The sequence below is a fragment of the Telmatherina bonti genome, assembly GCF_933228915.1.
Source record: "Telmatherina bonti genome assembly, chromosome: 21".
NCBI lineage: Eukaryota > Metazoa > Chordata > Actinopteri > Atheriniformes > Telmatherinidae > Telmatherina > Telmatherina bonti.
The window spans coordinates 4,082,103-4,154,191 of NC_136630.1; the positions used below are offsets into that span (position 1 = coordinate 4,082,103).

Genomic DNA, 72,089 nt, shown 5'->3' on the forward strand with positions numbered 1-72,089 from the left:
CTCCACAGAAACTCAAGGCTGCTGGTGTGGTCGTGGGACAGGAATGAGACTGTAGAGGGTTGGTGTGCAAACATTCAGTCTCTCTCCATTCCCTCTGCCACAGAATATACAGTACAGTCCATTCTTCACCTGTTTGTTCGCCGCATGTTGGCGACCAGTTCATGTTTGATGAAGAGAAAATAGATTTTATTGTTTGCAAAATGATGTCATTTGATCTGATGCTACTGATACATTCACTGTTACAGAAAAGTGGAGGGTTAAACAAATATTAACAACGTACATGAAACACACAACGGCACATTAAACACACGACACATTAAACAGTAGGGGTGGTAAAATCTAATCAAAAAATTGGAAATCTGATTTTTTTGCTTCACAATTTTAAGATCGATTATTTATTGAAAAAAAAAAATCGATTTTTGTTTTCAAACAAATAAAATGAATCCGTAATAAAAAAAATTTTTTTTTGTTTTTTTTTTGTTTTTATTGATCTTTTTACTTGTCTTCTTGGGTGTTATAGCAGCAGAATGATGGTCTGACTGCTGTGTTGTTTTTTCGATGAGCAAAAAAAAAAGTTTTCTACATTTATTTTGTTTTTAATCTACAAAAATCAGCAATATTGAAGAATTATGAGAATCGCAATTTAAATTGAATTGGCACCCAAAGAAATCTGAATTGAATCGGGACAAAAGCATATCGTCACAGCCCTATTAAACACACAACGTATTAAAAATGATGGCAGACAACCAGACAAGACACAAACTGACTGGAGAGACCTTTACTATCAAGTAAAATCACACAAGAAGTAAAGAACCACGCTCACTTTTAAAGTCAGTTACATGAGAAGAAACTGGCTGACGTTCACACCAGTAACCTTCCAGCTGGTAGGTTACTTAAAGGTCACATAGGTGACGCAAAAAATATAAAAACCCAACAAAGGAACGATTTGCGTGTTGGAAAAGGAGCAGCAAGAAGTGTGAAACTTAATATAACTCACACAAACTGTCCAGATATAAGTACACGAGCAGCTACAAACCTACATGTTAACCTGGTCACCTGTCTGGAGCGTACCACATGTTAATAGGAACACAGGCAACTACACACACACACACACTCACACACACTACACTGACATTATCACAAAGTCCGTAAAATGGCAAACAATCCTCATATGTGCCACAATCCGCATGTGCCTAAATAAACACAAAGAGACACAAACTGATTCATTTTAAAGACAATTACAACATTTACCTCAAATATACGGAAAAAACAAGAGAGAGAAAGTGACCAAAAGGAGTCAATGACCTGAAATGATCAAACTGTGTTTCCCTGCTCCACCTGACTCCAACTGACAAGAAGCTTTGATTCAGGTGTGTTGGAGCAGGAAAACATCTGAAACCTGACTTAAGAAGACACAAAAACTGAGATTTAAAATGTCAAAAGGCATCAGAAACACAATGAACACGTCGTCCAAACAAACGGCAGCATCATTACTGAACCTGCGTTTAAAGGAGATAAAGTCGGGATCTTCTGGATTAGTAGCAGTTTTTATGTGAACCAGGTCTCAGGAATCCACCTGTGGGGTGTCTCAGGGCTCTGTCCCGGGCCCGGTTCAATCAGACGGGACTGCTACTACCTCTGATGTTTGTCTGCCTGGATGTTTGGTGTTTCATTCTCTTTGGTGCCCTGTCTTGGCCCCTCCCCCTGCATTGGCCCCTCCCCCGTGCATTGTCCCCTGTATTGGCTCCTCCTCCTGTCGTGGCTCCTCCCCCCGACTTAGCATATCTTGGCTCCTCCTTCTGTCTTAGCTCCTCCCCCGACTAGCTCCTCCTCATATCTTTGCTCCTCCCCTGTTTTGGTCCCTCCCACATCTTGGCTCCTCCCCCTCTGGTTCTGCTCCTTGCGTGATCCGAGGCTTTTTTGTTCGCAGCTTTTTCCAACGATTTTCTCTTTCTCGGCTGTTTAGCAGGAGGAGGCAAATAAACCGAGCCGGGTCGGGAAATCCTTCCTGCATTTTCTCAACTGAGAAGAATCTACGAAATATTAGAAATGAACACCTCATTTGGGTCGGAACGTTTGGATGGGTCAGTTTTTACAGATTTACAGTAAACTGAGGGGTCTAACTATATTTCTTATTGTTCATGACAGAATGTATAGACTATCAGGACGAGGAACCACTTCACCCAGAGGAACGTCTCTCAGCAACATCGCCTACTGGAGCTTTAATGTGTGAAAAATGAATCCTAAATATGATTTATTGATTACCAAACACCAAATAGACTCACAACAGAGCAAAGACCAGAAATGCACTTCAAGCTCCTAGAAAAAGCCAACAAACTGGCCATGAGATGAAGTCAGTGACTGGAAACCAGTGCAGCAGCCGCTGGCGGGTGCGTTCTGTGCAGGAAGATCTAATCAGACGATGACAGAAGAAGAAAGTTTAATTACAAACTGTTGGATTGAATGAAAGAGAATCTGTTTGTTTTTTTCCCATCGGAGACGTTCTGGAAGAGTTTCGTATGAATGTCAGGCATGCGGCGAGGAGGGTTCAGTTTTCTCCAAACGGCCCTCCAACACCTGTGGCTGCCTCCTGGATTAAGTTTCTCTCAGCAGCTTTTCTTTTGGATCACGGTTTTCCCTCCGGCAGGCGTCTCCTGAGAGGCCCAGCGCTTCCTGACCGACGGAAGCTCAGACCAAGTCAGCTCGGAGAAAAAGAGGCTCAGGGAGGAAGATTATTTTTGATTTAATTTGATACTTTTGGAAGTTTCACATGACCCAGAGTGCAGACGGAGGCCGCCCACTGGCTCTGTGGGAATTCCCAGAGGAGCCGGAAAGACGGGATCAACGATATTCTGGGTGGATGTTTCCAAAAAGATCAAAACTCAACATGAAGTCCTAAAAATGTGTGGCGTGAACAACCAGATCCCACAAATCCAGGACCGGGAGAAGTCCGGGGGATCAGGGAAACGATCCCGGTTCAGCCGGCTTCCTGCAGGATTAGCTTCATCACTGATAATCCTGCAGCAGGCAAATGAAGCTGGTGGCGTTCCGGACAACCTGCGGCGTTTACGGACAACCTGCGGCGTTTACGGACATCCTGCGGCGTTTACGGACAACCTGCGGCGTTTACGGACAACCTGCGGCGTTTACGGACATCCTGCGGCGTTTACGGACATCCTGCGGCGTTTACGGACAACCTGCGGCCTTCCGGACAACCTGCGGCCTTCCGGACAACCTGCGGCCTTCCGGACAACCTGCGGCGTTTACGGACAACCTGCGGCGTTTACGGACAACCTGCGGCGTTCCGGACAACCTGCGGCGTTCCGGACAACCTGCGGCGTTCCGGACAACCTGCGGCCTTCCGGACAACCTGCGGCGTTTACGGACAACCTGCGGCGTTCCGGACAACCTGCGGCGTTCCGGACAACCTGCGGCCTTCCGGACAACCTGCGGCGTTTACGGACAACCTGCGGCGTTTACGGACAACCTGCGGCGTTCCGGACAACCTGCGGCGTTTACGGACAACCTGCGGCGTTCCGGACAACCTGCGGCGTTTACGGACAACCTGCGGCGTTTACGGACAACCTGCGGCGTTTACGGACAACCTGCGGCGTTCCGGACAACCTGCGGCCTTCCGGACAACCTGCGGCGTTTACGGACAACCTGCGGCGTTTACGGACAACCTGCGGCGTTTACGGACAACCTGCGGCGTTACGGACAACCTGCGGCGTTTACGGACAACCTGCGGCGTTCCGGACAACCTGCGGCCTTCCGGACAACCTGCGGCCTTCCGGACAACCTGCGGCCTTCCGGACAACCTGCGGCCTTCCGGACAACCTGCGGCGTTTACGGACAACCTGCGGCGTTTACGGACAACCTGCGGCGTTCCGGACAACCTGCGCCGTTTACGGACAACCTGCGGCGTTCCTGGCAACCTGTGGCGTTTACGGACAACCTGCGGCGTTCCTGGCAACCTGTGGCGTTTACGGACAACCTGCGGCGTTTACGGACAACCTGCGGCGTTCCGGACAACCTGCGGCCTTCCGGACAACCTGCGGCCTTCCGGACAACCTGCGGCCTTCCGGACAACCTGCGGCCTTCCGGACAACCTGCGGCGTTTACGGACAACCTGCGGCGTTCCGGACAACCTGCGGCGTTCCGGACAACCTGCGGCGTTCCGGACAACCTGCGGCGTTCCGGACAACCTGCGGCGTTTACGGACAACCTGCGGCGTTCCTGGCAACCTGCGGCGTTCCTGGCAACCTGCGGCGTTCCTGGCAACCTGCGGCGTTCCTGGCAACCTGCGGCGTTCCTGGCAACCTGCGGCGTTCCGGACAACCTGCGGCGTTCCGGACAACCTGCGGCGTTCCTGGCAACCTGCGGCGTTCCTGGCAACCTGCGGTGTTTACGGTCAACCTGTGGCGTTCCTGGCAACCTGCGGTGTTTACGGTCAACCTGCGGCGTTTACGGTCAACCTGCGGCGTTTACGGACAACCTGCGGCGTTTACGGACAACCTGCGGCGTTTACGGACAACCTGCGGCGTTTACGGACAAGCTGCGGCGTTTACGGACAACCTGCGGCGTTTACGGACAACCTGCGGCGTTTACGGACAACCTGCGGCGTTTACGGTCAACCTGCGGCGTTTACGGACAACCTGCGGCGTTTACGGTCAACCTGCGGCGTTTACGGACAACCTGCGGCGTTTACGGACAAGCTGCAGCGTTTACGGACAACCTGCGGCGTTTACGGACAACCTGCGGCGTTTACGGACAACCTGCGGTGTTTACGGTCAACCTGCGGCGTTTACGGACAACCTGCGGCGTTTACGGACAACCTGCGGCGTTTACGGTCAACCTGCGGCGTTTACGGACAACCTGCGGCGTTTACGGACAACCTGCGGTGTTCAGCAGACGGACGTTTTCAGGCCAAACAAAGAGCAGAATGCCAGAAATGCATCACCAGTGTGTTTCATATAGTCTGCGTATTCTGACGACCTCCGGTCCGGTCCGCTCCTCTTCCTCGGAAAAGTTTTATCGGGATTCCCGGAGCATCTGAAGTCTCACAGCCTGAACTGGATGGTGTCTTCCTGCAGCTGAGTCAACAATCCGGGAAAACAAAACACAGAAAAGTGGCGCCAAGATTCCCTTCAGTTTGAAAAGAAGCAGCAGCAGCATCCCTCCATGTGTGTTAGTGTGTGTGTGTGTGTGTGTGTGTGTGTGAGGATGAGCCAAGGTAGCAGGGAGGTGTTTTGGTGCTCAGGTGTCCTCCTTCAGGTCCTCCTGACTGACTCACAGCACCGGCTTTGTCCTGAGCACAAAGACCACAGTGTCGACTCGGAGCCGCCGCCTCGCCGCTTCCACCTGCTGACGAGGGAGCGACACTCCTCCAGCAGCGACTCGCCACAGTCGGCCGACATGTTGGTGTGTGTGAGAGGAAGCCGGGCTGAGATGAACCGGATCAGTTGGGGTTTGTAACGATTCGTGTTTGTGAACTGAAAGCAGAAACAAAGTGACGGCGTGTGAAACATCTTTCCACCTGAGTACAGGTGCTTCTTCTCCAGACCGAGCCCAGCTGCTGCAGCATTCATAGACTACTAAATGTTCAGACCGACTTCTACTGGGGGAAACCTCAGATTTCCACGTGCCAGTGAATGCAGCATGTAATCTACGTCTGTATGTTGCAGCATCGAACAGCGACATCCTTCCACCTGCAGGTTTTCCAGTCCAGACTGGTTGTGTTTTCTGAAAAGGATGTAAAAGTCTTAGAACCAGTAGAGGTGAAGCTGAACTGACCAGTGGTCAAAGGGTTAAAGTGTAACATGGATGAAAGCCATACGACCTCATGTGACCACTGCAGTTTTAATAATTACTTCATTATTTCCTAAAAGGCCTCATTTGCATGTCGGACTATTTCAGTCTGTTTCGCAACACAAGAGGAAGAAGAAGGTTCCTGCTTGCAGGACCTGAACACATCAGAGACAAGTTCAGCGCGAAAACTACATTTATTTATTATTCTTAATGTGAACCCAAAGTTGAAAGAAATAAACAAATGAAAATGACATTTTAACGCTGGCTTTATGAACAAATCACACGGAGCATCATCTGATCTGAAAGGAAAAAGATTTTCTGCTGAATGAAGAAATAAATCCTTATTTTCTGTTCAAGCCGCCGTGTTGTTGTGAACAAACAGTCCCAGTCGATGATTCTAATGATCCTCAAAACTAAACCGAAGCTTTTCCCTCAGAGGACGAGTCGGCAGCGAGTCATCACAGGAAGAGTCTAATTAAACCCGAGCAGAGGGACGTCCAGCTCAGCCGGTAACGTAGCAACACGTCTCCATGACAGGACCCACCTGCAGACTCATGAGAAGTGGCCTCTCTGGTGGCACCTGACCTGCTGCAGCAGCATGTCGAGCTCCTTTCTCTCCCCAACATGCATGAAATGGTGAAAAGGTCCAGATGTTTCTGCTTCTCATGGAGGCAACGACAGAAAAAGAAGCGAAAGCAGCAGAAGAATCAGTTCATTCATCACTAACACAACATCCCTCCTGCTGGTGGCGATGCTGGCAAAGCGTTGCCATGGCTACAACGAAGATACAGGAGAAGGTTTTCACAGAATGAATTCCTGATCGTGACGTAAAAAGTGCAGAAAAATATTTTTTGTGACGAGTTTGTGGGTTTTATTGTTGTTTTGTGCGTTACGTTTTCCTAAAGCTGCGCTTCCTTTTCGTATGTTTGCTGGTTCTGCTTCCTGTTTTGTTGATTAATTCCCACCTTTCTGCTCTGCCACACACACACACACACACACACACACACACACACACTCCTCTCATGTCTCTGATTGTTGAGTTCCTGTTCAGCCTTGCTGTGTTTTTTCATTTTTATTTATCTTCTTGTTTACGTGTGTTTGTGGTTCGAGCCCAAGTTAAAGTTGCATCGGTGCAGTTTGAATCCCAGGTGAGACTCAGCAGTGGACATCAACACCTTCCCGTCTGCAGAAGGAATCATGAAGCTCTTTAATGCACGTAGTTGACGTGAAATCTGGCTTGTATGAAGTGGTGTTGGTCGGATTAATTTAGCTTCTGTTTGCTTGAACAGGGATGAATTAGTTCCACCAGTCCAGGTGAGATGTGTCACGGTGCAGGAATGAACGTTTCTGAGCTTTTGGAGGGCAAATAGGTCATGGTCAGTTTTCTTTTGTTACGTTTGACAGCACAGAAGGACTTTCCAGGAAGTGTTGATTCCTCTTTCTGTATGTTCTGATGCTGAATACGGAACAGCCAGCAGCATCTTTAACAAGTTTTTATCATTAGAAACAGGAGTTTAATACAAACTGTCGTCCTGTGTCGTTTCTACAGATCTGAGTTTCAGATCAGATCATTGTGGTTCATGTCCAGGTGCATGAAGAGGTGGATTCATGTCTGCAGACAGACTCTGTATTTAAAAACAAACGCTGGTGTTTAAGCAGTCATGGTGACAGCTACAACCTCATGTCTGACTTAACTTTAGCTCTAAACTAAATAAACCTGCCAGTCTAAAAGCCACAAGCTCATTTTCTGTCATTATGCTGCAGTTTAATCTTATTTTATGACGCTGCAGGTAAAGCAAAGGTTCCTCCATCCGTGTGGCGCGGACCTGACTCTTTGGACTGTTTGTATTTCTGACTGGACTGCATGTTTACGCTGCTGGTAAATCATTGCTTTACGACTCAGGTCAGCTGAAGGTCTGCGGATGGTTGAGCAACTGGGGAGGAAGGAGCCTGAATGCATGGTGTGTTCAGGTGGCTGCAGGACTGACCAGAACCGTGAACAGAGTCCGTATGCATGCAGGGCAGCAGGATCTGAAGCCTGTAGAATCACAGCTAAAAGCAGGAACAGTGTGGAGGAGCGGGTGATGTGATGGCGTGGGAGCAGCGCCTGCAGGGTTTGGAAGGGGGGAGGTGTGGGTGGCGTGGTGGGGGTTGTTCTGGAGGGATTAAGGCGCTCTGAAGCAGTCTGTGAAGCTCCAGAGCTCTGAGGAATGCCAGCGATGCTGTGCTGAGTCAGTGGAGATGAAGGACGAGGTTAAAAGCAGCGGATGAAAACATTTACAGAAGTTTTGACATTTTATTGTTGAGTATTTACATTTTAAAGCACCAGTAATGATAGTTTTATAAGAGAGTTAAAGGTTAACGATGAGAAACGCGTAGCAGAACGCTGAGAAGCTGACTGAAGAGATGAACGTTTATTCTATAAACATTCAGGTTTTCACACTCAGTTTTAACCCTAAAAAGCCCAACGAGACATTCATTCATTGTGTTCCCACTTGGTCCAGTTCTGGGTTGCAGGAGTCTGTCCCAGCGATGGCTGGCTGAGAGGCAGGTACTGGTCACCAGTCCATCACAGGGTGGGTGGACTGGTGACCTGGTGGATCAACCCAGAGCGATGAACAACACACACTCAGTCTGAGGGACGCTTTAGAGTAACCTGTTAACCTAACATGCATGTCTGTGGACAGTGGGAGAGAACATGCAGACTCCTCGCAGAAAGGCCGCCGTTCGAACCTTGCTGTGAGGCTGCAGTTAACCGCTACGCCACCGTGCCGCCTCTAATGCGACATATTTGACACATACATTTTGTTTTTGGTGAAAAGTTTGCTGAAATTCCTCTTAAACGCAACTTGTCTTCTGTCCTGCAACAGAGACCAGCAAGCAGAAGACTGTTTACTATGATAAGTCTGACATGTCACATGATAATAGATGGTAAATACCCCCCAAACACACACACACACAGACACACACACACATTATGTTAGTGTTACGTGCTGTTAAAGGAGCAAATAAAGATTCATGAACATTTCCCAGAGTAATCACGGGGGAGGGGGGTGAGGCTAAATAAAACTTTGGAGTTTTTACACTGGATAAATGTGTAAAAGTACTCATAGGTAATGATGATAAATCAACAAGAGAGACTTACTGTAATAAAAAAAAAAAAAAAAGAACAAACTGTGATGGAGTATGTCTGTCCCTGCTTGACCAGCAATAATAACCAATGGTGGGTAATAATTAGACCACAGTCGTTTGCATGTTCCAAGATATTATCTAGTATAATGAAGTATGAAGCCAAACAAGTTCCACCACCACATGGGGACTTTTCATTCTATTCTATTCTATTCTATTCTATTCTACAGTCATTTAGTCGATGCTTTTATCCAAAGCGAAATCAAACAGTAGAGGACATGGTAGGAAGGTGCTGGTGGACTGTCCAGTTGGATGCAGGTCCTTCCATGAAGTTCTACAAGCTTTTTTTTTTTTTTTTTTTTTTTAACTCCCTTCCCACTCCTTTATATCACCTATGTTATAATACAAAGAATTAATACCATAAAGTTTGTTGCAAAGAACTGGGTTAAGTTCTCCAACTTTCCAACAAATACAGCTAAACTAAGTGTTGAAGTTCTCCTTGAAGAGCTGAGTCTTCAGCACATTAAAAGTAGACAGGGACTCTGCAGAGCGGACAGAGTTTGGGAGATCATTCCACCATCGTGGCACAACAGAGGAAAAGAGTCTGGCTGGTGATTTAGTCCCACGTTGTGGTGGTAACATGAGGCGTCTTTCACTGGTGGAACGTAGCTGTGGAGAGGGAGTGTAGGTCTGGATTAGGGAGTGAAGGTAGACGGGAGTTGTTTGAGTTATTGTTTTGTAAGCCAGAAGCAAAGCTTTAAATGTGATGCGTGCTGCAACCGGAAGCCAGTGAAGAGCGATTAGCAGCGGAGTGACATGAGCTCGTTTGGGTTGGTTGAAAACCAGACGCGCTGCGGCGTTCTGGATCATCTGCAGAGGTTTAACCAGCATGCAGGCAGACCTGCCAGTAGGGAACTGCAGTAATCGATGCGTGAGATGACCAGAGCCTGAACCAACAGCTGAGTCATGTGTTTTGTCAGGTACGTCTGATTCTCTTGATGTTGTGGAGAGCATATCGACAGGTACAGGCAACCGAGGCAACATGGACTTTAAAGGTGAACTGGTCATCCACCATGACCCCAAGATTCCAGGCAGCAGACGTAGGAACAAGTGTGACAGAGTCAAGCTTCACACTTCATTGCGGATGTAAAGAAGGATTGGCTGGGCAGACAATGAGCTCTGTCTTGGACAGATTGAGCTGAAGGTGGAGAGCCTTCATACATGCAGAGATATCAGCAAGACAAGCTGATATTCTCACTGAGACGGTTGTGTCATCCAGAGGAAAGAAGAGGAAAAGCTGAGTGTCATCAGCGTAACAGTGGTAGGAGAAGCCGTGAGAGCTAATGACCGCACCAAGTGAGGAGGTGTATAGTGAGAAGAGAAGAGGGCTGAGCACCGACCCTTGAGGCGCCCCTGTTTTCAACTGATCAACTGAACACAAAGAAAAAGTCTGCAGGTTACTTTAGAAATAAACGATCCAACTATCATATATAGAAAAGTTGTTTTTTTCAAAAGTTGTTTGAAGCAGAAGAATGAATAATAATAGTGACGCAGTTTTAATTATAGTTACCTACAATACAATAAAACTGAAGTTCTTGGTATGTTTCTTTGGTTCATGTGACGGGAGGACGGGGGCTGGACATTATTGTCATCGATGAAAAGGGGGCCCTGCAGAAACAGTTAGGAAACCGCTGGCTTAAAGGAAGGTCCGTCTGCTGAAGGTCATGCATGTGAGATCCGAATGACGCCTAACGCTGCTGACATGAACTGCAGACACCCTGCAGACCCACAAACCACCACGATATGAAAATGAATATGGAATATGGAACAAACCACCATGACGTTCATCAGTTTATCGTTTTTAAGCCTCCAGATCAGCGGTAGTCGTCTGTCAGGATGGAAGAGCTCGAGGACCAAACCGGGACACCCCCATGTTGGTTTTACTGCTGGCTGAACATACGGTTAAACATGTTTAATATGTGCCTGAAATCAGCAAATAAAAAATGTAACTGAAAGACATTTTCTGAACAAAACACAACATGCTGAAGATCATTAAGAAGCAGAATTATGCAAACATAGTTTACTAAAGAGGATCCCGTTCAGGTTTAGTTAACTGGTTTGTGGTGGGTTGCAGTTCCAGTCAGACCACTAACTGTGCACGTTGTCCCAACTACGGTACAACATGACATGTAATATGTCATGAACAATACAATATAAATATGTGATGATGCGTCATGAAATTTTATGTCTCGTGTGAGAAAAAATAAAATCTAAATTACAATGAAAGGACAGTGAATGACTCAGATTTATAAGCTGTTTTTTTGCTTTTCCATGACGCATCTCACACGCTGCAGCTTTAACCTCAACCCTGAAACAGGCTCCAGCTTTAACCTCAACCCTGAAACATTCTGCAGCTTTAACCTCAACCCTGAAACATTCTGCAGCTTTAACCTCAACCCTGAAACATTCTGCAGCTTTAACCTCAACCCTGAAACATTCTGCAGCTTTAACCTCAACCCTGAAACATTCTGCAGCTTTAACCTCAACCCTGAAACACGCTGCAGCTTTAATCTCAAGCCTGAAACATTCTGCAGCTTTAATCTCAAGCCTGAAACATTCTGCAGCTTTAACCTCAAGCCTGAAACACGCTGCAGCTTTAACCTCAGCCCTGAAACATTCTGCAGCTTTAACCTCAACCCTGAAACATTCTGCAGCTTTAACCTCAAGCCTGAAACACGCTGCAGCTTTAACCTCAACCCTGAAACATTCTGCAGCTTTAACCTCAACCCTGAAACATTCTGCAGCTTTAACCTCAACCCTGAAACATTCTGCAGCTTTAATCTCAACCCTGAAACAGGCTCCAGCTTTAATCTCAACCCTGAAACATTCTGCAGCTTTAATCTCAACCCTGAAACATTCTGCAGCTTTAATCTCAAGCCTGAAACATTCTGCAGCTTTAACCTCAGCCCTGAAACATTCTGCAGCTTTAATCTCAAGCCTGAAACATTCTGCAGCTTTAATCTCAAGCCTGAAACATTCTGCAGCTTTAACCTCAACCCTGAAACATTCTGCAGCTTTAATCTCAACCCTGAAACATTCTGCAGCTTTAATCTCAAGCCTGAAACATTCTGCAGCTTTAATCTCAAGCCTGAAACATTCTGCAGCTTTAACCTCAAGCCTGAAACACGCTGCAGCTTTAACCTCAGCCCTGAAACATTCTGCAGCTTTAACCTCAACCCTGAAACATTCTGCAGCTTTAACCTCAAGCCTGAAACATTCTGCAGCTTTAACCTCAACCCTGAAACATTCTGCAGCTTTAACCTCAACCCTGAAACATTCTGCAGCTTTAACCTCAACCCTGAAACATTCTGCAGCTTTAATCTCAACCCTGAAACAGGCTCCAGCTTTAATCTCAACCCTGAAACATTCTGCAGCTTTAATCTCAACCCTGAAACATTCTGCAGCTTTAATCTCAAGCCTGAAACATTCTGCAGCTTTAATCTCAAGCCTGAAACATTCTGCAGCTTTAATCTCAAGCCTGAAACATTCTGCAGCTTTAATCTCAAGCCTGAAACATTCTGCAGCTTTAACCTCAACCCTGAAACATTCTGCAGCTTTAATCTCAACCCTGAAACATTCTGCAGCTTTAATCTCAAGCCTGAAACATTCTGCAGCTTTAATCTCAACCCTGAAACATTCTGCAGCTTTAATCTCAAGCCTGAAACATTCTGCAGCTTTAATCTCAACCCTGAAACATTCTGCAGCTTTAATCTCAAGCCTGAAACATTCTGCAGCTTTAACCTCAACCCTGAAACATTCTGCAGCTTTAATCTCAAGCCTGAAACATTCTGCAGCTTTAACCTCAACCCTGAAACATTCTGCAGCTTTAATCACAACCCTGAAACAGGCTCCAGCTTTAACCTCAACCCTGAAACAGGCTGCAGCTTTAATCTCAACCCTGAAACATTCTGCAGCTTTAATCTCAAGCCTGAAACATTCTGCAGCTTTAATCTCAAGCCTGAAACATTCTGCAGCTTTAATCTCAAGCCTGAAACATTCTGCAGCTTTAATCTCAAGCCTGAAACATTCTGCAGCTTTAATCTCAAACCTGAAACATTCTGCAGCTTTAATCTCAACCCTGAAACATTCTGCAGCTTTAATCTCAACCCTGAAACATTCTGCAGCTTTAATCTCAACCCTGAAACATTCTGCAGCTTTAATCTCAACCCTGAAACAGGCTCCAGCTTTAACCTCAACCCTGAAACAGGCTCCAGCTTTAACCTCAACCCTGAAACATTCTGCAGCTTTAACCTCAACCCTGAAACAGGCTGCAGCTTTAATCTCAACCCTGAAACATTCTGCAGCTTTAATCTCAAGCCTGAAACATTCTGCAGCTTTAATCTCAACCCTGAAACATTCTGCAGCTTTAATCTCAACCCTGAAACAGGCTCCAGCTTTAATCTCAACCCTGAAACAGGCTGCAGCTTTAACCTCAAGCCTGAAACATTCTGCAGCTTTAACCTCAACCCTGAAACAGGCTCCAGCTTTAACCTCAACCCTGAAACACGCTGCAGCTTTAACCTCAAGCCTGAAACATTCTGCAGCTTTAACCTCAACCCTGAAACAGGCTGCAGCTTTAATCTCAAGCCTGAAACATTCTGCAGCTTTAACCTCAACCCTGAAACAGGCTGCAGCTTTAATCTCAAGCCTGAAACATTCACAGCTTTAATCTCAAGCCTGAAACATTCTGCAGCTTTAATCTCAAGCCTGAAACATTCTGCAGCTTTAATCTGAAGCCTGAAACATTCTGCAGCTTTAATCTCAACCCTGAAACATTCTGCAGCTTTAACCTCAACCCTGAAACAGGCTCCAGCTTTAACCTCAACCCTGAAACAGGCTCCAGCTTTAACCTCAAGCCTGAAACATTCTGCAGCTTTAACCTCAACCCTGAAACACACTGCAGCTTTAACCTCAACCCTGAAAGACGCTGCAACTTTAACCTCAACCCTGAAACAGGCTCCAGCTTTAACCTCAACCCTGAAAGACACTGCAGCTTTAACCTCAACCCTGAAACAGGCTCCAGCTTTAACCTCAACCCTGAAACAGGCTCCAGCTTTAACCTCAAGCCTGAAACATTCTGCAGCTTTAATCTCAACCCTGAAACAGGCTCCAGCTTTAACCTCAACCCTGAAACAGGCTGCAGCTTTAATCTCAACCCTGAAACATTCTGCAGCTTTAATCTCAAGCCTGAAACATTCTGCAGCTTTAATCTCAACCCTGAAACATTCTGCAGCTTTAACCTCAACCCTGAAACATTCTGCAGCTTTAATCTCAAGCCTGAAACATTCTGCAGCTTTAATCTCAACCCTGAAACAGGCTCCAGCTTTAACCTCAACCCTGAAACAGGCTGCAGCTTTAATCTCAACCCTGAAACATTCTGCAGCTTTAATCTCAAGCCTGAAACATTCTGCAGCTTTAATCTCAAGCCTGAAACATTCTGCAGCTTTAATCTCAAGCCTGAAACATTCTGCAGCTTTAATCTCAAGCCTGAAACATTCTGCAGCTTTAATCTCAAGCCTGAAACATTCTGCAGCTTTAATCTCAAACCTGAAACATTCTGCAGCTTTAATCTCAACCCTGAAACATTCTGCAGCTTTAATCTCAACCCTGAAACAGGCTCCAGCTTTAACCTCAACCCTGAAACACACTGCAGCTTTAACCTCAAGCCTGAAACATTCTGCAGCTTTAACCTCAGCCCTGAAACAGGCTGCAGCTTTAATCTCAACCCTGAAACATTCTACAGCTTTAATCTCAAGCCTGAAACATTCTGCAGCTTTAATCTCAACCCTGAAACATTCTGCAGCTTTAATCTCAACCCTGAAACAGGCTCCAGCTTTAACCTCAACCCTGAAACACGCTGCAGCTTTAACCTCAAGCCTGAAACATTCTGCAGCTTTAACCTCAACCCTGAAACAGGCTCCAGCTTTAACCTCAACCCTGAAACACGCTGCAGCTTTAACCTCAAGCCTGAAACATTCTGCAGCTTTAACCTCAACCCTGAAACAGGCTGCAGCTTTAATCTCAACCCTGAAACATTCTGCAGCTTTAATCTCAACCCTGAAACATTCTGCAGCTTTAACCTCAACCCTGAAACAGGCTGCAGCTTTAATCTCAAGCCTGAAACATTCGCAGCTTTAATCTCAAGCCTGAAACATTCTGCAGCTTTAATCTCAAGCCTGAAACATTCTGCAGCTTTAATCTGAAGCCTGAAACATTCTGCAGCTTTAATCTCAACCCTGAAACATTCTGCAGCTTTAACCTCAACCCTGAAACAGGCTCCAGCTTTAACCTCAACCCTGAAACAGGCTCCAGCTTTAACCTCAACCCTGAAACAGGCTCCAGCTTTAATCTCAAGCCTGAAACATTCTGCAGCTTTAACCTCAACCCTGAAACACACTGCAGCTTTAACCTCAACCCTGAAAGACGCTGCAACTTTAACCTCAACCCTGAAACAGGCTCCAGCTTTAACCTCAACCCTGAAAGACACTGCAGCTTTAACCTCAACCCTGAAACATTCTGCAGCTTTAACCTCAACCCTGAAACATTCTGCAGCTTTAACCTCAACCCTGAAACATTCTGCAGCTTTAACCTCAACCCTGAAACAGGCTCCAGCTTTAACCTCAAGCCTGAAACATTCTGCAGCTTTAACCTCAACCCTGAAACACACTGCAGCTTTAACCTCAACCCTGAAACATTCTGCAGCTTTAATCTCAACCCTGAAACATTCTGCAGCTTTAACCTCAACCCTGAAACATTCTGCAGCTTTAATCTCAACCCTGAAACATTCTGCAGCTTTAATCTCAACCCTGAAACATTCTGCAGCTTTAATCTCAACCCTGAAACATTCTGCAGCTTTAACCTCAAGCCTGAAACATTCTGCAGCTCCACGGCGACGTTCAGGGACTCTGAGTCCACACTGCTTTGTGGATTTGATTCATATGAATGTGGTTTTATGGGTCAGTTCTGTCCTGAACTGTGAGTTATTTGTGGGAAGAGTGTGTCGTACATTACGGCTTGATGCATAGCTCCGTGAGGTGTCATGTAGGCCAGCAGCTGTGCTGAAACGCTCTCTTTCCGTGCTGCAGCAGCAGCTCCAGGTTTTCTTCTTCTTCTTTTCATATTAATGTAGTTTAACCAGAGGACTTAGCCGTGCACGTGTGCACCCAGTGCAGACGGTCTGCTTGGTTACACATGACCGTTTCACCAGCACTGTACACATCATCATGCTGTAACTCTGAGAAGTGTCATTTTCTATTTTCTAAGGTTTTCTATTAATTAAAATGAATCAAATGATAAATTTCAAAGTGAAAGATAAAAAACTCCCCTACATGTCACATGCTGTCACACCTGTTCATTTTCCTTCTCTATGCCCCCCCCCCTCTTCCTCTGCTTCTCCTCTTTCCCATGGGTTGGGGTCTGCCTGAAACAGCAGCCTGGTGAATTATTTACAGCAGTGATATCCCTGTAAATAGTTCAGTAAACGACGTGCACTAATCACGTTGGCAGTTTTAAACCTACTTAGATCGCTTTACAATCAGGCCTTATATTCTAGATAAGAAACCACGACGTCACAACATTCAGATTTATAAAATAATAAGTTTAGACCATTTAGATGTCTGTTTGGTACATGATGCTGCTCAACCTGAAAGTCACTCCGTCTGAATCTCTGAGCAGAATGTTAAAGTCTTTATCCAGGAGAGTTTCTGAAAATCAGGTCACAACGCGATGAGAGGCTGGAAAATATCTCTGGTTTCTCTGCAACCAGTCAGGTCTGCGTTAAACTGGTGTCTGGCTTTCAGATGCTGCTGCAGGTAGCAGTCACCTGTACAGACTTTCTCATAACACCACCTGCTGTAGAATCAGCTGTTTAGCCCCTTTAATATAAGATATTTTATTATAATTACACTGTATAGTAATTTTCTTGTGTTTATTCTGGCACCATGTTTATGTGTAATCTGTACTTGTCTGTGTGTGTTGAGGACTGAAGATAAATGAGCGTCACGCTTCATATGGTGCAGACTTCTTACTGGTCAGAAATAATCGGTGTGACTGTGCATGGTATGAAATTAGATTTGTCCCATAATCTCCAAGCAAAACTTTTTAAAACTCAAGCAAAAAAAACAATTAAAACCAAAGCTTTCTCAAACTTAAGTAAAATAAATGATCTCGGGAGAAATCTAATTCCATATTCATGGTTGTCTGAAACAAACAAGGTGAAAGCAATGATATGAGGACTGAAGACGATGTGAAGCAGAAGCTTCTGTCGTCTCTGCTGAGTTCTTCACAAAGCAGAACATGCCAGAGATCCTTCACACAAACATAAACCAGGAACGTCTCGCATCCAAATAAGGTTTAAATGACTGACACTGTTTCCATGACAACCTGTCAAACAGCATCTGAGATGTAGGTAAGATGCTGGGGATTGCTTCAGAAATATTTCTGATTCGCTCACATCCCAAAACGCTGATCAGAGTCAGTTTTCCTGCAACATGTGGAGCCTGAACGCCCCGCGAGTCCACATGAATTCTGACGACGTTTCGGAGAAAAAAACACTTTAAGTTGTTTCTCTGTTGGTAGGAATCCTGAAAGGTGGTCGGTTTTTCACCTTGAAGTCCTGCCAGCAGCTCTGTGAACAGATACCAGAAGGTCATTTGACTGGTTATCCTGCTTTTTACAACTCTTTCTGGAAAGTGTGTGTACTGATGACACTGCGGTGATGCTGTGTAAACTCTACCTGGTGTGTGCTCTGTTGGCACAACCAAAATGACACGAGAATATGAAAAGCATCACTGCAGCTCTTTGTTCTTTTATTGCAGTTTATTTCGAGATCACACACTGTGTCTCTAACTGGAAAAGGGCTCCGTATCTCAGGTACCTGCTGTCAGAGAGATGCAGGCCTCCGCTGGGAGGACCAATCAGCTGACGGTGAGATGTCTCACGCTGCTGTTCCAGGAACTCAGCATTTCCTTCGTCCTCCTGCAGCTGACAGATGAGTCCAACATGCGGTTCAGTCAGGATTTACCACCTAAGTTACCTGGAGCCCCCTGGGGAGCTGTGTTATTATCCCCTTTTCACCCTTCAGCTGTTTTCCGGCGTAGAAACGACCTTAGTGAGCCGATGTGACCAACATCATCGTCGCCACAAGATTCCAGCTTGTCTTTGCAGGGTTTACGTTGCGTTTTATAAAGATTTTACTCCGGAGATTGTTCTTTAACCTTTGTAGTTTGATCCAACCTAAACTGTTATCGTGTTAACAAAAGTCCAAACTGAACCGCACCTGAGGTGAGTTTGGGGAAAGTCTCTTATTTCTCCTGACTCGATAGAGGTGTCCTTCATCAATCTCAGCTGCTGGTTTCATGAGAGATCATCCTGCAAAACACACACTGCACAGTAATTAATCAGATATGAGTTGACACAGTAACACAGTGCTGTAGACATAACCCAGAGGAAAAGGACTGGAAATGCAGAAACATGCAGAAGGAATTATGTCCAAGCAGCTGCTTCATGGAGTCAAAAAGAAAAAAAATATTTTGGACAATTAGAAACCCTGAAATTCCTGCAAAAGCTTTTCCAGTTCTCCAGAAAAATGTTGTGTTTTTGCAGGTAAAGTGAAGCTGCCAGGAGACAAGGTGACACTTTCCCAACGATCAGGTCTCCTGGAGCGTTTTATGAATCTGTCCAATAAAAACCAAAAAGGAGGCGTATTTGTCTCGTAGCCCAACATGATCCTGTACATAAAATCCCTTTTCATGCTTCATTCTGGATCAAGAATCAAGGTCGCTGCTTTGTAATGGGACACCATAAACCAGAGACTGTCCATATGGTTGCATATTCCACCGAGCTTCCCTCTTATCTCGCCCCTTTTTCAGCATTTTTTACTGCGCCGTACACGATGTGAGCAGCAGGATCGCTGATAAAAGCAGGTTAGATGAGCCTGCTGAGCCTGAAACAGAGCCGGGACTTGGCCTTGCTTCACCTCCCCCGGACACCTGGAGGTTATCAGGCCGGAGCAGCTGGCTGGCTCGTAAATCACAGCCCATAAGGGAGCGTTGCATCAGCTGTGAGGCGCTTTAATGAAGGCAGCGAAACGTGAGAGAGGAGGAGGTGGAATCTGTGGGAATCTACTGATGCATCTGATATTACATAAATATGAAAGCTGTTTAAAAATCTGCTCCTGGACATGCAGACCAGATCAGGGACAAAGTTCTTCTGTATTTCTCTTCATTTCTCTGGGATGAAGAAGCTTTTAATGACTGAATATTTGTACTGATGGAAAAATCCAGAATGAAGAGAAGTCGTGAAATTCCTCAGTGTGTCAATGATTTTTCTTTTCTGTGGATCCAAAACTAAAACAGCAGAAGGTAAAGAGTGTACATCTCATAGAAAACTGCAACTTTCCTTCAGCTTTTTGATGCTTGAAACGGAGGTCAGGGTGGCGGCGAACACTTCCGGAATCTGACTGGACATGCCTCATCAGGCCACTGACAGGTCACTGGAAGCAGGACAGAAGCATCCTTTTAGACTCGTATCGATCATCTACCCAGTTAACCTTCCTGTAAAAACATTGGTTGCCGCGTTCTGGAGGAGATTTCATCCACTGCTAGCATCATGAGCTGTTAGCCTGATGTTAGCCTGAAGCTACGTAGCAATGCTGGTGCAAAAACAGAGGAAAAAAAAGGAAAAAAAAATCATATTTATTGGCCCCTCCCCTTGTCTTGGCTCCTCCCCCTCTGCTTTTGCTCCTTGCGTGATCCGAGGCTTTTTTATAGGAAATGAACAACTCCATTTGGGTCCCAACGTTTGGATTGGTCAGAGTTTTTAAAGACTTACAGTAAACTGAGGGGTCTAACTATATTTCTTATTAGGGATACACCGATCCACTTTCTGGGAGTTTCTCTTCCGATACCGATATCTGAAACTTGAATATTTGCCGATACCAATATGTGCCGATACCAAACCTGTTTATGTGAACATTATTGTGACGATGGTTATTACTGCTGTTATAACTGTGTCAGATTTCATCAGGTTGTAATAAATGACCCATCCTTTCTGAAGTTACCTCACCAATACAAATATAATAACATTACAGATCGAACAATTCCAACAAGTTTTATTCTGATTTGGCACATTTTACCGAAATACAACTAGAAATGTGTGGTTTAGGAACAAAGATCCAGCTCTTAGTGCCATGTTCCTCATCGCATGCGGCTCTCTGACTCTTGACTTGCGGCTCGTGAAGCAGCCTCTGGCTTTCTGAAAATGCATCTAAACAAGTCATAATGATCCTCAACGGTGCAGTTCTCTCCACTAACAAGAGCTGCAGGCTGCTTGCAGAAACTCTGTTGTCCTAACGGCCCTAACTGACCCTGTCAGTTGCCAGTTTTGACTGATTACCCCCCCCCCCCCCCCCCCCCCCCCCTCTCCTCCTGTCTTAGTTTATTGAGTTCGACTCTTGTTGGATTAACAGTGAGGATCACTGTTGTAGTGGAACAAAAATGTCACATTTTAACATTCAAGGCCTTTATTTCTTTCAAAATACGTCAGAAGCATCAAACACATCTGCACTGGATTAGTGTGGTATCAGTTAACTTTTATTAATACCAAGTACGAGTACACACACTTGGTACTGAGCCGATACTGATACTGGTATCGGTACATCACTACTTCTTATTGTTCATCATTACAGAATGTATAGACTACTATCAGGACGAGGAACCACTTCACCCAGAGGAACACGTCTCTCAGCAGGAGGAGCGACAAGAGGAACACGTCTCAGCAGGAGGAGCGACTACAGGAACACGTCTCAGCAGGAGGAGCGACTAGAGGAACACGTCTCTGAGCAGGAGGAGTGACTAGAGGAACACGTCTCTGAGCAGGAGGAGCGACTAGAGGAACACGTCTCTCAGCAGGAGGAGCGACTAGAGGAACACGTCTCTGAGCAGGAGGAGTGACTAGAGGAACACGTCTCTGAGCAGGAGGAGCGACTAGAGGAACACGTCTCTGAGCAGGAGGAGCGACTAGAGGAACACGTCTCTGAGCAGGAGGAGCGACTAGAGGAACACGTCTCTGAGCAGGAGGAGCGACTAGAGGAACACGTCTCAGAGCAGGAGGAGCGACTAGAGGAACACGTCTCTCAGCAGGAGGAGCGACTAGAGGAACACGTCTCTCAGCAGGAGGAGCGACTAGAGGAACACGTCTCTGAGCAGGAGGAGCGACTAGAGGAACACGTCTCTGAGCAGGAGGAGCGACTAGAGGAACACGTCTCAGCAGGAGGAGCGACAAGAGGAACACGTCTCAGCAGGAGGAGCGACTACAGGAACACGTCTCAGCAGGAGGAGCGACAAGAGGAACACGTCTCAGCAGGAGGAGCGACTAGAGGAACACGTCTCAGCAGGAGGAGCGACTAGAGGAACACGTCTCAGCAGGAGGAGCGACTAGAGGAACACGTCTCAGCAGGAGGAGCGACTAGAGGAACACGTCTCTCAGCAGGAGGAGCGACTAGAGGAACACGTCTCTGAGCAGGAGGAGCGACTAGAGGAACACGTCTTAGCAGGAGGAGCGACTAGAGGAACACGTCTCTGAGCAGGAGGAGCGACTAGAGGAACACGTCTCAGCAGGAGGAGCGACTAGAGGAACACGTCTCTGAGCAGGAGGAGCGACTAGAGGAACACGTCTCAGAGCAGGAGGAGCGACTAGAGGAACACGTCTCTGAGCAGGAGGAGCGACTAGAGGAACACGTCTCAGCAGGAGGAGCGACTACAGGAAAACGTCTCTGAGCAGGAGGAGCGACTAGAGGAACACGTCTCAGCAGGAGGAGCGACTAGAGGAACACGTCTCAGCAGGAGGAGCGACTAGAGGAACACGTCTCAGCAGGAGGAGCGACTAGAGGAACACGTCTCAGCAGGAGGAGCGACTAGAGGAACACGTCTCAGCAGGAGGAGCGACTAGAGGAACACGTCTCAGCAGGAGGAGCGACTAGAGGAACACGTCTCTGAGCAGGAGGAGCGACTAGAGGAAAACGTCTCTGAGCAGGAGGAGCGACTAGAGGAACACGTCTCAGCAGGAGGAGCGACTAGAGGAACACGTCTCAGCAGGAGGAGCGACTACAGGAACACGTCTCTGAGCAGGAGGAGCGACTAGAGGAACACGTCTCAGCAGGAGGAGCGACTAGAGGAACACGTCTCTGAGCAGGAGGAGCGACTAGAGGAACACGTCTCAGCAGGAGGAGCGACTAGAGGAACACGTCTCTGAGCAGGAGGAGCGACTAGAGGAACACGTCTCTGAGCAGGAGGAGCGACTAGAGGAACACGTCTCAGCAGGAGGAGCGACTAGAGGAACACGTCTCAGCAGGAGGAGCGACTAGAGGAACACGTCTCTGAGCAGGAGGAGCGACTAGAGGAACACGTCTCAGCAGGAGGAGCGACTAGAGGAACACGTCTCTGAGCAGGAGGAGCGACTAGAGGAACACGTCTCTGAGCAGGAGGAGCGACTAGAGGAACACGTCTCTGAGCAGGAGGAGCGACTAGAGGAACACGTCTCTGAGCAGGAGGAGCGACTAGAGGAACACGTCTCTGAGCAGGAGGAGCGACTAGAGGAACACGTCTCTGAGCAGGAGGAGCGACTAGAGGAACACGTCTCTGAGCAGGAGGAGCGACTAGAGGAACACGTCTCTGAGCAGGAGGAGCGACTAGAGGAACACGTCTCTGAGCAGGAGGAGCGACTAGAGGAACACGTCTCTGAGCAGGAGGAGCGACTAGAGGAACACGTCTCTGAGCAGGAGGAGCGACTAGAGGAACACGTCTCAGAGCAGGAGGAGCGACTAGAGGAACACGTCTCTGAGCAGGAGGAGCGACTAGAGGAACACGTCTCAGCAGGAGGAGCGACTAGAGGAACACGTCTCGGAGCAGGAGGAGCGACTAGAGGAACACGTCTCTGAGCAGGAGGAGCGACTAGAGGAACACGTCTCTGAGCAGGAGGAGCGACTAGAGGAACACGTCTCTGAGCAGGAGGAGCGACTAGAGGAACACGTCTCTGAGCAGGAGGAGCGACTAGAGGAACACGTCTCAGAGCAGGAGGAGCGACTAGAGGAACACGTCTCTGAGCAGGAGGAGCGACTAGAGGAACACGTCTCAGCAGGAGGAGCGACTAGAGGAACACGTCTCTGAGCAGGAGGAGCGACTAGAGGAACACGTCTCGGAGCAGGAGGAGCGACTAGAGGAACACGTCTCTGAGCAGGAGGAGCGACTAGAGGAACACGTCTCTGAGCAGGAGGAGCGACTAGAGGAACACGTCTCTGAGCAGGAGGAGCGACTAGAGGAACACGTCTCAGAGCAGGAGGAGCGACTAGAGGAACACGTCTCTGAGCAGGAGGAGCGACTAGAGGAACACGTCTCAGCAGGAGGAGCGACTAGAGGAACACGTCTCTGAGCAGGAGGAGCGACTAGAGGAACACGTCTCGGAGCAGGAGGAGCGACTAGAGGAACACGTCTCTGAGCAGGAGGAGCGACTAGAGGAACACGTCTCTGAGCAGGAGGAGCGACTAGAGGAACACGTCTCAGCAGGAGGAGCGACTAGAGGAACACGTCTCGGAGCAGGAGGAGCGACTAGAGGAACACGTCTCGGAGCAGGAGGAGCGACTAGAGGAACACGTCTCGGAGCAGGAGGAGCGACTAGAGGAACACGTCTCTGAGCAGGAGGAGCGACTAGAGGAACACGTCTCTGAGCAGGAGGAGCGACTAGAGGAACACGTCTCAGCAGGAGGAGCGACTAGAGGAACACGTCTCAGCAGGAGGAGCGACTAGAGGAACACGTCTCAGCAGGAGGAGCGACTAGAGGAACACGTCTCAGCAGGAGGAGCGACTAGAGGAACACGTCTCTGAGCAGGAGGAGCGACTAGAGGAACACGTCTCGGAGCAGGAGGAGCGACTAGAGGAACACGTCTCGGAGCAGGAGGAGCGACTAGAGGAACACGTCTCTGAGCAGGAGGAGCGACTAGAGGAACACGTCTCTGAGCAGGAGGAGCGACTAGAGGAACACGTCTCTGAGCAGGAGGAGCGACTAGAGGAACACGTCTCTGAGCAGGAGGAGCGACTAGAGGAACACGTCTCGGAGCAGGAGGAGCGACTAGAGGAACACGTCTCAGCAGGAGGAGCGACTAGAGGAACACGTCTCAGCAGGAGGAGCGACTAGAGGAACACGTCTCAGCAGGAGGAGCGACTAGAGGAACACGTCTCAGCAGGAGGAGCGACTAGAGGAACACGTCTCAGCAGGAGGAGCGACTAGAGGAACACGTCTCAGCAGGAGGAGCGACTAGAGGAACACGTCTCAGCAGGAGGAGCGACTAGAGGAACACGTCTCGGAGCAGGAGGAGCGACTAGAGGAACACGTCTCGGAGCAGGAGGAGCGACTAGAGGAACACGTCTCTGAGCAGGAGGAGCGACTAGAGGAACACGTCTCTGAGCAGGAGGAGCGACTAGAGGAACACGTCTCTGAGCAGGAGGAGCGACTAGAGGAACACGTCTCGGAGCAGGAGGAGCGACTAGAGGAACACGTCTCTGAGCAGGAGGAGCGACTAGAGGAACACGTCTCAGCAGGAGGAGCGACTAGAGGAACACGTCTCAGCAGGAGGAGCGACTAGAGGAACACGTCTCAGCAGGAGGAGCGACTAGAGGAACGTTACCTACTAGAGCTTGAAAAGCAGAAGAAAAATCAATGAACAAAATTTAATGGACTTTTAGAACTTGTTGCAAACATTTCCATTAAATCCAAACTATTGATGAAGAGGTGTTTTATTTCTGGTGACCACAGTTACTGTGGTAACTAGCTACTGTGTCCGCCGCCCCCCCATGTATGAAAGTCTAGCTCCACCCCTGCTTGAACGATGAGATCAGTGCAGGTTTCCGCTGCAGGGCTGAACTGTGAAGCCGGCGTTCGGACAGATGTTAAATGAGATGTCTGACAGATGCTGGATTTACTGTGTGAAGACCCCGTTAAACTGATGGAGGGGGGGCAATCCTGCAGTAACAGCCAGACTTTTCCTCATCAGCAGATATGCTGCAGATTGCCTGATAGTGTAGATGCGACGGCTGAAACCACGACACGGTGGTTTCTGTTTCCTCTGATGACCTTCGTGACCTCAGCCATCTGACGTCCATCGGTGAGTTTGTAGCAGCTGATGACAACCTGCTGTCCTCCCACAGCCGCATGCTTTGGTTTGGTCGTGTAGTCCTGACATCGCCTCTGCTTTGACTGTCACGCCCCAGACTGATTACAGGACACATGATTCAACATGATTCATGTTTATTTCCATACGAAGAAGTCACAAACAACTCCCAGCATGACTTTCCAGCCTGGATCAGACTGAATTCTCTCACACTGTTCCCTTCATTTGTTTTTCTAAAACCTGTCAACTTGGGAATGTTGTTAGGAGCTTCTGTCCTGCAGGAAAAGAGCTTTTAGGATAATTATGTTTAACTTGGGTCATTTTCTGGGCCTCATGAATAACATCTGCTGTTGAGTAATAAATGCACCAGTCTAACAAAAAAGTCACTTTTTAAAACTCTTCCTAAAGCGTAACTTCCTAAAATTAGTGCATAATTTAGTCATGAATTCATATCTCATGTTGTTAACAGGCTGACAAAGCGAACTTAAAGATGGGTTTGAATATTCCTCACGCTGTTGTGACAGACGCCTCTGCAGCTCTACTTGTTAGTACAAAAGCTACTTTGGCACATGCATGTTTGCAAAACTAGGCCAGAGACACTTTATGGTTATAGAAAATCCAGATGTCTGTGGACTTTATTAGCTGTACTTTTCTGTCAATCAGAATTGATTTTGAGGTGTTTTAAAGACCGTATAATCTGATATGAACTCATTTCATAAAAAGTAGCATCATTGTGCAATAAAGCCTGCATTTCCAGTCTCCAAGGACACAGTGTTAAATCCTGGTTCCATTAAAAATCAGAATTTCTCCACCGTAGACAAGTGGCAAAATGAAGCCAAAAACTGCAGTTCCCCCTTCATCCACTAGAGGCTCCAAAAGGGAGTCGGTCCCCATAGACTCCCATGTTAAAAAGACCAACTTCACAGCAGAAATAAACATGTTTACCGCAGGAATAAACATGTTTACAGCAGAAATAAACATGTTTACAGCAGAAATAAACATGTTTACCGCAGGAATAAACATGTTTACAGCAGAAATAAACATGTTTACAGCAGAAATAAACATGTTTACCGCAGGAATAAACATGTTTACCGCAGAAATAAACATGTTTACAGCAGGAATAAACATGTTTACTGCAGGAATAAACATGTTTACCGCAGAAATAAACATGTTTACAGCAGGAATAAACATGTTTACTGCAGGAATAAACATGTTTACAGCAGAAATAAACATGTTTACAGCAGAAATAAACATGTTTACTGCAGGAATAAACATGTTTACAGCAGAAATAAACATGTTTACAGCAGGAATAAACATGTTTACAGCAGAAATAAACATGTTTACAGCAGGAATAAACATGTTTACTGCAGGAATAAACATGTTTACAGCAGAAATAAACATGTTTACTGCAGGAATAAACATGTTTACAGCAGAAATAAACATGTTTACCGCAGGAATAAACATGTTTACCGCAGAAATAAACATGTTTACAGCAGAAATAAACATGTTTACTGCAGGAATAAACATGTTTACAGCAGAAATAAACATGTTTACCGCAGGAATAAACATGTTTACCGCAGAAATAAACATGTTTACAGCAGAAATAAACACGTTTATAGTCTGGTACAAAAATCTATTTTATGTTTAATAGCTTCGGTGTTCATCTCACACCGCTGTGGGGGGAAGTGAATTTTTTTATAATTCATCTGTTTAGATGTTGATTCAGAAATCCTGCATAATTAGGGGCGTGTCCTTTTGATTGACAGGTACTTGATCTCTTGCTGCAAAAAGACACAACAGCAGTTTTTAGAGAGCTGACAGCATATCTTAGCTCAGTTAGCTCAGTGCTTAGCTACAGGCAGGTGGGACTTTGACAGATGTCAATCATCCATTCCGACGCTCACAGCACCCCCCAGCCCCCCTCAGCTCCACCTCTTTGCCCATTTTTTAATTTCATGGGAATGATGAAACATGTGATCCTGCCAAGATGGCGGCGGTAGGAACCGCCCATCGAGCTCTGGGTCACGTCCCGTTATGTCCACTCTGTGGTAGATGTGTACAAGTATCTGGTGCTCACGCTGGATTCTCATCCCACATACAGTCAGCATGTCTAAACTGAACCAAAACGTGTTAATCTGCTTCTGTCAGTTTCTACATGAGATTGTGTCATTTAGATGCAACAATTCTCTCCTCTGGCTGCACGGTGGCGCAGTGGTTAGCACTGTGGCCTCACAGCAAGACGGTTGCTGGTTCGATCCTTGGCTGGTTTGGTCAGTGGCCTTTCAGAAGCCCACCATCCAAAGATGGTGATAAGATAGGTTAATTGGTTACTCTAAATTGCCCCTAGGAGTGAGTGTGGTTGTTCGTTTCTCTGTGTGGCCCTGCGATGGACTGGCGAGCTGTCCAGGGTGTACCCTGCCTGTCGCCCAAAGCCAGCTGGGATAGGCTCCAGCTTCCCCGCAACCCTGAATTGGAATAAGCAGTTCGGAAAATGAATGAATGCGTTGTGCTGTTTACCTGTTCGGTCACACACAACCGGTGAAATCCTCGAGTCAATGGGAAGACTCTAGCTGGACGCAGAACTTCTACATGTCTCTGTGAATCACAGAGCCTGTGATTCCAGCTGCTAACAGATGCACATCTGCAGCGTTGGCTGCCTTAAAGACAAAACCTGACGGCGGATCTGATCGTTCAGCGCGATTAGTAACAAACGGACGTCTGCTGCCGACACTTATCAGGAACTGCTTCTTTTCTAAGCTGACCGAAGCATGTGAGGACCATAACATCACCAGGCCTGTTTTGGATGACAGTTGCTACGGTGACCACTGATGCGTCCTTTTCCAAACGCTCCCTGTAAGACTGTTATTGTTCCGACTCTGAAATCTGTCGGTTTCTGCAGCAAGCTGCTGAAAATCAGGTTTAGCTGAGTCAGCCCTGATGGCTTTTAGTCCTTGCCTGCATAAAACACAATAAATTAAATTAAATTACAATAAATCTGACATTTTATTCAATTTAGGTCTGATTATATCATTTCATCCATCCGTTTCTATGGTATAAAGTGGATCAGTGGTTGTGGTTCCAGAACATCCTTAGTCGTTACAGATAATTAATACAGAGATTGTAGGCCTTTTCTTTTCGCACATGTTTTTATCTCCTACATATTCACCTAAACAAAGATTTAGATCCAGATTTTCAGAAATGTGACGACAGAAACGTTCAGGAGAAGTTCCACTGAGCAACACGAAGCCTGTGACAGAGACACATCTCCGTCTGCTTGATTGTTAAAACTAATCTAAAATAATTAAATAGCACATAAAAGTACTTTAAATAGAGTTAAATATTCACAATCATACAATACTCCGAAATCAATGATGCTTTAACAGCAAAGTATTTGAGTTCATTCAGTTTGTGGGAATTTTTTTGCAGCGATCTTTAACATCATTGACAACCCAGATAAAAAACACATTAATTATCAGAATTAAACTTAACATTACTGGAAATGAAGCAGGTTTCTTAATAAGGTTGTGTTGTCCTCAAGCCAAGCAGAATAAAAAATGAGCCTGTGTAGTTATGGACTAAATATCCTGTGAGTTACCGATATCGTGTGTTTGAGTCCAGCTGAGAGCTCAAAGTTCACCGTCAGCAAATGGTGACTGCAGCAAAAAGTCTTTGTTCTGAAGCGAGGCTTCATTCCTGCGCTTTTCATTTCCAGCCGCGCCCGGACGACTATCAATGGAAGGTTTAACTGGTCTCCATCAGAGGGGGGTCCTGCATGTGGTCCGAGGGTTCCGCTTAGAGCCAGCTTAAGGAACCAGTCAGCAGGCGGAGGTGAGGAGAGCCGGGGTGCGTTCACCACTCGGATATCCGGTTGAGGCCATGTCCCTGGACAAGAGCAGACAGAGGGGAGTCGTTGATTAGCGGCAGAAAATGAACCTTCATCAGGTTAAAAACTAACAGTAAAACATCAATTCTGGAGGTTTGAAAAGTGGCTCGAATGTTGCAGCAAAAGTTGCTCCTTTATTCAAAATGTATATAATATTGGATATGGATCAATGAGGGAGTAAGTTCACAAAGACCGCATTGTTGTGGTCAGATCCATTGTGGTTTTAAGGTTTTAATATGTAAATATGTAAATTACAAATATGTAAATGAAATGGAAAATGACAAAGATAAAATCATTTAATAAAGATAAAATATTAAATGAAATATAATTTATATAATAAACTATCAAATATTAGTAAATTAAAATTGTACCAACTGTTTATAAAATTAAATAATAAATAAATAAATAATATATTAAATAATATAAAAAATGATTCAGAAATAAATTCAATAAATGTTTATATATTGTGTATATATATATTGTTTATAACACAATAAAATATGAAAATATGTATATAAAAATAATAAAATTACATAAAAACATGACAGGTTATGGAAACAGCAAGTTTTTCCTCAGATTTCAGTTTATAAATAATTTATATCTTTTTTTAAAATACTTTTTTAAACATCCTAATAATGCAAGTGTACCTCTTTACAGTAGAATAAAATAAAAAATGGACTTTTTATTATCTGCAGGTTATGATGCTGTTATTTTACTGGTCGGTCTCACCAGACATCACACTGCTCTGCATGTAGCCCCTGAACTAAAATATACCTCGAGACGTCTGATTCAGAGGGAACTTTCCTGAAAACTTATTCCAAAGCTGAATAACGTTTTGGAAACACGCGCCAAGATTTTGCATTTAAACTCTAATTTAAACTCTTTATTTACTCCAAAGCTAAACATCCACAACAGCTTATGTATTAACATGCTAACGTTTTTATGACAATTGAAAGCTAATCATGCTAGCAGGAACAAAACATTGACATACAGTTAATAAACATCAAGAATAATATAGTTCCATTTAAAGTAGTTATAATTTAACAGCCAGTAATAACTAAACTGATCAGTTAGTCATGCTAACAACATTTAGGTAAAGTTAAATATAGATTTTATTAATACCACATTTCCTAATGATCACAGGTGCTTAAAACCGTTTCAGTAGGGAGAACTGCATAAATCCTGCCGTGTAAATCTAATCTGCCGTTTCAGGCATGACGCTTCGCAGGGTTAGCGTCTCACTGCAAATTAAATCACTACTATGTTTTTATTTAGAGCCACTTTACAAACCTTCATGCCAAAGCTTCTTCCTTTTAAAGAGAAAATCAAACTTTTAGACAGAGAAGAAAAACCAGAATAAATCTAAAATGAATTCTTGTGTAATGAAACGACAGAAGAAGTAAAGTTTTAGTCGGTTTTAAGTAGAATATTGCACAGAGGAGGCATGAGATACCTTGACAGAGTGGACGCCACAAGGTAAGAAGAAAAAAACAGATCCAGACAAAGAAGTGATTCATGGTTAACTGGCAGGAGTTGCTATGGATACGGCGGTCGAGAGGCCGACATGCTCAGAGGCAGGGAACAGAAAAGCATCTGGAGGCAAGCAGGTGATAAGAAGAAGGAAGCGAGGCGTCGGGGTTCAACCTACGCTCGTCTGTGTGTGTGCAGTGTTCCCAGCCCCGTTGTGTGTGGAGGGAGTGCTGCTCCCGCTGTTGGCTGCAGAGCCAGTGGAAGCTCTGGGAATGATCATGTCATAGGACTGGTCCGGCGGGCGCTGCGTGAAGTCACAACACGGCCATGACTAAAACAGTTATGGAGGGGCTCCAACTCAAACTGCCTCTCCCAGCTCTCCCAGAGCTCCCATTATCATTTTGCTCTATGGGACAGTTTGTCCTCAGTCAGGTGGACAAACAGATATAAAGGTTTCTATTAAAATTGAATTAATTTCCATTTATATTTTTCTGTTTAAGCAGAAAGAAACCAGTCATTTACAGAGCAGAGACAACATTACAAAAGAAAACATATGTATATTTATACACACACACACAGATAAAACATTTACAGAAGGGAACATTTATAGAAGAAACAGATAAACATTTGTGTTTTATTGTTTAGCCAGACCGGTTGTAAAAGAAGGAAAGCTAATCTCAAATTCATTCATTCATTCATTCATTCATTATCCTAATGGCTTAGTCTGATGAAGGGTTGCGGGGAAGCTGGAGCCTATCCCAGCAGTCTTTGAGCGAAAGTTGGGGTACATCCTGGACAGCTCGCCAGTCCATCGCCATATTATTATAATTATTATAGTAATCTAAATTTACAAGGAGCCAACGGCGAGAGGCCACAGAGTTCCAGTCCGCTGGATCCAGGAGGCCGATGATCTTCCAGCTAGACTGGTTTCTCTTTGGGACATCAGCTACCTGATTCTGGCAGCGTTCTGCAGGTGTAACAAGTTCATCTTGAGTCCCCTTTAATATAAAACAGGGGTGCCCAAGTCTGGTCCTGGAGATCTACCATCCCGCTGTTTTTAGGTGCAGCCCTTCTCCAACAAACCTGGATCAAATAAGTGGCTTGTTAGCAGGTCTCTGCAGAGCTGAACAACATGCAGAAGAGGAGTTCAGCTGTTTGACACAGCTGTGCTGGACAGGGGTTGCATCTAAAGGTTGCAGGATGGGAGATCTCCCCTGATATAAAGGATCTCCGGAGGAACCACAGATAATGCAGCCAGAATGAGTTGCCTTTTACCTTCCTAAAGTTTAGCTTTGATCCAAAAGTAAGAAATTACGGTTCATCCAAGTGTCTGTGTTTGGAAGACCAGTTAAAACGTCCCTCACCTACTGGTTTATTAGATAAATAGAACTGTGCATCATCGGCATAGCGGTGAAGCTGGATGCCATGTTTCCTGGTGATATTTCTATAGAGGGAGAACACATCTGATCCAGCTCCAGAACCCTGTGGAACGCCATGACTAGTCCTGGTATGTAAACACCATTAACATGAACTAAATGGAAACATCTGACTTCAACCAAACTGGAGCAAAAACCTGGATCGGAGTGGTACGATGTAGTCTTTAATGCCTCTTTTCCATCAGTATCAGCTTGTCTCAACTTCACTCATCTCAGCTCGGTCCGGTTTTTAGTACCAAGTACTAAAGGGGGCGGGGTTTGTGTGAAAGCACTGTGACGTCAGTATTGTGCACAACAAGCTCTCTTAACAACACAGGACCTAGAGGCCACCTGCTACTTGGTCTGCCGCTTGCTGGTCGCTGACCATAAATCGTCTCCATCTGCTGGAACCACTTCCAGTCTCGTCTGTCTGGTCCACTCTGACCATCGTGGTCCTTGACCTGCCGATAGTCACTTTGGAGCTTTTTCAGCTTCTCTTGACACTGCTGAAAACTCCGTTGCTAGCCGTAGACATTGAGTCGGAAAGCTCTTGATAGATGTTTTCATTTCGTGTCGCTCCATCTGGTTCCCTCTGTATCCTTTCCTCAGCAACCAAAGAAACGTCTCCACCTCAGTGTTGGACCACGGAACAGACTTTTGTTGCGCCATTGCTTGTTGTAATGTAAACAACTTGGAGTCGCTCTTCCAGTGATGTCACTCCCTGAGCTCTGATTGGCCGCGCCCCTGACCAATAGCAGCATGCAGTCTGGCGACGTCACACACAACCCGACTCAGCTCGCTGAGAAACCTGGGCTGAGGAGTTACTGGTACCAGTTAACTGGGACAAAAGCCGCGTGGAAAACCCTCCAAACCGAGCCGAGGCGAGTTAAGCTGAGACGAGCTATGCTGACGGGAAAAGGTCTTTAAGATGCCGAGGCCTCACATGACCTGCACACGTGTCCACACGGGTTACAGATAAAAACTTCAATGTTGACATTTTTTATGATTTCTTGACATTTTCTCTTTAGTTCGATAATAAACATGATTAAGACAAACTTCTTGTTCATTTAGCATAAAAACAACCGTACAGTCCCGACAACACTTTGCAGAGTGACAACCTCACGTGTCCTGTGACACGTGTTGCTTTGAACACGCCACTGTGAGTGTCGTCCTCCTCTGGTGTGGGTTATCAGTGTTTGTTTTGCTTGGCAGCAGCTTTGCCCTGATTAACCCACACCTTGCACACCATTCACACTGTAGTCACTCATTTGTTTTTGTGTAAATTCGCCATTAAAAGTCGCATCAGGAACTGTTAGCAGGGTCCTCATTTCCATTCTCATTTGCCTACAGGAAGAAAAGGCTGTTTGTGTGTCTGCTGCCTGACTGTAAACTTTTATACTCACATTCGTGACAGCTTTGGTGATGAGAGCCAGCTCAGTGGGCTGGTAGACCGAGCTGCGCACCTGGCCGCTGTAGCCGCTGTAGGGAGAAACCGGCTTGGAGCCTGTCACGGGAAAACATATCATCATTCATCTTTTAGACTGTAAACATCTGAGTATCGGATCGCATCCCTGCCACACCGTGGTCTCCATGGAAACAGCGGAGCGACAGGGAGTGGCGTTTCAGGTGGGAAGCTGGTGTGTGATACAGCTGTCAGGGATGCTTTGAGACAATCATTAACAAGCGAGTTAGGAGGTTTACTCCCTCTGAAACACTGAAAACTGCAGGAGCTGCTCACATGTGTCAACGTCGATGCAAACAAATGCTCCTTACACGTCAGCAAAGATTAAAGAGAAACGTTTTTTTAACTGTACGAGGCGGTAAAGATCAAATTAAGTCAAATTTTCCTGGTCAGAAAAACAACAGAAGTAATGGATAACAAAGTGCTGAAACCAAAAGCCAACATCCTGAAAATAACTTGAAGTTTGTTGATGTCAGACTCAGAAAATGTGTCCATGAACAGCGGAGGAATTCCAGATAACCGCTGCCTTCCTGGCGATGGCGTCTCATCTCAGCAAGGTCAAGCAGGACCCTGCTCTAAAAATACAAACGCATTAAATCTGCTGGAAATTCAGGAAAATATTTCCAGCAACAACACGCGCTGAAGGTAAATAATCCTAAAACACGTAAACAAACCTGCATGGATGGAGGTGTTCAGGAGCAGCTGCATGACTGTGGGAACCGTAGCAGCGTCACTCAGGGGAAAAACACAGAACTTTCCTTTAATTTCAGAGGAATACCTGTGTGTTTGTGACTTCAGGTGTTTGAGTTCAACACAAAGCTGGCAAGTGGGTCTGACCTTAATGAATCCTAAACTCCTCTCACACCTTCAGATATCTGTAAAAACTCTAAATTTAGGCGGTAAATCGTCGTTTAACTGAACTAATCAGACATGCTGGACGGCGTCGGGCAAAGAAATCAGATTTTTCACCCTTTCATTGGAAGAAAAAAGAGCAAAAAGAAAGCTTTGCCGCCCTGCGATGGACTGGCGAGCTGTCCAGGGTGTACCCTGCCTTTCGCCCAAAGACTGCTGGGATAGGCTCCAGCTTCCCCGCAACCCTTCATTGGATTAAGCGGTTAGGATAATGAATGAATGAATGAATGAAAGCTAATTCCTTGCTAACAGCCACATTTATCACGATCAAAATAAAAACTCAATGAATTTCCATTAAACTGTGAAACGAGGGAAAGGAATTCCCAAAACGTTCTTATTTAACACCACGTCTGACTCAGTTCAGCAACGACAGCGGAACTTTCCAGGATATTAGCCGCTACATCACGTTGTCTTCATCATCATCATCACAGGAAGTGATCAGCCGGTAGGTTTTTACCTGAGCTGCGTGGCTCGGGTCGTTAACTTTACGTTTTACTTTAACATTACCAATGAGCAGGTCATGATAAGCAGAGTAAGTGGAGAGATAACCTGCTGGATGCGGCTGATGCGTCACCTGTCGCAGGTGGACGGATAGACAACGCTCGGCTTCAGTTTGCTCACAAACTTTCTTTAGTCCTTTACTTGAACAAATGTTTACTTTACAGGAAACACTGAAAGTACCTCCAGGGAGAGAGCTGTCATGAAGGAGCGGCGTCTCAGCTAGAAATGTTTGTCCAGATCATAGACCGTATATAAAAGATGGGCGGAGCCTCCGTGACGTCTCCCGTAGGTTTCTGAAGAGCTGAATTGATACTCGGTGGGCGGTTCCTACCATCACCATCTTGGCAGGGGCATGTGTGTCGTCTCACCCGGAAAATACAAATATGGTCAAAGAGGGGGGCTGTGAACGTCATGGTGGATGATTGACATCGAGCGAACTCCGAGCTTGACAAGCTAAGTCATGTTGTTAACCGGCTAAAAACCGCGGTTGTTCTACGTTCTTTTGACTTGAAGCGGGATATCAGGTACCTGTCAATCAAGAGGACACGCCCCTAAATATGCCAAATTTCGAGAATAAACTTTTAAACAGGCGAGTTAGAAAAAAATTCAGGTAAACCTGACTTATTAAACCGAAAATGGATTTTTGAACCGGGCTGTGAACATGTTTATTCCTGCTGTGAAGTTGGTCTTTTTAACATGGGAGTCGATGGGGATTCACTCTGTTTTGGAGCACCTAGTGGATGAAGGGGGAACTGCAGTTTTATACACTTCTGCATGCGAAACTAAGAAACGACAGCTTTTTTCTGAACTTTAAATCAGTGTAAACATGGATAACTGAGTCATGTAGCTCCAACTATAAAAAATTTAGTTTCTGGGATTAAGGACCAAATATTCCAACCCTGCTCTCTCCAAACTGGTAGCCTGGACATCTCAGAGGTCAGAGTTCGACCACCGTCCTGAAGCCTGAATAGGTGAGCAGTTGCCTTCGTGTCTACATGATGCTGTGGATGTAAAACGAGGATTTTATTAGTCTGAAAATGCCTGAAGCAACGACAAGCTGACAGTCTCCATGCTTCTCGATGGGTTTCGATATACCAGCTTGACACCGACAGACAACGATGCAACTGGGAGCAGCTTTCCTGGGAATTCCGCCGTATTATTGAACACTTCCACGTTACTGCTTTTGCATGATGACAAACAGATAGAAGCACAGTTTGAGTCTCTGTAAATGTGCCCGTCTCCAAGCGTTTACCTGCCTCGATCATTGCATTAGATTCACACGTTTACGTGCACCTTCTATGGTCTAACATGCACTTCTTTCCTTGCATCGTGTAAAGCTGCTCATTGACATTTGATCACTTTGAGCCTGTTTTCAGGTCTGACTGAAGACGTTTCAGCTCCAAAGCGTCACTGTTGGATGTGCAGGGTTTGATTCTAACTAGTAACCATCACCATGGCAACCTTCTTGCTAATAGAATGTTTGTTAGTGTGTATTTAAACAGCAAACATGATGTTTTAACCAGGTTTTAATCGAACAACCTGTCCATCACATTGATAAACCTGTGTGTGACTACACACCCTGGAGAAGGCGTAAGCCGACATGTGTTGGTGAATTCGTCAATGATTCATTTTTATTAAAGGTTTTTAACCGCTTTGAGCTTCTGGAGCTGCATTATTCTGCCAGTTGTTTGGATTTTAATCCTTTCCTCGTGTTCAAGTGCTCCCTTCCAGCACACCTGTCATCTCTTCTTCTTTCTTCTTCCTCTCCTAAACCTGCCTGTTGATTCAGCTGATGGTTCATGTACCACCACATAAGGACCCCATGCAGCTGCAGAGCGGCTCTCTGAGCCTTTAAACGCAACAGAAAAGGTGTTTTTTCAAACTGACTGACGAAACGTCATCATGAAACTAAATGCAAATGAGAACATGTTGATTATTCATCTGATAAAACCATAAATCACATCAAATATGGACATAAAAAGAATAAAAACCTTCCTTTGAACACAGCACAAACCCAGTGAAGCACGTTGGACCATGAGGAAGATGAAAACATGATTCATAACTTTGTCTCTGCTTTAATGCATGATGCTGTTAATCCATGAACAACCTTTGTAGTTTGGGAGGTTTCACACCAGTTAACTGATGAGCTTTTCATCGACGATAAATGATGAGTCCTCATCTTCGTCCTGAATGTTTTGAATCATTAACTTAGAAAAACTTTCTAATAAAGGAGAGTCCAAGCAGAGAAGCTTTTAGACTCGTCTTTTACAGAGAATAAACACTCGTTTCATATCAGTTGGAAGTAAAGAAACGGCTAAGAGAGCCATCATGTCCAGTCTGGTAGCTGTGAAAGAGTCAGAGGGCAGCTTAGAGAAGGAAAACTCTGCGGGACAGAAGGCAGCTGTTCTGCTGAGGGAGGATCAGATGTTCTGATGCCTTTCGGCCATGTCTGCTGAGTCACCTCTCACTGTGTCACCAAACTAAACCGTTTGGCCTGGACCATGTGGGTTACGTACCTTGGCTGGGCTCGTCCATGGAGAACGCCTTGTTTTCCACGAACATATTCTGAGAGCTCTGCTCCTTCAGGATGGTCTCGTATCCGACGCCTCTGCTGGAGTACGTGTTCTCTGCCGCGTCTTGTTGGCTGTCGTCGCCAACGGTCAAGCAGCAGATCTGAGGGATGGTGAAGAGGATGAGGAACACCCAGGCGTTTGACGCCAAGGCGATGGCCAGAGTCGGGTCGTCCCACGTCGGACCTCCAGACCGCTCGTTCCCAAACACGTACATGACTGTCCACGCCACCCAAATACACACAGAGAGGAGCGATGTCACAAATAAGAGAGCGCCGTCTTTCCTCCACTGAGTCTTTTTTCCTGCCATGATGAAGAGACTTGCCAGCAGAACCGCCAGGATCAGGGTCATCACATAGATCAGCGCCATGACAAAGTCCTGGTTGGCGATGTTGCACGGCGTGGCTGTGGCTCTGCTGGTCGGCGCTGTGGCGTTCAGCGGACCCAGCGGGTGGCGCACTATCGTAATGATCAGCCACTCTGTGTTGATGACCACCTCCACCAGCCACAGCCCCAGCGCCCCCAGACACAAGACCCAACCCCGCGGGCCGCGGTCCCGCCGGGCCAGGATGTTCAGCCTCACACACTGCATCAGGAGGCAGGAGAAGCAGCCTCCAAAAAACACGCCGAACAGGAACCGCCGCGATGCGCAGGTGGCAAAGTCCTTCCCCACGATGAAAGCAAACGTCAGGAAGAAGAGGCCGGTGGTGAAGATCTGGAAACACGCATGGAGACCCACAGAGCTCTTAATGTTGGAGTTTTTAACGAAGGGCAGGCTGCCGAGAAGCGAGATGAGGAGCACGAAGGAGAAGACGACTCCAGCCGCCGCGAAGGTCTCCACCACGACGCCCCACACGGCGCTGAGGTCACACAGGTTGGAATAGAGCGAGTCCACGTTGGAGCCGCAGCCCTTCGGAGTGCCGTTGGAGGCCATGGAGGCTGGATGGGTTGTGCTCGGACTCTGACGGACCTGTGCAGACGGACAAACAGGCGGTTGAGAAAAACCTCCAGAGGTCTGATGCTGACAAAGACTCAAATACGTCAGAAAAAATACTTCAGATTGCTCAGGTCGACACCCTGTTGTCCAAATAATACACCCACCGAGTCAGCACACACACACACACACACACACCTACATAATGTTTCCTGTTGTTCAAATAATACACCCACCGAGTCAGTACACACACACACACACACACACCTACATAATGTTTCCTGTTGTTCAAATAATACACTCACCGAGTCAGTACACACACACACACACACACACACACACACACCTACATAATGTTTCCTGTTGTTCAAATAATACACCCACCGAGTCAGTACACACACACACACACACACACACACTGATATATGACGTAATGTTTATGGGATAAAAGTCACCAAAAAGCTTTTTATCGTCACGAAGAGCTGAAAAGGAAGCAGAAAGCGTCTCCTACCCCCTGAACCCCCCCCCCCCCCCCCGGGAAGGCGGGACTGGACGCTTTCTGACTGACATTAATAATTAAACAGAATTTATTGACATATGTCTGCGGATCAATAAGGTGAAAGTGCATTTAGCGTGTAGATTAAACTGTAGCTACATTCAATCAGAAGGTGAAGTTTTTAGATGATTTATGTAAAAAAGATTTTGAGAACAGCAACGCACAGTCCAGCTCTTGTCATTCTGCGCCGTCAGTCCATCGGTTCGTCCCGTGGGATCCGGTTACAGACCTGAGACCAGCCTCACAGCCAGATCAATGCAGGCGCTGTCACACAATCACAACAGGGATCTTTCTAGAACAGACGTTTCACTTCCACATCAGCCCACATTTGGTTGCTTCTGCGGGAACGTCCAGGTGTAACAAAGCACAGGTTTGTTGCTCTCATCGGCCTTAAATCTCACACAGTCCTGACCGAGTTGAAGCGTTTCAGTACTGCAGCTCCGCAGAGCTCAGGGACCGAAGGCTTCACAACGTCACTGAAATATTTTAGATGCTAAAGGAAGAAACACAAAGCTGATTTTCATGTCTCTAAAAACAGATTGATTTTTCACATAAGTGACATAGCAGCAGCCAGAAGCAGAAAACAGTGAAGGTTCAGACCAAGGACCTTCAAACTGCTGTTTTTCCCCTGAAACGGCTGCAAAAAGACAAAAAGACAGACTTTCCCATCATTTCTGTTATCAGTGAAGTGATGCTGATTTTCAGGACATAAAGTCTGACATCAGCCAACTTCTCTCTAATACGGAGGAAACAGTTCAGTTCTCATTATTCTGCATGCTGCATAAGTCGGCCTTATTTACTGTACATGTAAATACTGCAAACCTGACGGTGTTCAGAGTGAAGCATGCACACGTTCAGCAGAGTAAGCGGTGTAAACAGTGCAGAGGGCATGCACTGGATGCCCAGATGGCCAGTCTGGTGATGGTCTGATGTCAAACTTCACCCAAACGACAATGCATTGCAGACAGCAGCACAGACGGCATTGCAGATGGCAGTGCAGACGGCATTGCAGATGGCATTGCAGACGGCAGCGCAGACGGCATTGCAGATGGCAGTGCAGACGGCAGTGCAGACGGCAGAGCAGACGGCAGTGCAGATGGCAGTGCAGACGGCAGTGCAGACGGCAGAGCAGACGGCATTGCAGACGGCAGCGCAGACGGCATTGCAGACGGCAGAGCAGACGGCAGTGCAGACGGCATTGCAGATGGCATTGCAGACGGCAGCGCAGACGGCATTGCAGATGGCAGTGCAGACGGCAGTGCAGACGGCAGAGCAGACGGCAGTGCAGATGGCAGTGCAGACGGCAGTGCAGACGGCAGAGCAGACGGCAGTGCAGACGGCAGCGCAGACGGCAGAGCAGACGGCATTGCAGACGGCAGCGCAGACGGCAGTGCAGACGGCAGAGCAGACGGCAGAGCAGACGGCAGAGCAGACGGCAGCGCAGACGGCATTGCAGACGGCATTGCAGACGGCAGAGCAGACGGCATTGCAGACGTCTGTCCCATTTACCAAAATCAGACCAGCCTGGATTATTGTTCCATACGATCATATCCTGTCTGTTTATTTGTTCACAGGCCCGTCGGCGCTGCCGACCTCAGGAGGAGCTGCAGGTCAAACGTGGACCATTAAATACTGCTTCACACACTTTTACACACATAAAGTACTAAAGATAGCAGCATGTCAACTGCAGGAGCTGAAGTAGATCTTTTCTATGATCCAAAGATTTCATCAACATCATCACAGGAGAAAGAATTTCCAGAGGAGAAACTTCACCCTGAGATCTGACTTTAGGAGGAATTTGCATCTTTTGGAGGATCCAGAACCTGCAGCTGGAAACATCGGATTCATCAGGTCATCGCAGAGTTTTATGACTTCAGGTTGATCTGAGCCGACGTAACACAGAACACGCAGAACAAACATGAGAGAAAAGATCTGGACGGCTTCAGTTTCTGTTGGTTAAGGTGTGCCAGCTGACATCATCCTCCCTGTCATATATCAGCTGTAATAACTGGATCTTATCCTGAAGGAAGCGAATCAGCGCTGATTTACTGGTCTTTTCCCAGTCTCCACCCTGATGTCAAACACACACACACACACACACACACTTAGCTGATGTCACAGCTGTAGTGTTTGACTGTGTGTGTTCATATTATATAAAAAGATCATTGTTCCTGCAGCTGTTACTAGGAAACAACGCAGGTTTGTTTCTTCTTCATGGATTACTGTGTGTCAGTGATGCTGCTTTGACCTCACTGGGAAAACCGGCCAATCAGAGCAGGCGTTTCGGAAGGCGGGTCAAGTCAACGTGAATTAACATGAATGAAGGGTAAGAATGAACCAGGTGTTGCTAACCAGATGAACCTGGTCGGCATCAGAGGGATCACCTCTGAAAAGGTGTTTTCAGTTTACTGCTCTGCCGTAAGAAGTATGTTGCCAAGGAGGAAAGACATCAGCAACGATCTAAAGCTTGTTCCGTCCTCCACGAGAACAAGAACTGAGTTCTGTCTCTCAAGGCTGTTCTCGTCAGGTCCATCCATCCTCCAGGAGAAGCAGGTCTGCAGCGGGGAGGGGTCACTGCGGGGGGCGATGTCTGCTTTATGTGCCATGAACCCGGTTGTTTCCTCCACCAGGTTATGTTTTTCCCTCCATCTTTGTGTCAAGATAACTCCAAAGGTTACGGACAGATTTTTATAAACATTTCAAGAGTTGTTGGAAATGTGAAAATGAAGAACTGATTAAATTCTGGAGGTGATCCGGATCACCGTTTGGATCCAGGAACGTTTTAAAAGGATTCTTTAACATTGTGCTTGGCGGAGGTTTCCGCTCTCCGACTTTCTAGTTTCATATTTAACGAATAACTTTGTCGGCAGTGGGGCGGGTCGCGCACGCGGCTGGATCCGATTGTTTTAATGCTACATGTAAAAATGTTGGTACTTTCTCACCACCTCGATCAGCTGTTTTATCAAAACGATCCGTTTTACCTGCAGCAGTAAAAACGCAGAGGCAGCAACTCCGCTTCCTGCTTTCTCTGTCTTAACCACGCCCACCTCACATGTCCGACCAATCACACGATACTTCTCGGAGCCCCGCAAGAAAAAAGTTCTGCCAGCCCGATGTGTCGAGAACTGTCTTCAAACACGTCCGCGAGAACAAAATGACATCATTTTCTTCTCGAGAACAAGAGAAAAGTTCTGGCTTCTTGTGGAGGATGGAACAGGCTTTAGAGAAGCATCTCTTGCTGCTCATCACTCTGGGAAGGTAATAAGGTTAATCCTACTGTACGAGGAGTCCATCATTCTATGGAGAGAAAGTTTATTCCCAGGTAGGAAACATCCAGACGGCTGGACGTGGAGTGGACGTCTCAGTAAGGTCGGGGTGTGAAATGCTCCGAAAAACTGTAAAAAACCCAAAAGTCACATCTAAGACAGCTTATGACAAGTACAATTAGAAAGACTGGTTCCATCTGGCATGTTTGTAAAGAAAGTCTTTTCTCTCTCTTAAACAAAGAAAACACGGCAGCACGGTTCAGGTCTGCAGAGCGGGAACTATGTCCTCTGGACAAACCCAACCAAAGCAGAGGAGTTCAGTCAGAATGCATCAACTGTCGAGCACGGTGGTGGAGGGCTGATGATGTGGGCTGGTTCTGCAGGTCCTGGACACCTTGCAGGAGCATGAAGTCATCTGGATACCAGAACAGATCTGAGTTCATCTGTTTGACAGCTTCAGTTTGTCTGAAACTGGCCGATAAAACAGGAAAAGACAGTAAATCTGCCACAGAATGGCTGAAAAAGGAGGAAATCCAGGAGTCCAACTGAACTCCAACAGTCCTCAAACTGATTCTAACACTGAGGCTTTGCACAAATAAATGCTACAAACCAAAAGAACCAGCGTAACATTGTACAGAACAGTGAACCAGGATTCCTCAAGAAAGATCCGCCAGACTCGTGACATCAGACAGAAAACAGTTCCTTCCAGATGTTGCAGCTGAAGCTGGTTGGACGGGAGGCTGAATCCCGGCGTGGAAAGAACGAAGTTTGTTGTTTATGTCAGGTTGTATTTAAACCTGGTAAACTCTAAACGTTTTATCTAATACTGTCAAAGTTTTTACTACAGAAAGAGCAAAATGTTTTATTTATTCTTTTACACAAAACAACGTCGGATGGAAGCAGGTTTCACCGGGTTCAACGGGCTGAATCGTTTGTGACAAAGTAATAAACAACAACACTCCGTGGTGACCACGCTGCTTTATTCCAGGGTTTCTCAGCCCAGGTCCTCGGGAACCCAGGTCCTCGGCGACCCTGGTCCTCGGGGACCCAGGTCCTCGGGGACCCTGGTCCTCGGGAACCCAGGTCCTCGTGGACCCAGGTCCTCGGCGACCCTGGTCCTTGGGGACCCAGGTCCTCGGGGACCCTGGTCCTCGTGGACCCAGGTCCTCGGGGACCCAGGTCCTTGGGGACCCAGGTCCTCGGGGACCCTGGTCCTTGGGGACCCAGGTCCTCGGGGACCCTGGTCCTCGGGAACCCAGGTCCTCGGCGACCCTGGTCCTTGGGGACCCGCGTCCTCGGGAACCCAGGTCCTCGGGAACCCAGGTCCTCGGGAACCCAGGTCCTCGGGAACCCAGGTCCTCGGCGACACTGGTCCTCGTGGACCCAGGTCCTCGGCGACCCTGGTCCTCGGGGACCCTGGTCCTCGTGGACCCAGGTCCTCGTGGACCCAGGTCCTCGGCGACCCTGGTCCTCGTGGACCCAGGTCCTCGGCGACCCTGGTCCTCGTGGACCCAGGTCCTCGTGGACCCAGGTCCTCGGCGACCCTGGTCCTTGGGGACCCAGGTCCTCGGGGACCCTGGTCCTCGGGAACCCAGGTCCTCGGCGACCCTGGTCCTTGGGGACCCGCGTCCTCGGGAACCCAGGTCCTCGGGAACCCAGGTCCTCGGCGACACTGGTCCTCGTGGACCCAGGTCCTCGGCGACCCTGGTCCTCGGGGACCCTGGTCCTCGGCGACCCTGGTCCTCGGGGACCCTGGTCCTCGGGAACCAGGTCCTCGGGGACCCAGGTCCTTGGGGACCCAGGTCCTCATGTTTTCCATGTCTTACTCAGCGTTGCCAGGTTGTACTCAGAAACCCACATAAACATTCTCAGATCTGTAAAATCAACATTTTAAACTCGTCACTTTGGATTTAAATGATAAAAAACTTGACATGATCAGAACTTTCCCTCTGACTTTTCTCTAGTCAGTGTGAATGAAAAGTCCACTTTCTTCCCGTTTCCAGACCCAGCTGGAGTCCAGAGGCTAAAAGCAGTGAACAACAAACCAAAGCTGAAATCATTCTGCGGTAAATGTGCAGAAAGGTGTGCGCGAGGCGCACCTACCTGGATGTCGGCTGCAGACTTCTCCAGCTGTAAACACGAAGTGCAGTGGGACAGGAAGCATCCGCAGTGAAAACAGTTCCTCAGAGATCCGCAGCGGATTGATACTGACGCCGCGCGCGGACAGGAAACTTTCCAGATCCTCACGCGCGTTTCTCCACGACGTAAAACTCCCGATCCACTCCAACTCTCTCTCTCTCTCTCTCTCTCTCTCTCTCTCTCTCTCTCTCTCTCTCTCTCTCTCTCTCTCACACACACACACACACACACACACAACTACGATAAAATAATATTAAAATATTAAAAATCACAAATATTCCCATCAGACATGAAATAAAAGTTCTGGACTCAGTCTACAAGCTTTCTGTGAATTATTTTCATCAGATGATGGATAAAATCTTCCTTTAAAAGACAAAAACAGATTTTAAAACGTGCCAGTCCGATCCAGGGGCGCGTCTAGACTTTTTGTGTGTGTGTGCCAGGGCACTGGTGGGGTGAAGGAACACATGTAATGAAACATTTCTATTGGATAGTTTGATTTGTCATCATCCAATCCGATAGAAGCATAAAAAAGGACAGAAATAAAGAAATCAAGTTGGAGAAAGAGATGAGAGGAGTTCGGGTAAAACTGCCTGGAGAAAGCTTGCAGTCCAGGCAGGAGGCAAGATGGAGGATGGATTAGCTGCTGATGGGAAAATCTGCAAAGTTCAGTGGTGTGTCTTTAACTGCAGCTTGACTGAACTGTGCATGTTAATGTATGGACTGAGACACCCCCTCCTAAAACACTCCTGTTAACTATGCAGGAAAAAAGCTTTCTTTTAAACCATTTCCTAACCCTAACCAGGTGACGTCGCTGCCTAAACCTAGCCAGTCACAAAAACAGCTTTGTTTCAGATTTCCTCTATTGTTCTTTGTTTTTCTTTCTTTCTTGCTTTTATTTGAAACAATGTTTCTTATTTCCGAACACGTTATAGTCTCTGTAAAGCACTTACAGTTGCCTGTTGTTCAGTTGTGCGACATAGATCGACACGCCTTGCTGAACTCACACGGATGGTTGTTGTCTGGATGTTTTACGCTGTTGGGGTCAAGGACACAAAACTTCTAAAATAATCACATGAACAACCCAATTTACACAAGCAGCTTCTCCAGCAGGTTTCAAATGCAGTTCATGTAAAATATCTCTCTAATGTGACACTTTTCAGATGAAATGAGATTCTTCTGCTTGCTGAAGAACCTTTAGTTGAACTTTGCAGATTAATTTCTTGTTCTCGGTTTTCTGTCTTCTATAATTACAGGATAACTTTAGTTAATCACTACAAGGAAATGTTAATCCAGATCAAGGCTTGTAAATCCAGCATTTAAACAGGACCTCCGCTCCACATGGCTGATTTTATAATCCAGAACAAATATTCTGTGACTCTCTTATTACAATTTCTCTGGTTTTATTTGATATATTTAACTGCAAGAAAACATGTTTTAATTGTGAAAATGAAGAAAAAAATTCTACAAACTCTATGTGGATACTTGTTTTTCCGTAATATTTAATTTAAACATGTATGTTCTGTTTTAAGGAGACACAGTTCCAAACGGTAGCATGTTAAAATGTTCTATATCCAGCGCTCAGACACCAACACCAGTCCTCATTTAAAGCATTTGATCGAGTCTTTTTACACATTTTACCAAAAGAAAGGCCCCGTTAAGGGAAAGGATTTACCCAGAGGTGCAACTGCTTTTAAAAATCTTCGACTGGGAATTTTTACAGGAATTTTCTGGCGTTACTGGACCTTCATTTCATCTTCTTTAGGACAACTTCAGCCAGTTGAAAATAGGACTGGTGAGCAGAGACATCTGCTGGTGGAGAGGAGGAATCTGGCTCCACACTGCAGCAGAAAAATCTGAAAAACTGTGTTTTTTCTGTTGGACAAATCCCAAAAAAATTATACAAGTCAGTTTCTATAGAATATTTTTATTTTGTATCTATTTTGTAATCAATTTCAATAGAACAGATAAAACAGAATTTGATTAAGAGTCAAATAAATTTAAAGATAAAGAAAAGTGTCTTTGTACATGTCTGACGCAGTAATACGATGCAGTAATACGATGCAGTAATACGATGCAGTAATACGATGCAGTAATACGATGCAGTACTACGATGCAGTAATACGATGCAGTAATACAATGCAGTAATACGATGCAGTACTACGATGTAGTAATACGATGCAGTAATACGATGTAGTAATACGATGCAGTAATACGATGCAGTAATACGATGCAGTAATACGATGTAGTAATACGATGTAGTAACATGATGCAGTAATACGATGCAGTAATACGATCCAGTAATACGATGTAGTAATACGATGCAGTAATACGATGTAGTAATACGATGCAGTAATACGATGCAGTAATACGATGCAGTAATACGATGCAGTAATACGATGTAGTAACATGATGCAGTAATACGATGCAGTAATACGATGCAGTAATACGATGTAGTAATACGATGTAGTAATACGATGTAGTAACATGATGCAGTAATACGATGCAGTAATACGATGTAGTAATTCGATGTAGTAATACGATGCAGTGATAAAATGTAGTAACATGATGCAGTAATACGATGTAGTAATACGGTGCAGTAATACGATGCAGTAATACGATGTAGTAATACGATGCAGTAATACGATGCAGTAATACGATGTAGTAATACGATGCAGTAATACAATGCAGTAATACGATGTTGTAATACGATGAAGAAATACGATGCAGTAATACGATGCAGTGATAAAATGTAGTAACATGATGCAGTAATACGATGTAGTAATACGGTGCAGTAATACGATGCAGTAATACGATGTAGTAATACGATGCAGTAATACGATGCAGTAATACGATGTAGTAATACGATGCAGTAATACAATGCAGTAATACGATGTTGTAATACGATGAAGAAATACGATGCAGTAACATGATGCAGTAATACGATGCAGTAATACGATGCAGTAACATGATGTAGTAATGTGATGTAGTAATACGATGTAGTAATAATAAGTAGAAAAATTATGTAGTAATACGATGCAGTAATAGGATGCAGTAATACCATGTAGTAACATGATGCAGTAATACGATGCAGTAATACGATGCAGTAATAAGATGCAGTAATATGATGTAGTAATACGATGCAGTACTACGATGTAGTAATACGATGCAGTAATACGATGCAGTAATACGATGCAGTAATACGATGTAGTAACATGATGCAGTAATACGATGCAGTAATACGATGCAGTAACATGATGTAGTAATGTGATGTAGTAATACGATGTAGTAATATTAAGTAGAAAAATTATGTAGTAATACGATGCAGTAATGGGATGCAGTAATACCATGTAGTAACATGATGCAGTAATACGATGCAGTAATACGATGCAGTAATACGATGCAGTAATATGATGTAGTAATACGATGCAGTAATACGATGCAGTAATACGATGCAGTAATAGAATGTAGTAATACGATGTAGTAATACGATGCAGTACTACGATGTAGTAATACAATGTAGTAATACGATGCAGTAATACGATGTAGTAACATGATGCAGTAATACGATGCAGTAATACGATGTAGTAATACGATGTAGTAACATGATGCAGTAATACGATGCAGTAATACGATGTAGTAATTCAATGTAGTAATACAATGTAGTAATATTAAGTAGTAATATTATGTAGTAATACGATGCAGTAATACGATGTGGTGATAAAATGTAGTAACATGATGCAGTAATACGATGTAGTAATACGATGCAGTAATACGATTTAGTAACATGATACAGTAATACAATGTAGTAATACGGTGCAGTAATACGATGCAGTAATACGATGTAGTAATACGATGCAGTAATACGATGCAGTAATACGATGCAGTAATACGATGTTGTAATACGATGCAGAAATACGATGCAGTAACATGATGCAGTAATACGATGCAGTAACATGATGTAGTAATGTGATGTAGTAATACGATGTAGTAATATTAAGTAGAAATATTATGTAGTAATACGATGCAGTAATAGGATGCAGTAATACGATGTAGTAACATGATGCAGTAATACGATGTAGTAATACGATGCAGTAATACGATGTAGTAACATGATGCAGTAATAAAATATAGTAATACGATGCAGTAATACGGTGCAGTAATACGATGCAGTAATACGATGTAGTAATACGATGCAGTAACATAATGCAGTAATACGATGTAGTAATACGATGCAGTAATACGATGCAGTAATACGATGTAGTAATACGATGCAGTAATACGATGCAGTAATACGATGTTGTAATACGATGCAGAAATACGATGCAGTAACATGATGCAGTAATACGATTTAGTAACATGATGCAGTAATACGATGTTGTAATACGATGCAGAAATACGATGCAGTAACATAATGCAGTAATACGATGTAGTAATACGGTGCAGTAATACGATGCAGTAATACGATGTAGTAATACGATGCAGTAATACGATGCAGTAATACGATGTTGTAATACGATGCAGAAATACGATGCAGTAACATGATGCAGTAATACGATCCAGTAACATGATGTAGTAATGTGATGTAGCAATACGATGTAGTAATATTAAGTAGAAATGTTATGTAGTAATACGATGCAGTAATAGGATGCAGTAATACGATGTAGTAACATGATGCAGTAATACGATGTAGTAATACGATGTAGTAACATGATGCAGTAATAAAATGTAGTAATACGATGCAGTTATATGGTGCAGTAATACGATGCAGTAATACGATGTAGTAATACGATGCAGTAACATGATGCAGTAATACGATGTAGTAATACGATGCAGTAATACGATGCAGTAATACAATGTAGTAACATGATGCAGTAAACGATGCAGTAATACAATGCAGTAATACGATGCAGTAATGTGATGTAGTAATACGATGCAGTAATACGTTGTAGTAACATGATGCAGTAATGCGATGCAGTAATATGATGCAGTAATACGATGTAGTAATACAATGTAGTAACATGATGTCGTAATACGATGTAGTAATACGATGCCGTAATGTGATGTAGTAATATGATGTAGTAATACGATGCAGTAATACGATGTAGTAACATGATGCAGTAACATGATGCAGTAATACGATGTAGTAATTCGATGTAGTAATACGATGTAGTAACATGATGCAGTAATAAAATGTATTAATACGATGCAGTAATACGGTGCACTAATACGATGCAGTAATACGATGTAGTAATACGATGCAGTAACATGATGCAGTAATACGATGTAGTAATACGATGCAGTAATACGATGCAGTAATACAATGTAGTAACATGATGCAGTAAACGATGCAGTAATACAATGCAGTAATACGATGCAGTAATGTGATGTAGTAATACGATGCAGTAATACGTTGTAGTAACATGATGCAGTAATGCGATGCAGTAATATGATGCAGTAATACGATGTAGTAATACAATGTAGTAACATGATGTCGTAATACGATGTAGTAATACGATGCAGTAATGTGATGTAGTAATATGATGTAGTAATACGATGCAGTAATACGATGTAGTAACATGATGCAGTAACATGATGCAGTAATACGATGTAGTAATTCGATGTAGTAATACGATGTAGTAACATGATGCAGTAATAAAATGTATTAATACGATGCAGTAATACGGTGCACTAATACGATGCAGTAATACGATGTAGTAATACGATGCAGTAACATGATGCAGTAATACGATGTAGTAATACGATGCAGTAATACGATGCAGTAATACAATGCAGTAATACGATGCAGTAATGTGATGTAGTAAAACGATGCAGTAATACGATGTAGTAACATGATGCAGTAATATGATGCAGTAATACAATGTAGTAATACGATGCAGTAATACGATGCAGTAACATGATGCAGTAATACGATGTAGTAATTCGATGTAGTAATACGATGTAGTAATATTAAGTAGTAATATTATGTAGTAATACGATGCAGTAATACAATGTAGTAACATGATGCAGTAAAGGATGCAGTAATACAATGCAGTAATACGATGCTGTAATGTGATGTAGTAAAACGATGCAGTAATGTGATGTAGTAAAACAATGTAGTAATACGATGCAGTAAGACGATGTAGTAACATGATGCAGTAATATGATGCAGTAATACAATGTAGTAATACGATGCAGTAATACGATGTAGTAAAACAATGTAGTAATACAATGCAGTAATACGATGTAGTAACATGATGCAGTAATATGATGCAGTAATATAATGTAGGAATACGATGCAGTAATACGATGCAGTAACATGATGCAGTAATACGATGTAGTAATTCGATGTAGTAATACGATGTAGTAATATTAAGTAGTAATATTATGTAGTAATACGATGCAGTAATACAATGTAGTAACATGATGCAGTAAAGGATGCAGTAATACAATGCAGTAAAACGATGCAGTAATGTGATGTAGTAAAACGATGCAGTAATGTGATGTAGTAAAACAATGTAGTAATACGATGCAGTTATACGATGTAGTAACATGATGCAGTAATATGATGCAGTAATACAATGCAGTAATACAATGCAGTAATACGATGCAGTAATGTGATGTAGTAAAACGATGCAGTAATGTGATGTAGTAAAACAATGTATTAATACGATGCAGTAATACGATGTAGTAACATGATGCAGTAATATGATGCAGTAATACAATGTAGTAATACGATGCAGTAATACGATGCAGTAATTCGATGTAGTAATACGATGTAGTAATATTAAGTAGTAATATTATGTAGCAATACGATGCAGCAATACGATATACTAATTCGATGTAGTAATACGATGTAGTAATATTAAGTAGTAATATTATGTAGTAATACGATGCAGTAATACGATGTAGTAACATGATGCAGTAATACGATGTAGTAATACTATGCAGTAATACGATGTAGTAATACGATGCAGTAATACGATGCAGTAATACGATGTAGTAATACGATGCAGTAATACAATGCAGTAATACGATGTTGTAATACGATGAAGAAATACGATGCAGTAACATGATGCAGTAATACGATGCAGTAATACGATGCAGTAACATGATGTAGTAATGTGATGTAGTAATACGATGTAGTAATATTAAGTAGAAAAATTATGTAGTAATACGATGCAGTAATATGATGCAGTAATACCATGTAGTAACATGATGCAGTAATACGATGCAGTAATACGATGCAGTAATAAGATGCAGTAATATGATGTAGTAATACGATGTAGTAATACGATGCAGTAATACGATGCAGTAATACGATGCAGTAATACAATGCAGTAATACGATGTAGTAACATGATGCAGTAATACGATGCAGTAATACGATGCAGTAATATGATGTAGTAATACGATGCAGTACTACGATGTAGTAATACGATGCAGTAATACGATGCAGTAATACGATGCAGTAATACGATGCAGTAATAGAATGTAGTAATACGATGTAGTAATACGATGCAGTACTACGATATAGTAATACAATCTAGTAATACGATGCAGTAATACGATGTAGTAACATGATGCAGTAATACGATGCAGTAATACGATGCAGTAATACGATGTAGTAATACGATGTAGTAACATGATGCAGTAATACGATGCAGTAATATGATGTAGTAATTCAATGTAGTAATACAATGTAGTAATATTAAGTAGTAATATTATGTAGTAATACGATGCAGTAATACGATGTGGTGATAAAATGTAGTAACATGATGCAGTAATACGATGTAGTAATACGATGCAGTAATACGATTTAGTAACATGATGCAGTAATACAATGTAGTAATACGGTGCAGTAATACGATGCAGTAATACGATGTAGTAATACGATGCAGTAATACGATGCAGTAATACGATGTTGTAATACGATGCAGAAATACGATGCAGTAACATGATGCAGTAATACGATGCAGTAACATGATGTAGTAATGTGATGTAGTAATACGATGTAGTAATATTAAGTAGAAATATTATGTAGTAATACGATGCAGTAATAGGATGCAGTAATACGATGTAGTAACATGATGCAGTAATACGATGTAGTAATACGATGTAGTAATACGATGTAGTAACATGATGCAGTAATAAAATGTAGTAATACGATGCAGTAATACGGTGCAGTAATACGATGCAGTAATACGATGTAGTAATACGATGCAGTAACATGATGCAGTAATACGATGTAGTAATACGATGCAGTAATACGATGTGGTGATAAAATGTAGTAACATGATGCAGTAATACGATGTAGTAATACGATGCAGTAATACGATTTAGTAACATGATGCAGTAATACAATGTAGTAATACGGTGCAGTAAAACGATGCAGTAATACGATGTAGTAATACGATGCAGTAATACGATGCAGTAATACGATGTTGTAATACGATGCAGAAATACGATGCAGTAACATGATGCAGTAATACGATGCAGTAACATGATGTAGTAATGTGATGTAGTAATACGATGTAGTAATATTAAGTAGAAATATTATGTAGTATTACGATGCAGTAATAGGATGCAGTAATACGATGTAGTAATACGATGTAGTAATACGATGTAGTAATACGATGTAGTAACATAATGCAGTAATAAAATGTAGTAATACGATGCAGTAATACGGTGCAGTAATACGATGCAGTAATACGATGTAGTAATACGATGCAGTAACATGATGCAGTAATACGATGTAGTAATACGATGTAGTAATACGATGTAGTAATACGATGCAGTAATACGATGTAGTATTACGATGCAGTAACATGATGCAGTAATACGATGTAGTAATACGATGTAGTAATACGATGTAGTAATACGATGTAGTAACATAATGCAGTAATAAAATGTAGTAATACGATGCAGTAATACGGTGCAGTAATACGATGCAGTAATACGATGTAGTAATACGATGCAGTAACATGATGCAGTAATACGATGTAGTAATACGATGCAGTAATACGATGCAGTAATACAATGTAGTAACATGATGCAGTAAACGATGCAGTAATACAATGCAGTAATACGATGCAGTAATGTGATGTAGTAATACGATGCAGTAATACGTTGTAGTAACATGATGCAGTAATGCGATGCAGTAATATGATGCAGTAATACGATGTAGTAATACAATGTAGTAACATGATGTCGTAATACGATGTAGTAATACGATGCAGTAATGTGATGTAGTAATATGATGTAGTAATACGATGCAGTAATATGATGTAGTAACATGATGCAGTACACATGATGCAGTAATACGATGTAGTAATTCGATGTAGTAACATGATGCAGTAATAAAATGTATTAATACGATGCAGTAATACGGTGCAGTAATACGATGCAGTAATACGATGTAGTAATACGATGCAGTAACATGATGCAGTAATACGATGTAGTAATACGATGCAGTAATACGATGCAGTAATACAATGCAGTAATACGATGCAGTAATGTGATGTAGTAATACAATGCAGTAATACGATGTAGTAAAATGATGCAGTAATATGATGCAGTAATATAATGTAGTAATACGATGCAGTAATACGATGCAGTAACATGATGCAGTAATACGATATAGTAATTCGATGTAGTAATACGATGTAGTAATATTAAGTAGTAATATTATGTAGTAATACGATGCAGTAATACAATGTAGTAACATGATGCAGTAAAGGATGCAGTAATACAATGCAGTAATACGATGCAGTAATGTGATGTAGTAAAACGATGCAGTAATACGATGTAGTAACATGATGCAGTAATTTGATGCAGTAATACAATGCAGTAATACAATGCAGTAATATGATGCAGTAATGTGATGTAGTAAAACGATGCAGTAATGTGATGTAGTAAAACAATGTAGTAATACGATGCAGTAATACCATGTAGTAACATGATGCAGTAATACGATGCAGTAATACGATGCAGTAATAAGATGCAGTAATATGATGTAGTAATACGATGCAGTACTACGATGTAGTAATACGATGCAGTAATACGATGCAGTAATACGATGCAGTAATACGATGTAGTAACATGATGCAGTAATACGATGCAGTAATACGATGCAGTAATATGATGTAGTAATACGATGCAGTACTACTATGTAGTAATACGATGCAGTAATACGATGCAGTAATACGATGCAGTAATACGATGCAGTAATAGAATGTAGTAATACGATGTAGTAATACGATGCAGTACTACGATATAGTAATACAATCTAGTAATACGATGCAGTAATACGATGTAGTAACATGATGCAGTAATACGATGCAGTAATACGATGCAGTAATACGATGTAGTAATACGATGTAGTAACATGATGCAGTAATACGATGCAGTAATATGATGTAGTAATTCAATGTAGTAATACAATGTAGTAATATTAAGTAGTAATATTATGTAGTAATACGATGCAGTAATACGATGTGGTGATAAAATGTAGTAACATGATGCAGTAATACGATGTAGTAATACGATGCAGTAATACGATTTAGTAACATGATGCAGTAATACAATGTAGTAATACGGTGCAGTAATACGATGCAGTAATACGATGTAGTAATACGATGCAGTAATACGATGCAGTAATACGATGTTGTAATACGATGCAGAAATACGATGCAGTAACATGATGCAGTAATACGATGCAGTAACATGATGTAGTAATGTGATGTAGTAATACGATGTAGTAATATTAAGTAGAAATATTATGTAGTAATACGATGCAGTAATAGGATGCAGTAATACGATGTAGTAACATGATGCAGTAATACGATGTAGTAATACGATGTAGTAATACGATGTAGTAACATGATGCAGTAATAAAATGTAGTAATACGATGCAGTAATACGGTGCAGTAATACGATGCAGTAATACGATGTAGTAATACGATGCAGTAACATGATGCAGTAATACGATGTAGTAATACGATGCAGTAATACGATGTGGTGATAAAATGTAGTAACATGATGCAGTAATACGATGTAGTAATACGATGCAGTAATACGATTTAGTAACATGATGCAGTAATACAATGTAGTAATACGGTGCAGTAATACGATGCAGTAATACGATGTAGTAATACGATGCAGTAATACGATGCAGTAATACGATGTTGTAATACGATGCAGAAATACGATGCAGTAACATGATGCAGTAATACGATGCAGTAACATGATGTAGTAATGGGATGTAGTAATACGATGTAGTAATATTAAGTAGAAATATTATGTAGTATTACGATGCAGTAATACGATGCAGTAATACGATGTAGTAACATGATGCAGTAATAAAATGTAGTAATACGATGCAGTAATACGGTGCAGTAATACGATGCAGTAATACGATGTAGTAATACGATGCAGTAACATGATGCAGTAATACGATGTAGTAATACGATGCAGTAATACGATGCAGTAATACAATGTAGTAACATGATGCAGTAAACGATGCAGTAATACAATGCAGTAATACGATGCAGTAATGTGATGTAGTAATACGATGTAGTAATACGTTGTAGTAACATGATGCAGTAATGCGATGCAGTAATATGATGCAGTAATACGATGTAGTAATACAATGTAGTAACATGATGTCGTAATACGATGTAGTAATACGATGCAGTAATGTGATGTAGTAATATGATGTAGTAATACGATGCAGTAATATGATGTAGTAACATGATGCAGTACACATGATGCAGTAATACGATGTAGTAATTCGATGCAGTAACATGATGCAGTAATAAAATGTATTAATACGATGCAGTAATACGGTGCAGTAATACGATGCAGTAATACGATGTAGTAATACGATGCAGTAACATGATGCAGTAATACGATGTAGTAATACGATGCAGTAATACGATGCAGTAATACAATGCAGTAATACTATGCAGTAATGTGATGTAGTAATACAATGCAGTAATACGATGTAGTAACATGATGCAGTAATATGATGCAGTAATATAATGTAGTAATACGATGCAGTAATACGATGCAGTAACATGATGCAGTAATACGATATAGTAATTCGATGTAGTAATACGATGTAGTAATATTAAGTAGTAATATTATGTAGTAATACGATGCAGTAATACAATGTAGTAACATGATGCAGTAAAGGATGCAGTAATACAATGCAGTAATACGATGCAGTAATGTGATGTAGTAAAACGATGCAGTAATACGATGTAGTAACATGATGCAGTAATTTGATGCAGTAATACAATGCAGTAATACAATGCAGTAATATGATGCAGTAATGTGATGTAGTAAAACGATGCAGTAATGTGATGTAGTAAAACAATGTAGTAATACGATGCAGTAATACGATGTAGTAACATGATGCAGTAATATGATGCAGTAATACAATGTAGTAATACGATGCAGTAACATGATGCAGTAATACGATGTAGTAATTCGATGTAGTAATACGATGTAGTAATATTAAGTAGTAATATTATGTAGCAATACGATGCAGTAATACGATATACTAATTAGATGTAGTAATACGATGTAGTAACATTAAGTAGTAATATTATGTAGTAATACGATGCAGTAATACGATGCAGTAATACGATGCAGTAATACGATGTAGTAACATGATGCAGTAATACGATGTAGTAATACTATGCAGTAATACGATGTAGTAATACAATGTTGTAATACGATGCAGTAATACGATGCAGTAATATGATGCAGTAACATGATGCAGTATTACGATGTAGTAATATTAAGTAGTAATATTATGTAGTAATACGATGCAGTAATACGATGCAGTAATACGATGTAGTAACGTGATGCAGTAATACAATGTAGTAATACGATGCAGTAATACGATGTAGTTATACAATGTAGTAATACGATGCAGTAATACGATGCAGTAACATGATGCAGTAATACGATGTAGTAATTCGATGTAGTAATACGATGTAGTAATATTAAGTAGTAATATTATGTAGTAATACGATGCAGTAATACGATGTAGTAACATGATGCAGTAATACGATGTAGTAATTCGATGTAGTAATACGATGTAGTAATACGATGCAGTAATACGATGCAGTAATACGATGTAGTAACATGATGCAGTAATACAATGTAGTAATGCGATGCAGTAATACGATGCATTAACATTATGTAGGGATATTATGAAGTAATACGATGGAGTAAGACGATGCAGTAACATTTTGTAGTAATACGATGCAGTAATACGATGCAGTAACATGATGTAGTAATGTGATGTAGTAATATGATGTAGTAACATGATGCAGTAACATGATGCAGTAATACGATGCAGTAATACGATATAGTAATACGATGCACTACTACGATGTAGTAATACGATGCAGTAATACGATGTAGTAACATGATGCAGTAATACGATGCAGTAATACGATGTAGTAATACGATGTAGTAACATGATGCAGTAATACGATGCAGTAATACGATGCAGTAATACGATGTAGTAATTCGATGTAGTAATACGATGTAGTAATATTAAGTAGTAATATTATGTAGTAATACGATGCAGTAATACGATGCAGTGATAAAATGTAGTAACATGATGCAGTAATACGATGTAGTAATACGATGCAGTAATACGATGTAGTAACATGATGCAGTAATACAATGTAGGAATACGGTGCAGTAATACGATGCAGTAATACGATGTAGTAATACGATGCAGTAATACGATGCAGTAATACAATGTAGTAATACGATGCAGTAATACAATGCAGTAATACGATGTTGCAATACGATGCAGAAATACAATGCAGTAACATGATGTAGTATATGATGTAGTAATACGATGTAGTAATATTAAGTAGAAATATTACGTAGTAATACGATGCAGTAATAGGATGCAGTAATACGATGTAGTAACATGATGCAGTAATACGATGTAGTAATACAATGTAGTAATACGATGTAGTAACATGATGCAGTAATATGATGCAGTAATACGGTGCAGTAATACGATGCAGTAATACGATGTAGTAATACGATGCAGTAACATGATGCAGTAACATGATGCAGTAATACAATGTAGTAATACGATGCAGTAATACGATGTAGTAATACAATGTAGTAACATGATGTCGTAATACGATGTAGTAATACGATGCAGTAATGTGATGTAGTAATATGATGTAGTAATACGATACAGTAATATGATGTAGTAATACGATGCAGTAATACGATGTAGTAACATGATGCAGTAACATGATGCAGTAATAAAATGTAGTAATACGATGCAGTAATACGGTGCTGTAATACGATGCAGTAATACGATGTAGTAATACAATGCAGTAACATGGTGCAGTAATACGATGCAGTAATGTGATGTAGTAAAACAATGTAGTAATACGATGCAGTAATACGATGTAGTAATATGATGCAGTAATATGATGCAGTAATACAATGTAGTAATACGATGCAGTAATACGATGCAGTAACATGATGCAGTAATACGATGTAGTAATACAATGCAGTAACATGGTGCAGTAATACGATGCAGTAATGTGATGTAGTAAAACAATGTAGTAATACGATGCAGTAATACGATGTAGTAATATGATGCAGTAATATGATGCAGTAATACAATGTAGTAATACGATGCAGTAATACGATGCAGTAACATGATGCAGTAATACGATGTAGTAATTCGATGTAGAAATACGATGTAGTAATATTAAGTAGTAATATTATGTAGTAATACGATGCAGTAATACGATATAGTAATTCGATGTAGTAATACGATGTAGTAATATTAAGTAGTAATATTATGTAGTAATACGATGCAGTAATACGATGCAGTAATAGTATGTAGTAACATGAAGCAGTAATACGATGTAGTAATACTATGCAGTAATACGATGCAGCAATACGATGCAGTAACATGATGCAGTAATACGATGTAGTAATATGATGCAGTAACATTATTTAGTAATATTTTGTAGTAATACGATATAGTAATACGATGCAGTAATACATTGTAGTAATACGATGCAGTAATATGATGTAGTAATACAATGTAGTAATAAGATGCTGTAATACGATGCAGTAATACTATGTAGTAATACGATGCAGTAATACGATGCAGTAATACGATGCAGTAATGCGATGTAGTAATACGATGCAGTAACATTATGTAGCAATATTATTTAGTAATACGATGCAGTAGTACGATGCAGTAGCATTATGTAGTAGTACGATGCAGTAAAACTATACACTAATACGATGCAGTAATAAGATGTAGTAAAAGTATGTAGTAATACGATGCAGAAACATTATGTAGTAATACGATGCAGTAATACGATGCAGTAATACAATGTAGTAATACGAGGCAGTAATACGATGTAGTAAGACAATGCAGTAACGTGATGTAGTAATGTGATGTAGTAATACAATGCAGTAATACGATGCAGTAACATTATGTAGTAATGTGATGTAGTAATATGATGTAGTAACATGATGCAGTAATACGATTTATTAGTACGATGCAGTAATACGATGTAGTAATATGATGCAGTAATACGATGTAGTAATACGATGTAGTAATATGACGCAGTAATACGATGTAGTAACATGATGCAGAAATACGATGTATTAATACGATGTAGTAATACGATGCAGTACTACGATGCATTAATACCATGTAGTACTACAAAGTAGTAATACGATGCAGTAATGTGATGTAGTTATACCATGCATTAATACGATGCAGTAATACGATGCTGTAATATGATGCAGTGATACGATGTTGTAATACGATGCATTAATACGATGTAGTAAGATGATGCAGTAATACGATGTTGTAATACGATGCATTAATACGATGTAGTAACATGATGCAGTAATACGATGTAGTAAGACGATGTAGGAATACGATGCAGTAATACGATGCAGTAATAGGATGTAGTAATACAAAGTAGTAATACGATGCAGTAATGTGATGTAGTAAAACAATGTAGTAATACGATGCAGTAATACGATGTAGTAACATAATGCAGTAATATGATGCAGTAATACAATGTAGTAATACGATGCAGTAATACGATGCAGTAACATGATGCAGTAATACGATGTAGTAATTCGATGTAGAATTACGATGTAGTAATATTAAGTAATTCGATGTAGAATTACGATGTAGTAATATTAAGTAGTAATATTATGTAGTAATACGATGCAGTAATACGATATAGTAATTCTATGTAGTAATACGATGGAGTAATATTAGGTAGTAATATTATGTAGTAATACGATGCAGTAATACGATGCAGTAATACGATGTAGTAACATGATGCAGTAATACGATGTAGTAATACTATGCAGTAATACGATGTAGTAATATTAAGTAGTAATATTATGTAGTAATACGATGCAGTAATACGATGCAGTAATACGATGTCGTAACATGATGCAGTAATAAAATGTAGTAATACGATGCAGTAATACGATGTAGTAAGACAATGCAGTAACGTGATGTAGTAATGTGATGTAGTAATACAATGCAGTAATACGATGCAGTAACATTATGTAGTAATGTGATGTAGTAATATGATGTAGTAACATGATGCAGTAATACGATTTATTAGTACGATGCAGTAATACGATGTAGTAATATGATGCAGTAATACGATGTAGTAATACGATGTAGTAATATGATGCAGTAATACGATGTAGTAACATGATGCAGAAATACGATGTATTAATACGATGTAGTAATACGATGCAGTACTACGATGCATTAATACCATGTAGTACTACAAAGTAGTAATACGATGCAGTAATATGATGCAGTAATATGATGCAGTGATACGATGTTGTAATACGATGCATTAATACGATGTAGTAAGATGATGCAGTAATACGATGTTGTAATACGATGCATTAATACGATGTAGTAACATGATGCAGTAATACGATGTAGTAAGACGATGTAGGAATACGATGCAGTAATACGATGCAGTAATAGGATGTAGTAATACAAAGTAGTAATACGATGCAGTAATGTGATGTAGTAAAACAATGTAGTAATACGATGCAGTAATACGATGTAGTAACATAATGCAGTAATATGATGCAGTAATACAATGTAGTAATACGATGCAGTAATACGATGCAGTAACATGATGCAGTAATACGATGTAGTAATTCGATGTAGAAATACGATGTAGTAATATTAAGTAGTAATATTATGTAGTAATACGATGCAGTAATACGATATAGTAATTCGATGTAGTAATACGATGGAGTAATATTAGGTAGTAATATTATGTAGTAATACGATGCAGTAATACGATGCAGTAATACTATGTAGTAACATGATGCAGTAATACGATGTAGTAATACTATGCAGTAATACGATGTAGTAATATTAAGTAGTAATATTATGTAGTAATACGATGCAGTAATACGATGCAGTAATACGATGTAGTAACATGATGCAGTAATACGATGTAGTAATACGATGCAGTAATACGATGTAGTAATACAATGTAGTAATACGATGCAACAATACGATGCAGTAACATGATGCAGTAATACAATGTAGTAATATGATGCAGTAACATTATTTAGTAATATTTTGTAGTAATACGATATAGTAATACGATGCAGTAATATGATGTAGTAATACAATGTAGTAATAAGATGCAGTAATACGATGCAGTAATACGATGTAGTAATACGATGCAGTAATACGATGTAGTAATACGATGCAGTAATGCGATGTAGTAATACGATGCAGTAACATTATGTAGCAATATTATTTAGTAATACGATGCAGTAGTACGATGCAGTAGCATTATGTAGTAGTACAATGCAGTAAAACGATACACTAATACAATGCAGTAATAAGATGTAGTAAAAGTATGTAGTAATACGATGCAGAAACATTATGTAGTAATACGATGCAGTAATACGATGCAGTAATACAATGTAGTAATACGAGGCAGTAATACGATGCAGTGATACGATGTAGTAACATGATGCAGTAATACAATGTAGTAATACGATGTAGTAATACGATGTAGTAATACAAAGCAGTAATACGATGTAGTAATACGATGCATTAATATGATGTAGTAACATGATAGTGTAATACGATGCAGTAATACAATGTAGTAATACGATGTAGTAATACGATGCAGTAATACAATGCAGTATTACGATGCAGTAATGCGATGTAGTAACATGATGCAGTAATGCAATGTAGTATTACGATATAGTAATATTATGTAGTAATATCATATAGTAATACTATGCAGTGATTTGATGTAATAAGACGATGCAGTAATACGATGCAGTAATACGATGTCGTAACATGATGCAGTAATAAAATGTAGTAATACGATGCAGTAATACGATGTAGTAAGACAATGCAGTAACGTGATGTAGTAATGTGATGTAGTAATACAATGCAGTAATACGATGCAGTAACATTATGTAGTAATGTGATGTAGTAATATGATGTAGTAACGTGATGCAGTAATACGATGTATTAGTACGATGCAGTAATACGATGTAGTAATATGATGCAGTAATACGATGTAGTAATACGATGTAGTAATATGATGCAGTAATACGATGTAGTAACATGATGCAGAAATACGATTTATTAGTACGATGCAGTAATACGATGTAGTAATATGATGCAGTAATACGATGTAGTAATACGATGTAGTAATATGATGCAGTAATACGATGTAGTAACATTATGTAGTAATGTGATGTAGTAATATGATGTAGTAACATGATGCAGTAATACGATTTATTAGTACGATGCAGTAATACGATGTAGTAATATGATGCAGTAATACGATGTAGTAATACGATGTAGTAATATGATGCAGTAATACGATGTAGTAACATGATGCAGAAATACGATGTATTAATACGATGTAGTAATACGATGCAGTACTACGATGCATTAATACCATGTAGTACTACAAAGTAGTAATACTATGCAGTAATGTGATGTAGTTATACCATGCATTAATACGATGCAGTAATACGATGCAGTGATACGATGTTGTAATACGATGCATTAATACGATGTAGTAAGATGATGCAGTAATACGATGTTGTAATACGATGCATTAATACGATGTAGTAACATGATGCAGTAATACGATGTAGTAAGACGATGTAGGAATACGATGCAGTAATACGATGCAGTAATAGTATGTAGTAATACAAAGTAGTAATACGATGCAGTAATACAATGTAGTAATACGAGGCAGTAATACGATGCAGTAATACGATGCAGTAATATGATGTAGTAATATGATGCAGTAATATGATGTAGAAATACAATGCAGTAATACAATGCAGTAATACGATGTAGTAATACGAGGCAGTAATACGATATAGTAACATGATGCAGTAATACGATGTAGTAATATGATGTAGTAATACGATGCAGTAAAACGACGCAGTAACATGATGTAGTAATGTGATGTAGTAATATGATGTAGTAACATGATGCAGTAATACGATGTAGTAATATGATGCAGTAACATTATTTAGTAATATTTTGTAGTAATACGATGTAGTAATACGATGCAGTAATACATTGTCGTAATACGATGCAGTAATATGATGTAGTAATACAATGTAGTAATAAGATGCAGTAATACGATGCAGTAATATGATGTAGTAATACGATGCAGTAATACGATGTAGTAATACGATGCAGTAATGCGATGTAGTAATACGATGCAGTAACATTATGTAGCAATATTGTTTAGTAATACGATGCAGTAGTACGATGCAGTAGCATTATGTAGTAGTACGATGCAGTAAAACGATACACTAATACGATGCAGTAATAAGATGTAGTAAAAGTATGTAGTAATACGATGCAGAAACATTATGTAGTAATACGATGCAGTAAGACGATGCAGTAATACAATGTAGTAATACGAGGCAGCAATATGATGCAGTAACATGATGCAGTAATACGATGTAGTAATATGATGCAGTAACATTATTTAGTAATATTTTGTAGTAATACGATATAGTAATACGATGCAGTAATATGATGTAGTAATACAATGTAGTAATAAGATGCAGTAATACGATGCAGTAATACGATGTAGTAATACGATGCAGTAATACGATGTAGTAATACGATGCAGAAATACGATGTAGTAATACGATGCAGTAATGCGATGTAGTAATACGATGCAGTAACATTATGTAGCAATATCATTTAGTAATACGATGCAGTAGTACGATGCAGTAAAACGATACACTAATACAATGCAGTAATAAGATGTAGTAAAAGCATGTAGTAATACGATGCAGAAACATTATGTAGTAATACAATGCAGTAATACGATGTAGTAATACGATGTAGTAATACAAAGCAGTAATACGATGTAGTAATACGATGCAGTAATATGATGTAGTAACATGATAGTGTAATACGATGCAGTAATACAATGTAGTAATACGATGTAGTAATACGATGCAGTAATACGATGCAGTAATACGATGTAGTAATACAATGCAGTAATACGATGCAGTAATGCGATGTAGTAACATGATGCAGTAATACAATGTAGTATTACGATATAGTAATATTATGTAGTAATATATAGTAATACGATGCAGTGATTTGATGTAATAATACGATGCAGTAATACGATGTCGTAACATGATGCAGTAATAAAATGTAGTAATACGATGCAGTAATACGATGTAGTAAGACAATGCAGTAACGTGATGTAGTAATGTGATGTAGTAAGACAATGCAGTAATACGATGCAGTAACATTATGTAGTAATGTGATGTAGTAATATGATGTAGTAACATGATGCAGTAATACGATTTATTAGTACGATGCAGTAATACGATGTAGTAATATGATGCAGTAATACGATGTAGTAATACGATGTAGTAATATGATGCAGAAACACGATGTATTAATACGATGTAGTAATACGATGCAGTAATGTGATGTAGTTATACCATGCATTAATACGATGCAGTAATACGATGCAGTAATATGATGCAGTAATACGATGTTGTAATACGATGCATTAATACGATGTAGTAAGATGATGCAGTAATACGATGTAGTAAGACGATGTAGGAATACGATGCAGTAATACGATGCAGTAATAGGATGTAGTAATACAAAGTAGTAATACGATGCAGTAATACAATGTAGTAATACGATGCAGTAATATGATGTAGTAATATGATGCAGTAATATGATGTAGAAATACGATGCAGTAATACAATGCAGTAATACGATGTAGTAATAGGAGGCAGTAATACGATGTAGTAACATGATGCAGTAATACGATGTAGTAAGACGACGTAGGAATACGATGCAGTAATACGATGCAGTAATAAAATGTAGTAATACAAAGTAGTAATACGATGCAGTAATACAATGTAGTAATACGAGGCAGTAATACGATGCAGTAATACGATGCAGTAATATGATGTAGTAATATGATGCAGTAATATGATGTAGAAATACGATGCAGTAATACAATGCAGTAATACGATGTAGTAATACGAGGCTGTAATACGATGTAGTAACATGATGCAGTAATACGATGTAGTAATATGATGTAGTAATACGATGCAGTAAAACGACGCGGTTACATGATGTAGTAATACGATGTAGTAACATGATGCCATAATACAATGCAGTAATACGATGCAGTAATATTATGTAGTAATATTATGTAGTAATACGATGCAGTAATACGATGTAGCAACATGATGCAGAAATACGATGCAGTAATACGATGTAGTAATACGATGCAGTAATGCGATGTAGTAATACGATGCAGTAACATTATGTAGCAATATTGTTTAGTAATACGATGCAGTAGTACGATGCAGTAGCATTATGTAGTAGTACGATGCAGTAAAACGATACACTAATACGATGCAGTAATAAGATGTAGTAAAAGTATGTAGTAATACGATGCAGAAACATTATGTAGTAATACGATGCAGTAATACGATGCAGTAATACAATGTAGTAATACGAGGCAGCAATACGATGCAGTAACATGATGCAGTAATACGATGTAGTAATATGATGCAGTAACATTATTTAGTAATATTTTGTAGTAATACGATATAGTAATACGATGCAGTAATATGATGTAGTAATACAATATAGTAATAAGATGCAGTAATACGATGCAGTAATACGATGTAGTAATACGATGCAGTAATACGATGTAGTAATACGATGCAGTAATACGATGTAGTAATACGATGCAGTAATGCGATGTAGTAATACGATGCAGTAACATTATGTAGCAATATCATTTAGTAATACGATGCAGTAGTACGATGCAGTAAAACGATACACTAATACGATGCAGTAATAAGATGTAGTAAAAGTACGTAGTAATACGATGCAGAAACATTATGTAGTAATACGATGCAGTAATACGATGCAGTAATACAATGTAGTAATACGAGGCAGTAATACGATGCAGTGATACGATGTAGTAACATGATGCAGTAATACAATGTAGTAATACGATGTAGTAATACGATGTAGTAATACAAAGCAGTAATACGATGTAGTAATACGATGCAGTAATATGATGTAGTAACATGATAGTGTAATACGATGCAGTAAACCAATGTAGTAATACGATGTAGTAATACGATGCAGTAATACGATGCAGTAATACAATGTAGTAATACAATGCAGTAATACGATGCAGTAATGCGATGTAGTAACATGATGCAGTAATACAATGTAGTATTACGATATAGTAATATTATGTAGTAATATCATATAGTAATACGATGCAGTGATTTGATGTAATAATACGATGCAGTAATACGATGCAGTAATACGATGTCGTAACATGATGCAGTAATAAAATGTAGTAATACGATGCAGTAATACGATGTAGTAACATTATGTAGTAATGTGATGTAGTAATATGATGTAGTAACATGATGCAGTAATACGATTTATTAGTACGATGCAGTAATACGATGTAGTAATATGATGCAGTAATACGATGTAGTAATACGATGTAGTAATATGATGCAGTAATACGATGTAGTAACATGATGCAGAAATACGATGTATTAATACGATGTAGTAATACGATGTAGTACTACGATGCATTAATACCATGTAGTACTACAAAGTAGTAATACGATGCAGTAATGTGATGTAGTTATACCATGCATTAATACGATGCAGTAATATGATGCAGTAATACGATGTTGTAATACGATGCATTAATACGATGTAGTAAGATGATGCAGTGATACGATGTTGTAATACGATGCATTAGTACGATGTAGTAACATGATGCAGTAATACGATGTAGTAAGACGATGTAGGAATACGATGCAGTAATACGATGCAGTAATAGGATGTAGTAATACAAAGTAGTAATACGATGCAGTAATGTGATGTAGTAAAACAATGTAGTAATACGATGCAATAATACGATGTAGTAACATGATGCAGTAATATGATGCAGTAATACAATGTAGTAATACGATGCAGTAATACGATGCAGTAACATGATGCAGTAATACGATGTAGTAATTCGATGTAGAAATACGATGTAGTAATATTAAGTAGTAACATTATGTAGTAATTCGATGCAGTAATACGATATAGTAATTCGATGTAGTAATACGATGGAGTAATATTAGGTAGTAATATTATGTAGTAATACGATGCAGTAATACAATGCAGTAATACGATGTAGTAATAGGAGGCAGTAATACGATGTAGTAACATGATGCAGTAATACGATGTAGTAAGACGATGTAGGAATACGATGCAGTAATACGATGCAGTAATAGGATGTAGTAATACAAAGTAGTAATACGATGCAGTAATACAATGTAGTAATACGAGGCAGTAATACGATGCAGTAATACGATGCAGTAATATGATGTAGAAATACGATGCAGTAATACAATGCAGTAATACGATGTAGTAATACGAGGCAGTAATACGATGTAGTAACATGATGCAGTAATACGATGTAGTAATATGATGTAGTAATACGATGCAGTAAAACGACGCAGTTACATGATGTAGTAATACGATGTAGTAACATGATGCCATAATACAATGCAGTAATACGATGCAGTAATATTATGTAGTAATATTATGTAGTAATACGATGCAGTAATACGATGTAGCAACATGATGCAGAAATACGATGCAGTAATACGATGTAGCAACATGATGCAGAAATACTATGCAGTAATACGATGCAGTAATACGATGTAGCAACATGATGCAGAAATACGATGCAGTAATACGATGTAGCAACATGATGCAGAAATACGATGGAGTAATACAATGCAGTAATACGATGCAGTAATACGATGTAGTAAAATGATGCAGTAATATGATGCAGTAATACGATGCAGTAATACGATGTAGTAAGACGATGTAGGAATACGATGCAGTAATACAATGCAGTAATAGTATGTAGTAATACAAAGTAGTAATACGATGCAGTAATACAATGTAGTAATACGAGGCAGTAATACGATGCAGTAATACGATGCAGTAATATGATGTAGTAATATGATGCAGTAATATGATGTAGAAATACAATGCAGTAATACAATGCAGTAATACGATGTAGTAATACGAGGCAGTAATACGATATAGTAACATGATGCAGTAATACGATGTAGTAATATGATGTAGTAATACGATGCAGTAAAACGACGCAGTAACATGATGTAGTAATGTGATGTAGTAATATGATGTAGTAACATGATGCAGTAATACAATGTAGTAATATGATGCAGTAACATTATTTAGTAATATTTTGTAGTAATACGATATAGTAATACGATGCAGTAATACATTGTAGTAATACGATGCAGTAATATGATGTAGTAATACAATGTAGTAATAAGATGCAGTAATACGATGCAGTAATACGATGTAGTAATACGATGCAGTAATGCGATGTAGTAATACGATGCAGTAACATTATGTAGCAATATTATTTAGTAATACGATGCAGTAGTATGATGCAGTAGCATTATGTAGTAGTACGATGCAGTAAAACGATACACTAATACGATGCAGTAATAAGATGTAGTAAAAGTACGTAGTAATACGATGCAGAAACATTATGTAGTAATACGATGCAGTAATACGATGCAGTAATACAATGTAGTAATACGAGGCAGTAATACGATGCAGTGATACGATGTAGTAACATGATGCAGTAATACAATGTAGTAATACGATGTAGTAATACGATGTAGTAATACAAAGCAGTAATACGATGTAGTAATACGATGCAGTAATATGATGTAGTAACATGATAGTGTAATACGATGCAGTAATCCAATGTAGTAATACGATGTAGTAATACGATGCAGTAATACGATGCAGTAATACAATGTAGTAATACAATGCAGTAATACGATGCAGTAATGCGATGTAGTAACATGATGCAGTAATACAATGTAGTATTACGATATAGTAATATTATGTAGTAATATCATATAGTAATACGATGCAGTGATTTGATGTAATAATACGATGCAGTAATACGATGCAGTAATACGATGTCGTAACATGATGCAGTAATAAAATGTAGTAATACGATGCAGTAATACGATGTAGTAACATTATGTAGTAATGTGATGTAGTAATATGATGTAGTAACATGATGCAGTAATACGATTTATTAGTACGATGCAGTAATACGATGTAGTAATATGATGCAGTAATACGATGTAGTAATACGATGTAGTAATATGATGCAGTAATACGATGTAGTAACATGATGCAGAAATACGATGTATTAATACGATGTACTAATACGATGTAGTACTACGATGCATTAATACCATGTAGTACTACAAAGTAGTAATACGATGCAGTAATGTGATGTAGTTATACCATGCATTAATACGATGCAGTAATATGATGCAGTAATACGATGTTGTAATACGATGCATTAATACGATGTAGTAAGATGATGCAGTAATACGATGTTGTAATACGATGCATTAATACGATGTAGTAACATGATGCAGTAATACGATGTAGTAAGACGATGTAGGAATACGATGCAGTAATACGATGCAGTAATAGGATGTAGTAATACAAAGTAGTAATACGATGCAGTAATGTGATGTAGTAAAACAATGTAGTAATACGATGCAATAATACGATGTAGTAACATGATGCAGTAATATGATGCAGTAATACAATGTAGTAATACGATGCAGTAATACGATGCAGTAACATGATGCAGTAATACGATGTAGTAATTCGATGTAGAAATACGATGTAGTAATATTAAGTAGTAATATTATGTAGTAATTCGATGCAGTAATACGATATAGTAATTCGATGTAGTAATACGATGGAGTAATATTAGGTAGTAATATTATGTAGTAATACGATGCAGTAATACTATGCAGTAATACGATGTAGTAATACAATGTAGTAATACGATGCAGTAATACGATGTAGTAACATGATGCAGTAATAGGATGTAGTAATACTATGCAGTAATACGATGTAGTAATACAATGTAGTAATACGATGCAGTAATACGATGCAGTAACATGATGCAGTAATACGATACAGTAATTCGATGTAGTAATACGATGTAGTAATATTAAGTAGTAATATTATGTAGTAATACGATGCAGTAATACGATGCAGTAATACGATGTAGTAACATGATGCAGTAATACGATGTAGTAATACGATGCAGTAATACGATGTAGTAATACAATGTAGTAATACGATGCAGCAATACGATGCAGTAACATGATGCAGTAATACGATGTAGTAATATGATGCAGTAACATTATTTAGTAATATTTTGTAGTAATACGATATAGTAATACGATGCAGTAATATGATGTAGTAATACAATGTAGTAATAAGATGCAGTAATACGATGCAGTAATACGATGTAGTAATACGATGCAGTAATACGATGTAGTAATACGATGCAGTAATACGATGTAGTAATACGATGCAGTAATGCGATGTAGTAGTACGATGCAGTAACATTATGTAGCAATATCATTTAGTAATACGATGCAGTAGTACGATGCAGTAAAACGATACACTAATACAATGCAGTAATAAGATGTAGTAAAAGTATGTAGTAATACGATGCAGAAACATTATGTAGTAATACAATGCAGTAATACGATGTAGTAATACGATGTAGTAATACAAAGCAGTAATACGATGTAGTAATACGATGCAGTAATATGATGTAGTAACATGATAGTGTAATACGATGCAGTAATACAATGTAGTAATACGATGTAGTAATACGATGCAGTAATACGATGCAGTAATACGATGTAGTAATACAATGCAGTAATACGATGCAGTAATGCGATGTAGTAACATGATGCAGTAATACAATGTAGTATTACGATATAGTAATATTATGTAGTAATATCATATAGTAATACGATGCAGTGATTTGATGTAATACGATGCAGTAATACGATGTCGTAACATGATGCAGTAATAAAATGTAGTAATACGATGCAGTAATACGATGTAGTAAGACAATGCAGTAACGTGATGTAGTAATGTGATGTAGTAAGACAATGCAGTAATACGATGCAGTAACATTATGTAGTAATGTGATGTAGTAATATGATGTAGTAACATGATGCAGTAATACGATTTATTAGTACGATGCAGTAATATGATGTAGTAATATGATGCAGTAATACGATGTAGTAATACGATGTAGTAATA

General features: G+C 41.4%; 1 protein-coding gene across 2 annotated transcripts; it reads right to left on the reverse strand.

Annotated features, from left to right (window-relative positions):
• Positions 1 to 26,783: 26,783 nt before the first annotated feature.
• On the reverse strand, positions 26,784 to 44,365 carry gprc5c (G protein-coupled receptor, class C, group 5, member C). 2 transcript variants are annotated; one of them, XM_079261034.1, is made up of 5 exons: positions 44,232 to 44,365; positions 37,319 to 38,342; positions 33,331 to 33,431; positions 30,691 to 30,816; positions 26,784 to 29,041 (listed from the first exon to the last, which is right to left on the reverse strand). In XM_079261034.1, exons 2-5 carry the CDS (start codon positions 38,304 to 38,306, stop codon positions 29,009 to 29,011), a joined length of 1,248 nt encoding a protein of 415 aa, XP_079117160.1. In that variant the 5' UTR covers positions 38,307 to 38,342; positions 44,232 to 44,365; the 3' UTR covers positions 26,784 to 29,008. The 2 variants fall into 2 exon arrangements, with proteins under 2 accessions (XP_079117160.1, XP_079117161.1); XM_079261035.1 differs by lacking the exon at positions 30,691 to 30,816.
• Between the last annotated feature and the right edge of the window lie 27,724 nt (positions 44,366 to 72,089).

Excerpts from the sequence above, each read along its gene's own strand:
- gprc5c (XM_079261034.1), bottom strand. The coding sequence starts at position 38,306 with ATGGCCTCCAACGGCACTCCGAAGGGCTGCGGCTCCAACGTGGACTCG. Across the intron at positions 33,432-37,318 it reads CATGGACGAGCCCAGCCAAG|GCTCCAAGCCGGTTTCTCCC; the intron begins GTACGTAACCCA and ends TTCCCGTGACAG. Across the intron at positions 30,817-33,330 it reads TCACCAAAGCTGTCACGAAT|CGCCCGCCGGACCAGTCCTA; the intron begins GTGAGTATAAAA and ends GACTTCACGCAG.